General features: G+C 43.6%; 1 protein-coding gene across 1 annotated transcript; it reads right to left on the bottom strand.

Annotated features, from left to right (window-relative positions):
- Positions 1-40,117: 40,117 nt before the first annotated feature.
- Positions 40,118-69,813, bottom strand: LOC126162173 (lysozyme-like). Its single transcript, XM_049918486.1, has 4 exons — positions 69,701-69,813; positions 48,548-48,745; positions 44,098-44,171; positions 40,118-40,531 (listed from the first exon to the last, which is right to left on the bottom strand). The coding sequence occupies exons 1-4, from the start codon at positions 69,774-69,776 to the stop codon at positions 40,373-40,375; spliced, it is 507 nt and encodes a 168-aa protein (XP_049774443.1). The 5' UTR covers positions 69,777-69,813; the 3' UTR covers positions 40,118-40,372.
- Between the last annotated feature and the right edge of the window lie 2,276 nt (positions 69,814-72,089).

The raw sequence follows: 72,089 nt of genomic DNA, 5'->3' as shown, positions 1-72,089 counted from the left end.
CACTCACGGCAGTTCATCTCCCGCATCGGCGGCCCAGGTCAGGGATTCCAGTTGCAGTTCGCTTCCGATCCCTTCTTTCCAAACTGGAGTCTTTGCCTTTACCACCTATACTTGAGGTCCATTCATGCACACCTCCGTGGTGTACACCTAAGTCGCGGCTTCGCCTGGACCTTTCACATGGCCCTAAGGACTCAGTTAACCCCGGTTAACACCGCGGCTCTCCACTGACAATTCCTCTTGATTCTTGACTTGTACGGAGGCCACGAAGTGGTTTAAACTGACGGCTCGATGGCTGATGCTCACGTCGGCTTCGCGTATGTCCATGGAGGACATATTGAACAGCGCTCCTTGCCCGATGGGTGCAGTGTTTTCACTGCTGAGCTGGTGGCTGTATCTCGTGCTCTGGAGCACACATCCGTTCATGCCCTGGGGAATCGTTTCTTCTGTGTACTGACTTCTTGAGCAGCCTACAAGCTATCGACCAGTGCCACCCTCGTCATCCTTTGGTAGCGACCATCCAGGAGTCCATCTATGCCCTGGAACGGTCCAGTCGTTCAGTGGTGTTTGTCTGGACCCCAGGTCACGTCGGAATCCCAGGCAACGAACTTGCCGACAGGCTGACCAAACAGGCTATGCGGAAACCGCTTTTGCAGATTGGCTTCTCTGCAACTGACCTGCGTTCAGTATTACGCCGCAAGGTTTTGTGGCTTTTGGAGACGAAACGGCATAACCTCAGCACGAACAAGAAACTGCATGCCATTAAGGAGACTCGAATGTGTGGCAGTCCTCGATGCGGGCCTCTCGTAGGAACTCTGTGGTCCTTCGTTGGCTCCGCATTGGCCACGCTTGGGTGGCACACGGCTACCTTCTGCGCCGTGATGACCCACCTCAGTGTAGGTGCGGCGCCCGGCTGACAGTGGCCCATATCTTGGGAGCTGTTCTTCTTTGTCTGCCCTGCGACGGACTCTTCAGTTCCCGGACTCATTGCCATTAATTTTAGCTGACTACGCCTCATCGGCTAATTTAGTTTTACGTTTTACACTTGACGGTGGGTTTTATCATTCTATATAAGTTTTAGCGCGTGTCCTTTGTGCGTTTGTTTTCTGCACTCTAGTGCTTTTAGGGTGGATGTTTTAATGTGTTGCAGAGTGTCTGGCTTTTCCTTTGTATTCTCGTCGTCGGCCAGCCACGGTCATCTGCTCTCTTGTTTTTACCCCTTCTACCTGTTTCTTGCTTCTCTCTGTGGTTTTCTTTTCCTGTTTTGTCCATAGTAGTGCTTGTTGTCCTTCGGTCGTTTTTCTAGTTCTTCCTTTCTCCTGTTATTGCCCAGTACATCTCCTTCCTTTTCTTCTTTCCCTTATGTAAGTAGTTTACCGGGAACAAGGAACAGATGACCTTGCATTCTGGTCCCTTCTCCCCCCCCCCATCCCCTCTTTTAAACCAACCAACCAATCATATCTCATATGTGCTGCCATAGGATAGATTTCATGATCGGGCAGGCCAAGGCAACAAGTCGACACTTTGTAGAACATGTTGAGTTGCAATAGCGGTATGTGGGTGAGCATCATCCTGTTGGAAAGCACCCCTGGAATGCTGTTCATGAATGGCAGCACAGCAGATGCAACCATCACATTAACGTAAAAATTGGCCAAATGCTGCTGAAGTTGCTGCTGAGCCAGGGCCACACGCCGAACACGATGGTCTTCCCTTTTGGTAGTGCCAAATGACTGTCCGGAGCCCGGTCGTGTTACGACCGTACGACCGTACATTATCATGACTACATTCCTGCCAAGTCTTCCTGCTGTATCGCAGAATGAATATGTTAGTTTCTCGTAGCCTTATTACACGACCTCGGTCAAACTCAGTGAAGTGTTGATAATCGCATCTTTGTCGCCTTAAATGCATTGTTCGCTAACGTCAAATCACCACGTCGAGTTTCTCATGACCGTTATAGCCTGTATTTAAAGCGAACATGATTTGCTTCCTCATAGTGTCGCTACTACGCCACTCGCATGCGACTGGTGCGAAATCTGAATAGACATCATCTTTCAAGTGTAGAAATACGCCAGCCAACTTTCGTTTATGTCGCACAACTCCTCCTTGCTGTTACGAATTTTTTCCGTCAGTGTAGTACTTAATGTACGTACACAGTGTGATAGGAATTTATATGATGAACTGTACGTAATTTTGTAACATAACGGGTGAGAAATTTAGTACACGGAGCTGCCACCATTGACAAGAGCAGCAGCTCCAACACGGCGAGGTATCTTATCCACCCACGCTTGGATGACACGTCAGGGTAACTCCCTACTGCTTTTACTCTGTGCCAGAGCTCTTCATTGTAATGGCTAGCGAATGGTGGCAAGCCAGTCTCTCCACAACCCAAGACCAACGGGTTTCAGTCGATTGAGAGACGTGCAGAATGACCCGGCCAGGGCAACAGTTGAAATCTACAGTATCTACACTCCTGGAAATGGAAAAAAGAACACATTGACACCGGTGTGTCAGACCCACCATACTTGCTCCGGACACTGCGAGAGGGCTGTACAAGCAATGATCACACGCACGGCACAGCGGACACACCAGGAACCGCGGTGTTGGCCGTCGAATGGCGCTAGCTGCGCAGCATTTGTGCACCGCCGCCGTCAGTGTCAGCCAGTTTGCCGTGGCATACGGAGCTCCATCGCAGTCTTTAACACTGGTAGCATGCCGCGACAGCGTGGACGTGAACCGAATGTGCAGTTGACGGACTTTGAGCGAGGGCGTATAGTGGACATGCGGGAGGCCGGGTGGACGTACCGCCGAATTGCTCAACACGTGGGGCGTGAGGTCTCCACAGTACATCGATGTTGTCGCCAGTGGTCGGCGGAAGGTGCACGTGCCCGTCGACCTGGGACCGGACCGCAGCGACGCACGGATGCACGCCAAGACCGTAGGATCCTACGCAGTGCCGTAGGGGACCGCACCGCCACTTCCCAGCAAATTAGGGACACTGTTGCTCCTGGGGTATCGGCGAGGACCATTCGCAACCGTCTCCATGAAGCTGGGCTACGGTCCCGCACACCGTTAGGCCGTCTTCCGCTCACGCCCCAACATCGTGCAGCCCGCCTCCAGTTGTGTCGCGACAGGCATGAATGGAGGGACGAATGGAGACGTGTCGTCTTCAGCGATGAGAGTCGCTTCTGCCTTGGTGCCAATGATGGTCGTATGCGTGTTTGGCGCCGTGCAGGTGAGCGCCACAATCAGGACTGCATACGACCGAGGCACACAGGGCCAACACCCGGCATCATGGTGTGGGGAGCGATCTCCTACACTGGCCGTACACCACTGGTGATCGACGAGGGGACACTGAATAGTGCACGGTACATCCAAACCGTCATCGAACCCATCGTTCTACCATTCCTAGACCGGCAAGGGAACTTGCTGTTCCAACAGGACAATGCACGTCCGCATGTATCCCGTGCCACCCAACGTGCTCTAGAAGGTGTAAGTCAACTACCCTGGCCAGCAAGATCTCCGGATCTGTCGCTCATTGAGCATGTTTGGGACTGGATGAAGCGTCGTCTCACGCGGTCTGCACGTCCAGCACGAACGCTGGTCCAACTGAGGCGCCAGGTGGAAATGGCATGGCAAGCCGTTCCACAGGACTACATCCAGCATCTCTACGATCGTCTCCATGGGAGAATAGCAGCCTGCATTGCTGCGAAAGGTGGATATACACTGTACTAGTTCCGACATTGTGCGTGCTCTGTTGCCTGTGTCTATGTGCCTGTGGTTCTGTCAGTGTGATCATGTGATGTATCTGACCCCAGGAATGTGTCAATAATGTTTCCCCTTCCTGGGACAATGAATTCACGGTGTTCTTATTTCAATTTCCAGGAGTGTATGTTGGTCACGACAACGCAGGCAATGTGCAGTCTTGCGTTATTTTGTTGAAAGATAATTTCAAGGAAACCTTGAAGGTAGAGCGCAGCCACCGGCATTAACACGTCACAAATGCAACGGCTGTTTTCCGCATTACCAGCTGTGCCAACAAGAGGTGACCGATTTGTACACCCAGTGGCACCCCATACGATCTCGTCAGGTCTTGAGGCCGTGTCAAACACAGGCCGTGTCAAACAGGCCGTGTCAAACACAGTCTGGCAATGTTAGTTCTTCTCGGAACATTCACACAAGAATACGTCTATCGTAAAGCTGTATGCAGAAATTGGATTCGTCTGAAAACACAGTTCCAGCGCTGTGCACAGTGTTGTCGAACGCACAACTGTCAGCACGCCTCTCTCTGCTGTCAAAAGACGCCGCAGCACTGGACGCCACGCTGGCAGTAGATGGTGTTCCAGGTGTCGTCACACTGTTTGCGCTGAAGTGACGAGGGTGATGGGATATAGCCTAATATTGTGTCGGACCCCCTTTGCCTGTCGTAGTGCAGCAGCTCGACGTGGCATGGGTTCCACACTTCGCTGGAAGTAGCCTGCAGAAGTACTAAGCCATGCTGCCTCTGTAATCGGCCGTAATTGCCGAAGTGTTGCCGGTGCTGGATTTTATGCGCGAACTGACCTCTCGATTACGTCACACAGATTTTCGATGGAATTCACATCGAGCGGTCTAGCTACCCAAATCATTTGCTCGAATTGTTCATAATGTTCTTGAAAACAATCGCGATCACTTGTGGCCAGCTCACATGGTGCATCGTCATCCTTAAAATTTTTATCGCTGTTTGGAAACATGAAGTCAATGAATGGCTTCATATGGTCTCCAAGTAGTCGAAAATAACAGTTTCTACTCAATGATAGGTTCAGTTGAAGCAGAGGACCCAGTTCATTTCACGTAAATACAGCCCAAACCATTATGAAGCCACCACCAGCTTCCACAGTGCCTTGTTAACAGTTTGGGTCCATGGTTTCGTGGGTTCTGGGCCACACTCGAAACCTACCACCAGCTCTTAAGAACTGCAACCGGAACTCATCTGACGAGGCCACGGTTTTCCAGTCGTCTAGGGTCCAACCGACATGGCCACGAGCCCAGGAGAGGCAGTGCATCATGCCAACAGTTGCCAACATGAGTAACATAGAAGTAAATACCCTCGGAGTAGTGAAGCAACTTAAATCACTTAATGAAAGCAAGTCTTCTGGCCCAGCCTGTATAATAATTATGTTCCTTCCAGAGTATGCTCATGCATTAGCTCCGTATTTAACAATAATATACAACCGTTCGCTCGACGAAAGATCCGTGCCCAAAGACTGGAAAGTTGCACAGGCCACACCAATATTCAAGAAAGGAATTAGCAGTAATGCTCTAAATTTACAGGCCCATATCATTAACGTCGATATGCAGCAGGATTCTAGAACATGTATTGTGTTCGAACATTATAAATTACCTCGAAGAAAACTGCCTATTGACACACAGTCAACATGGGTTTAGAAAACATCGTTACTGTGAAACACAACTAGCTCTTTATTCGCATGAAGTGTTGAGTGCTATTGAAAGGGATTTCAGATCGATTCCGTATTTCCGGACAAGCGGCTTGTAGTGAAATTGCGTGCTTATGGAATATCGCCTCAGTTATGTGGCTAGATCTGTGATTTCCTGTCAGAGAGGTCACAGTCCGTAGTAATTGACGGAAAGTCATCGTGTAAAACAGAAGTGATTTCTGGCGTTCCCCAAGGTAGTGTTATAGGCATTGTGCTGTTCCTTACCTATATAAAAAAATTTGGGAGACAATCTGAGCAGCTGTCTTAGGTTGTTTGCTGATGACGCTCCCGTTTATCAACTAATAAATCCATCAGAAGATCAAAACCAATTGCAAAACGATTCAGAAAAGATATCTGAATTGTGCGAAAATTGGCAGTTGACCCTAAATAACGAAAAGTGTGAGGTCATCCACATGAACTCTAAAAGGAATTAGTTAAACTTGGTTACACGAAAAATAAATGAAATCTAAAGGCCGTAAATTCAACTAAATACCTAGGAATTACAATTACGAACATCTTAAACTGGAAGGAACACACAGAAAATGTTGTGGGGAAGGCTAACCAAAGACTGCGTTTTATTTGCAGGACACTTAGAAAATGTAACAGATCAAGGAAACTGCCTACACTACGCTTGTCGGTCCTCTTTTAGAATACTGCTGCGTGGTGTGGGATCCTTACCAGATAGGACTGACGGAGTACATCGAAAAAGTACAAAGAAGAGCAGCACGTTTTGTATTACAGCAAAATGTGGGAGAGAGTGTCACAGAAATTATACAGGATTTGGGCTGGAACGCCCAGATCGCCGATCATGAATCCCATCGAACATTTACGGGACATAATCCTGAGGTCAGATCGTACAAAAAAATTTTCACCGGCGACACCTCCGCAATTATGGACTCCTATGTAGGAAGCATGGCTGAGTATATCTATGGGGGACATCCAGCGACTTGTTGAACCCATCCCACGTCGATTTATTGCACTACGCCGGAAAAAAAGAGCTTCGACACGATGTTAGGATATACCCACGCGACTTTTGTCACCTCAGTGTAATTTACTCTGCCACGGGTTATCAGCTTCACACTAACGGAAGTTGGTTCAAATGGCTCTGAGCACTATGGGACTTAACATCTGAGGTCATCAAACCCCTAGAACTTAGAACTACTTAAACCTAACTAACCTATGGACATCACACACATCCATGGCCGAGGCAGGATTCGAACCTGCGACCGTAGCAGTCGCGCGGTTCCAGACTGAAGCGACTAGAACCGCTCGTTCACAGCGGCCGGCCGGAAGTTGGTAAAAAAAACCGCAACACTCTGTGCACAGCGTGATATTGCAGTAGCTAAGCTCTGCACCAATCCTTGTCTCAGACCGTGAGCTACTGTCTTCTTCCAGACACAGACAAGAACACTGTCCGCTCTCCAAGTAGACGACGTGAGCGTACAGCTGACCACACCCCGCATTGATTACTGCGACTCTACACGTCACGGCGCTTTTCGTTCCAGACTCTCTTGCTTGCTGGCCGTCCACGAACTATCAACTATCACTCGCTCCTGTGCGTCTCCAGAGGTCGGCCAGAGGGGCACTGACATTGATACCTAAGCGTAGCAAGTTCTATCTCGTGGAGCGCGCCACCATAAATAGCTACACTCTCACTCTTAAATTAAGGATAATGCTGATACAAGGTGAAACAACGCTCTGGTGGGCGGTTTTCGGGTTTAAATCACCTCGGGGTATGACCATGAGGTGCATTTGACCTGCGGTCGTCGCCCGGTGGCGCTGGCAGCAGTCCACATACGCAGAGGCGTGTTGGTGCATGTCAGAGTACGGTGCAGCGAGTAAGTGTGCAGACGTTTTCAGACGTGCTAATGGTGACTGTGTGTTGAAAATGGTTCAAAGAACACAGCTAGGTTGGATACGCCCACATAAGGCACGCGATCTCCACACGATGTGCTTACTTCATCTTTTTCGTAGCCACTGGTGCCCCCAATACTTATCTTCTCACATTAAACACCTATCATCATTCCACAACCGCAATACCAGATCGGATACGTCTAGCATCTTGGCTGTACCTTTACATAACACAAAATCTTTCTCCGTGTCATTCTCCATCTCAGCCATACGACTATGGAACGCGCTCCCCTGTGATCTGCGTCTTATCCAGAACCACTTAACATTCAAGAGGGAACACAAGACTTACATATTAGGGACGGTATAGCCACCATTGTCGTTTCCCTCTCATCTTTTTCTTTCTCCTCTCCATCATAGCTTCGAATTTTACCATTCTATTTCTCTTCGTCTAACCTATCTACCTCTTCTATATCTCTTTCACCCCATTCTATCGTCTTATGTCTCTGCTTGATGAGAATAACTCACAAGCTGCAAGAATATAACGACAAAATTCCCAACTACCAATAGGACTGACATTCATAAAAGAAAAAAATATGTTTACTTTCATATACATAGTCATTACTATTATTATTATTCTTGATTGTTATAATTATTTTTTGATTGTTATAATTATCATTGTATTACTTTTATAATCTCTATTTTTTCTGTAACATTAATACTGTATAACATGTTATATGTCCTTAATGTTCTGTAGAAACTGAAATTTGTTGAATCTGAATATGCCTGGTTAGGTGTAAGAGAGGGCCTGAAGGCCCTAATCTTGCCAGGTAAAATAAATGCATAAATAAATAAATAAAATAAATATTGATGACGTTATGAGGGGTAGAATACTAGGGCGACTGTAGGCTGGTCAAACGCAGCAGGTCGTAGCACGGGCCATCCGTGTGCCACAAAGTGTGAGCTCAAGATTGTGGCAACGATTCCAGCAGACAGGAAACGTGTCCAGGCGCTACAGTACGGGATGTTCACAGTATACAGCACCACAAGAAGACCGGTATCTCACCATCAGTGCGGGCAGACGGCCACGGAGGACTGCAGGTAGCCTTGCTCGGGACCTCACCGCAGCCACTGGAACAGTCGTCTCCAGGCACACAGTCTACAGACGACTGACAGACATGGTTTATTCGCCCGGAGACCTGCAAGGTGCAGTCGACTGACCCCTGCTCACAGGAGAGCCCGTAAAGCCTGGTGACAAGAACACGGTACATGGAGGAGGAGGATATTAGTGTTTAACGTCCCGTCGACAACGAGGTCATTAGGGACGGAGCGCAAGCTCGGGTGAGGGAAGGATGGGGAAGGAAATCGGCCGCGCCCTTTCAAAGGAACCATCCCGGCATTTGCCTGAAGCGATTTAGGGAAATCACGGAAAACCTAAATCAGGATGGCCGGAGACGGGATTGAACCGTCGTCCTCCCGAATGCGAGTCCAGTGTGCTAACCACTGCGCCACCTCGCTCGGTACGGTACATGGTCATTGGAACAGTGGTCCCAGGTTATGTTCACGGACGAGTCCGGGTATAGTATGAAAAATGATTCACTCCGGGTTTTCATGTGGTGTGAACCAGGAACCAGATACCAAACCCTTAATGTCCTTGAAAGGGACCTGTATGGAGGTCGTGGTTTGATGATGTGGGATGGGATTATGATTGGTGCACGTACACCCCTGCGTGTCTTTGACAGAGGAACTGTAACAGGTCAGACCTATCGGGACGTCATTTTGAACCAGTATGTCCGCCTTTTCAGGGGTGCAGTGGTTCCTGCCTTCCTCCTGATGGATGATAATGCACGGCCCCATCGAGTTGCCATCGTGGAGGAGTACCTTGAAACACAAGATATCAGGCGAATGGAGTGGCCTACCTGTTCTCCAGACCTAAACACCATCGAGCACGTCTGGGATGCTCTCGGCCGACGTATCGCTGCACGTCTTCAAACCTCTAGGACACTTCAGAAGCTCCGACAGGCACTGGTGCAAGAATGGGAGGCTATACCCCAGCATCTGCTCGACCACCGTTGTGCGGCCTGTGTACGTGTGCATGTTGATCATATCCCATATTGATGTCGGGGTACATGCGCAGGCAACAGTGCGTTTTGTAACACATGTGTCTCTAGGCGGTTTTCTCAACTTATCACCAATACCAAGGACGTACAGATCTGTGTCATGTATGTTCCCTATGTGCCTATGCTATTAGTGCTAGTTTTGTGTAGTGCCACGTTGTGTGGCACCACATTCTGTTGTTATCCTTAATTTATGAGCATGAGTGTAGAAAACTCAGCAAGGTCGGCGGGAAGCATAAATGTGCGAAAACACATGGTACAGAAGGAAATAATGGGTAATACGAACTTCGTGTTTTTACAGGGTTCCCCCTTGTGCCCCCCACCCCTTTCTGTGCCAGCACCTTCTGTCAGTCTGAAATCGTCGCATCTTCTATGGCTCTATGTACAGCACATTAAATTTCACTAGAGTGCTACCCCATTCAAACTTTGTTACAGCATAGACATACAGAGGCTTCATGTACGTGATTGTTAACTGATAACCTCGAAGCGCACTGGTACGAGTTAGCTGTCGTATTATTGTTTCAGTCACTGTTGCAATCTGTCGGCGTATTCCATAATGCATCTACATATGCGAAACACCTCGAAATAGCCATAAATAATAAAATATAACTTCTTCGTCTACCAAGCAGTAGACAGTATGCTTACTGAGGCCTCAAATAAAATGCAACGAAATCTTTGTTTTTGTATCATGGTAGGCTGTGTATGTGCTAGGTCTTTTTCACTCTAAGAAGCGTGATTCCTCAGTGTAGTAACAGAGTGTAATGAAAGACAGATCAGAATTTGCTGACCATCACGCAGCAGACAGAGTGCTACGCTGAGGCTTCAAATAATGTGTAACAAAACCTTCTTTTCTGCATCATAATGTAGGCTGCGTATTTACTGTAATCTTAGCTCTCCTTCATTCTAAAAAGCATGCTTCCTCGATGTAGTAACAAAGTGTATCGGAAGATACATCATAATTACCTTAAATGATTGCTTCAACAAGACCTCGGATGATTGCGTCCCCTTTTTATCTTAGTAATGTAGTGTGCAGTCTAATTACATCGACATCGACCGAGCCCTAAGCATAACCGTCCTTTTTCTTTCTGCCATTACATATTACCGTCGCAGTTTCCGCATATGTAAGTGATCTGAATGAGTAGCATCCAGACAAAGCAATGTTTGTAACGCAACGCCAAGTGCTAGAAGGAGGTGGCCATTGTTCTCAACAGACGATATCTCTCTCTGTGGTTAATTAAAAGTCGGTGCACGCGTTTCAGCTGAGACAACCGGATTTATGCGCTACTTGAGAAGCTAAGAGCAAAGTTGTGAAGCGGATAATTGTACAGCTGTTTTTGGATATCTCAAAAGTCTAAGAATTCCTCGTGAAATTTCAAGAACTACTGCTGCGCTCTGCATCTCAGATCCTGGAAGACGTTCGATTGTGGAGGTTTCGGTTTGCGCTACATGAAACCACATTCCAACGTGGTCACTCATATTTTATACAGAACTATAGGTCACAGCGTCCTGGACGTGATGGTGTAGTAACTAAACCAGAGAAACCTAGGGCGTAGGACGTACTGTTATGACACACGCCGGCTGAAAGCGAAGATATCAAGGAATAAAGGCTGGAGTTTAACGTCCCATCGAAGACTTAGTTACTGGAGCACAAGCTTACATTGGATAGGGATAGGCTCTGGATTTGAAAACCGCTTCATTGCAATGTAAATCTAGCGTGTTACCCACTGCACCATCTCGCTCGGTAAGTAAGAAAGCAATTGTTTACAGTAATACTTGACAGAAATTTAGGAGGCTGTGAATGAAAACCAAAAGGCATATCAACTACTGCTACAAAAAGAAACACAGCGGCCTTATAGTGAGAAGCGGAACTGTGCTAAGCAGATAATAAGAATGGCACATCAAATTCTTGGGACAAATTAATTACAAATATCGAACATGATACACATGGAATACAGAACTTTGCATTCAAAATGTTGAAGAACTTAAATCAATCCGAAATAGATAGTGCTAGAATTAATGTAACTAATGAAGATCAATGGATATAACAATATAAAAAGTTATGGTACTGTGGGACCGTTTAAGTAAATACGGAACATCCTAACACTCTATTATGACTGTTGACTTAGTAACCTTCGGTAAGGTTCAACAGGTTCTGAAAAGTTTGAAAAATCGCAAGAGTTGTGGCCCAGATAAAAATAAATGCTGAACTTATTAAATGTGGGGAGACGCTGTCCAGACCAAGTCTGTTACAGTTATTTGCTGAATGCTGGTGAAGTTGTAACGTACCTGATGATAGGAAAACCGCCGAAGTAATCTTCATTTTAAAACGGGATCAAAGAAATACATGCAACAGTTCCGGGGTATAAGTCTCACGAATACTTTTTATAAAGCGTATAAAAATAATAAACAATCGTTTGAAAGTAATAACAGTTACATGTTTGGCAGAAGAGGAAAGTGGTTTTAGGAAAGCTCATTTGTGTAGCGATAATATTTTTAGTGTCAAGAGAATTTTAGAAAAATGACGAGAAGTTAATTTAGAAACACATGTTGCTTTCATTGACTTCGAAAAAGACTCTGTCTTGGTCATTCGAAGCAGACTTTGGACGATAACTGAAATGAGGTTACCCAGTGCATCTTGTGCAGATGACCAAAAGCATATAGAAGACACCAAAATAATCATAAATATAGGCACTTCAAAAACAGATAAGATAATAATAAAGTGTCTGGCAGCGATGTAGCACGTCACTGACTCTTTTCAACATCTATACTGAAGACATCATAAGAAACAGGCAGAAGAATGTCCGTGAAGGTATACAATTGAAAATAAACTGCCATCTAAATATCATACTGTATGAAGATGATGAAATTCTATTACAAAATACAGAGTCAGGCTTACAGCACTCTGTGAATAAGTTACATGAGTTGGGAAGATAACATCACAATCTAAAAATATCTGTTACTAAAACAAAAGTTATAGTCCACAGCAGAAAATTCCCAGTTCGATGTAAGATCGTTGTCGAAAACAAGGTACATAAGCCAGTCTCCAGTGATCCTAAGTCTGATCACAAAGACGCAAAAAAGAAAAACAACAAATTTCAACATGCATGTCGCTCTATAAACAATACTTTCAAAAATAAAGTTAGAAAAGCCACGAAAATGACATTGACACTGTATAAAACAATGGCAAGGCCTGTGCCACCTCCTGGATTGCGAGAAGAGAAATAAAAATAGCATAAGTTAACAAGAATAAGATTTTTAAGAACTGCCAAAGGTTCCTGAAGGAGGGACTACATAAATAATTATGACGTCCGGGAATATTGGGAATTAGTAATTTAGATGAGAAGACTGAAAAACTCAGGGAAGAATGGAGACAACACGTCAAGCAGATGGAGGAAGGCAGAATTACAGTCGTTGTAAACAAGTACAAGCCTTCGAACACAAGAGATGTAGAACGGCCGAGAAAGGGATGGAACTAATTATGTGGAACGAGAACATGCATACTGCCTAAGCCTTGAAATGGAGAAAAAGAAGAAAAAGAAGCAATTTACAATAAGCTGCCTGAATATCTGCACACTCGGCAGTGGGCAAATCATCGGGCTCGTACTGAGGGCGTGTGGAATTCAAATTGGACCAATCTGATACTGGTTTTTTTATGGAGTCCTTAAATCAGGTAAAGCGAATGGTAGAGTGGTTCCTTTATAAACTTCGCGACCCGCTTGTCCCCATGCTTCTACCCGATACGGACAAGCGTTCCATCATCGAAGAGGACCTCCTAATTATCCTTCTTTGTGTAAACTGCGCAAAAAAACAAAGTGTATTTTCATATGGAAGAAAACCGAACAGTAAATGTTCAATTCCAGCAAAAGGAAAAATACAAAAAGTATGGGTTCTTCGTTCTTTGATAAAGAAAACGCTGCTTAATCTGGAGGAAACAGTAGTATTAGCGGAATGTAGTTGCAATAAGAAATATTCGACGTGAATTTTATGTAAGGAGGAGACTACAAAACAAAGTAACGGTAAGTTCGGTATGTTTACTGTCTCACTGTTGGCTCTATGATTTGTGAGCCACGTTTCCGGCAGCTGGCAACATTCCCACACAGAGCGGCCTCTGCGATCAAACAGCATGACGAGGAAGAATTTCAGGGTGGCTCGGAGGCTTCGTGCCCGGCATAGCGAGCTGCCTCTTACATCGTTTGTCCATTAGATAGCAAAGAGGTTTGCCAGATGACAGTAAGAATTCTCCATCTCGAAGGTCGTTGTCGAAAGTCGAAATGCCAATCGTTTTCCACTCGCAGAGTTTCACGTGAACAAACTGTAGCTCTAAATTGGATAAAACCAAATATAAGTCAATATTATCGACATTTTAATGTCATTGTGGTCCGGTTAAAGAGGATTCAACGTCCTGCTCAAGACCAATGGTTTGACATGGGGCACAAACATGATTGGAGGTGGGCAGTACAGGAAAACAAGAGTGGCCTTTATCAAACGAATCACTTGGCATTATCTTTAGATGATATAGAAAAAAAAATGGAATATCTGCTTCGGGACGGGCGACGCTCCTGATTACGAGTCAGTTTTCTACATATACATTACTATTCTGCAAATCACAGTGCAGTGCATAGCACCTTATTCAAGTATATTCCTGTTCCAGTCTTTCATGGAGCGTTAGGAGAATGGCTGAGGACCCTGCAATAGATTAATCTTGTCTCTTTGGTCCATACAGGAGCGCCACGTAAGGTCCTGCATTATGGCCCACTATTTCAAACGGTTCAAATGGCTCTGAGCACTATGGGACTTAACTTCTAAGGTCATCAGTCCCCTATAACTTAGAACCACTCAAACCTAACTAACCTAAGGACATCACACAAATCCATGCCCGAGGCAGGATTCGAACCTGCGACCGTAGCGGTCACGCGGTTCCAGACTGTAGCGCCTAGAACCGCTCGGCCACAACGGCCGGCGGTCCACTATTTCACTCCTAAAACTGCTCTTGGAAACTTTATACACGAGATTTCACGGATTAGTTAAGGGCCTGACACCTGTCTTCAGTATTTTTCCTGACGCTCTCCCACGACTGAAACAACCTGTGACTTTTCGTGTTACCTTCCTTGTATACATTCGTATTCCCCGTTAGTCCTGTTTGGTACAGTGCCACACACATATGCTTTATTCTAGGGTGGGCTACACAAATGTTTTGTAAGCATTTTCCTTTATAGACTAACTGCATTTTCCTAGTATCTTCACAAGAAACCTGTGTTACCTATGAGCCTGTACTATCGGTCCATTTCATATCGCCGAAGATCGTTATACTCAGGTAATTGTGCTGATTTACTTACTCTAATTGTGACTCGTGGATGTTGTAGTCTTAGGATATCACATTTATACGTAATTTTACATTTTTGAACATCTAAAGCAAGTTTTCAATCTTTACATCTCTTTAAAAACCCGTGAAGACCTCACTGAATATTTGTAGAGCTATCTTCAGGCGGTAATTAATATACAACAAAAACAATAAGGGTCTCAATACATTTCATTGGAACACGCCTGGAATTACTTGTGCGGTTTCCATTATCATCCAATGTTACACATCATTAGCTTCAGAAAGTGGAATCAGTTGGTACAGATTGGGATGGATGTAAAAATTCGAGGATAAAAAAGGATCTAACCGAAAAATTTGAGTCTCATCATTAGAGCCGTCCCAGATCTTATCGATACTGCGCGTAATTACGCTCTTTGGCTGTCACCCAGCAGCGGCGTCCTGCGCGGTGCGCGAGACTACTTGCGCATGACTCCCAGCCTTTTGGAGGCGTACTGGGTTCGCAGAGTGAGACTCTGTCTAGCGGTCAAGAGTGAAGCTTCCAGCTGACAATGTGGAAGCGTGCTGGGCCCATTACGTCCATGGATCGAAACCACGCTCTTTCATCATTAAAATGGCCAGTGAGCTAGGTGCTAGGGGAATCTTGGGGCTAGGCCGTCAAACATATCAGCACAGTAAAAGTTTTATTAAAATAAACCAGCCCTCACTAGGTAACAAGATACAAACGTAATTCTTGAAATTTTCCCAGCGTAAAGAGTATTCCATGAAGTTCCGGAATTGCAGCCGGATGACGTCGACTCCTTGCCGCGATATTGCTGGTTCGCATCGGTGGCTTGTTGCCAAGAATTGGCGCGAGACGCATACGGAAATCAGCAGCTACATAACAAAGCCTTTCTAGTTTCACCCCCTCTTCAAATATTCGCGCATTGTCATTGCTGTGGTCATCAGTCCGAAGACTGGTTCGATGCAGCTGTCCATGCTACTCTATCTGTGCAAACCTTTTCACCTCCGAGTAACTACTGCAACCTACATCCTTCAGACTCTGCTTATTGTATTCATCTTTTGGCCTCCCTCTACGATTTTTACCCTACACGCATCTCTCCAGTACTAAATTCGCGATTGTTTGATGTCTCAGAACATGTCCTACCAACCAATCCCTTCTTCTAGTCAGGTTGTGGTACAAATTTCTTTTCGCCGCAATTTTGTTCAGTACCTACTCATTAGTTAAGTGATCCACTCATCTAATTTTCATCATTCTTCTATAGCACCACATTTTAAAAGCTTCTATTCTCGTCTTGTCTAAACTGTTTATCGTCCATGTTTCACTTCCATACATGGCTACATTCCATACAAATACTTTCAGAAAAGCCGGCCGCTGTGACCGAGCGGTTCTAGGTGCTTCTGTTCGGAATCGCGCGACCGCTACGGTCGCAGGTTCGAAACCTGTTTCAGGCATGGATGTGTGTGATGTCCTTAGGTTAGCTAGGTTTAAGTAGTTCTAACTTCTAGGAGACTTATGACTACAGGTGTTAAGTCCTATAGTGCACAGAGCCATTGAACCATTTGAACTTTCAGAAAAGACTTGCTGACACTTAAATCTATAATCGATGTTAACAAATTTTCTTCTTCAGAAATGCCTTTCTTGCCGTAACCAGTAAACATTTTATATCCTCTCTACTTCGACCATAATCAGTTATTTTGTTATATAGAGGATTTATACAAGCGAGATGTATTTGATGGAAAGATTACGGAAATGAAAGAGGACATGTCTCCCATCTAAACTTCATCAGATAGAAGATATGATACTGCGTAAAGAATTTGACAGAGTACTGAAAGACCCAAGTCGAAACAAGGCCCCGGGAGTTACAAAACACTTCGTGAAAACTACTGATACCCTTGGGAGGGCCAGCTACGAAAAAACCCTCCATCTGGTGAGCAAGATGTATGAGTCAGGTGAAATACCCTCAGACTTCAAGAAGACTATAATAATTCCAATTCCAAAGAAAGCAGGTGCTGATAGATGTGAAAATTACTGATTTTCAGTTTAATAAGGCACGGATGCAAAGTACTACACGAATTCGTTACAGGCCAATGGAAAAACTGGAAGAAGCCGACCTCGAGGAAGATCTGGATTCTGTAGAAGTGTTGGAACACGTGAGGCAATACTGGCCCTACGACTTAGAAGATACAGTAAGGAATGGCAGACTTTCGTTCATAACTTTTGTAGACTTAGAGAAAGTTTTTGACAATGTTGACTTGAATATTCTCTTTCAAATTGTAAAGATGGCAGGAGTAAAACACAGGGAGCGACAGGCTATTTACAACTTGTACAGAAACCAGATGACAGTTATAAAAGTCGAGGGGCATGAAATTGAAGCAGTGGTTGAGAAGGGAGTGAGACAGGATTGTAGCTTATCCCCAATATTATTCATTCTGTATATCAAGCAAGCAGTAAAGGAAACAAAAATTTGGAGGAGGAATTAAAGTCAAGGGAGAAGAAATAAAACTTTGAAGTTTGCGGATGACATTGTAATACTGTCAGAGACAGCCAAAGACTTGAAGAGCAGTTGAACGGAACGGACAGTGTCTTGAATGGAGGATGTAAGATAAACATCAACAAAAGCAAAACGAGGATAATGGAACGTAGTCCAATTGAATCAGGAGGTGCTGAGGGAATTAGATTAGGAAAAGAGACACTTAAAGTAATAGATGAGTTTTGCCTCTACATACTCCTTCCACCTTTCTGCTTTTCTTTCTTTGCTTAACTGGTTTTTCATCTGAACGCTTGATATAGATCCTTTCATTTGTCCTTTAGCCATTCCTGCTTAGCCATTTTGCACTTCCTGTCAATCTCATTTCTTAGATGTTTGTATTCCCTTTCGCCTGCTTCATTAACTACATTTTTATATTTTCTACTTTCATCAACTAAATGCAATATCTCTTGTGTTACCCAAGGATTCCTTCTAGCCCTCGTCTTTTTACCTGCTTGATACTCTGCTGCCTTCACTATTTCATCTCTCGAAGTTATCCATTCTTCTTCTACTGTACTCCTTTCCCCTGTTTTTATCAATCGTTCCCTAATTTCTCCTCTGAAATTCTCTACAGCCTCTAACTCTTTCAGTTTATCCAGGTCCCATCTCCTTAAATTGCTGTCTTTTTTCAGTTTCTAAAGTTTTAATCTACAGTTCATAACCAATAAATTGTGGTCAGAGTCCACATCTGCCCCTGTAAATGTCTTGCAATTTAAAGTCTGGTTCCGAAATCTCCGTCTTACCATTATACAATCAATCTGAAACCTGTTGGTGTCTCCAGGTCTGTTCTACGTATACAACTTCCTTTCGTGATACTTAAACCTAGTGTTAGCGATGATTAAAGAACGCTCAGCCCAAAATTCTACCAGGTGGCTTCCTCTTTCATTCCTTTCCCCCGGTCCATATTCACCTACTGTTTATCCTTCTCTTTCTTTTCCTATTATCAAATTCCAGTTCCCCGTAGCTATCAAATTTTCGTCTCCCTTAACTATCTAAATAATTTCTTTTATTTCATCATAATTTTTTTCAATCTCTTCGTAATCTGAGGAGCTAGTTGGCATATAAACTAGTACTACTGTGGCTGGTGTGGGCTTCGTGTCTACTTGGCTACAGCAATGCTTTCACTAATCTGTTCGTAGTAGCTCATCCAGGGTTCTATTTTTATATTCATTATTAAACATACTCCTGCTTTGCCTCTACTTGCTTTTGTATTTATAGCCCCTGTTTTCTGAATAAAGTTAACGATGCGAACTAGCAGTTCCCAGTGCAGGACACTCACCTGAAGCTGACTGAGTGGTTGTCAGCCGAAATGTCGTGACAAGAAGTCGACGTCATCCAGCTGCAATCTCGAAACTTCATGGAAACATACAAATGGTATCCCAAAGTTGACAGTGCAGTTTTGAACGTCAGCCAGTGTCCAATTATCTCCCATCCATAGCTCAGACCGATGCCTGTAATTCAAGCCTCGGCAGTTTTGCTGCAGGAACGATACGGTAACAGACGTCCTGTAACGTACGCGCTCCAGGTCTTTGTCTCCTACCTGTCTACAAATTGGAGGCATTGGTGGTCCTCTTCGCACTAGAAAAATTCAAGTTCTATCTTAAGCACCGACTGCTTTCCCTTCAAACAAATAGACAGGCTTTAAATTGGATCCTTGCTCGATCACGTAAAACAGGATCCATTGCCCGTTGGTTCACAGGTATTTCAGCAATCCGTTTCTCTATCAAACACATAAGAAGCGCCGACAATCTGGTAGCCGGCGCTCTAAGCAGCACATTTGAAGACGATGTCGGCGATTCTAGTGATCCTGAAGACACAGAGGGCAGGGCTTGGGTTTCTGCTGTGTTAGCTGGGAGACCCTTCGTGTTTTGAGATCTCAAAGAAAGACAAGAACAGGACCCTAGCATTCAGGATATGAAATAGAGACTTGTCGCTGGGTAGAAAGTGCCTGGTTACCATCTACAAAAGGCTTTGCTCTGTTTTTTTTTACTCGTGGGGGGTAACGGGATGAAAATCTACTTACCGCAGGAGTGTGCGAGCAATCTTCAAATATTTTCACAATTCCGTGTTTGGCGTGAAACTGGGAACGTAGAAGATCATCCAGAAAATTAAGGAGTATCTCACTTGGTCATTCGTAAACAAACACGTGAGAAGGTGGTGGTGAATCAGTGTGAAACTTGTAAGTTTTCCAAGCCGAATTCCAACACGTGCAAAGGTTTTCTTCATTCCATGCGGAATGAGACACCGATGGACAAGATGTTTATTGATTATGTAGGGTCGCTGCTTCATACACAGAAGGGTGATAAATATATACTCGTTGTCATATACGCCTTTTCACGATTTTTATGGATGATCCCTAGCGCAGGAGTAACAGCTGGACTAAAGATTAGGTATATTACCAAAATCTTCTCCATATTTGGGCCACCCAAGTCTATAGTGTCGATAGGTAAGAGATAGGACCCACTATTAGAATTAGAATTTAATGAAGCTTTGGACGAGTTAAGATCAAATAGGGCAGAAGGGACAGATAACACACACACACACACACATATATATATATATATATATATATATATATATATATATATATATATATATATATATATGGAATTTCTAAAATCATTGGAGAAAATTTCGACTATTCACTTTGGTGTGTAGAATGTATGACTCTTACGATGTATCATCAATTTTTCGGATAAACATCATCCACACAATTCCGAAGACAGCAAGAACAGAGAAGTGCAAGAATTATCGCACAATTAGCTTAAAGCTAATGCATACAAGTTGCTGACAAAAATAATATACATTGCTACATGGCTTTAGGAAAGGTAAAGGCACCACAGAGGCAGGTCTGAAGCGAGAATGAAGAAAAAGAAAGACACGTTCATAGGATTTGTCGGCCTGGGAAAAGCGTTCGACTATGTAAAATGGAGCAAGATATTTAATATTCTGTGAAAAGTAGGGGTGAGCTATAGGGGAAGACGGGTAATATTTAATACGTACAGGAACCAAGAGGGAACAGTAAGAGTGGGAGACCAAGAAGGAAGCGCTAGGGTTAATAAGAATGTAAGACAGGGATGAAGTCTTTCGACCGTACTGTCCAATCTATATATCGAAAAATCAATGACGGAAATAAAAGAAAGGTTCAAGACTGGAATTAGAATTACGTTATGTTACGTTAGGTTAACCAGGGACCTAGAAACGACGGAGAGGCTTCGTCCCCGCCGCAGCCGCAGTGGTCCGCAACCCCACGACGACTAACGCAGTCCACTTCACCCCTCCGCCGCCCCTCACCGAACCCAGGGTTATTGTGCTCTTCGGCCCCCAGTGGACCTCCCTGGGACCATCTCACACCAGGCGAGTGTAGCCCCAAATGTTTGTGTGGTAGACTAATTATGGTGTACGCGTACATGGAGACAGTGTTTGCGCATCAATCAACATCGTGTACCTGAGGCGGAATAACGGGAACCAGCCGAGGCAGATGGAAAACCGCCTTAAAAACCGTCCACACTGGACCTCGACGCTAATCCACCCCATACCGAACCCAGGGTTATTGTGCGGTTCGGCCCCGGTGGACACCCCCCCCCCCCCCCCGGCCCTCCAGGGAACGTCACACACCAGACGAGCGTAACCCCTATGTTTGCGTGGTAGAGTAATGGTGGTGTACGCGTACGTGGAGAACTTGTTTGCGCAGGGACCAGAACCGTGCTGCTGCTACGGTCGCAGTTTCGAATCCTTCCTCGGGCACGTGTGTAACGTCCTTAGGTTAGTTAGGTTTAAGTAGTTCTAAGTCTAGGGGACTGATGACATCAGCTGTTAAGTCCCATAGTACTTAGAGCCATTTGAACCATTTTGAACGCCAAAGGAGTAATAAATTGGGGGGGGGGGCATACCTTGATCTTCTCTCTAGACTGTTTGCATCACACCTTTTCTCCTTTCCTTTGTACTTGGCCTTTGGTGGCTTTGGGATGCGATGTTATCCATCTCCTCGTAGTTGCAGTAGTTTACCGGTTTCTTCTTTTTATTCTTAGAATAAAGCACTGTAGCTGTTTCCTGCTCCGAAGTAAGGATCACTGACGTCCTTTTCACGTCCTTCAGTATTTTCACTTTTACTCTGTCTCCCGTAAACGGTATACCTTAGCTTTCTAAGTCCATGATAATAGGTGTATATTTTTCGGGCAGTCCTGCTTGCAACAATGTGCCTACCCACTCATTGGCAGTCCAGAAACCAATGTTCCTTAATCGTTCGATGTGGATTTCATCTTGCTTACATACTCGTCCACGTTCTTGCAGTTATCCAGTCGAGTGGTTATAAGATCACGGAGTAATCTGACTCTTCTTGTATGGCCACTATCTTCAAATGCGCTCCGTAACTTGTCCCAAACTTCTTTTGCCATCACAACTTCCTCTATGTGTACATAGTTGACTGAATAAATCAATAATATCAGCTATTATCGTGCCTACCGGTTCTTATTTGCGTAATTTCGCTCAGTGGGCTTCAGTGTGCCATTGACTACTTCGTCCAAGTGTAAATACGCCTCCACAGAAAATTTCCATGTAGCATAGTTCTCGCGATCTGAAAGTCTCTATTTCTGGCATTTGTGCTCCACTCATTTTCACATTTACTTTCACTGTTATGAAAGAGACTCTGAGGAAAATAGGGGTAAACAGTAGGGAAATACGGATAATGTACAGTACGTTCAAGAACAAAGAGGGAACAATAGGAGTGGAAGAACTCGAAAGAAGTGCTCTGATTACTCAGTAAATACATCAAAGAAGCAAGACGAAAATTAACGAAAGTTTCAAGACTGGGGTTAAAATTGGAGTGAAAAGATATCAGTGATAAGATTCGCTGATGACATTACTATTCTCAGTGAAAGTCAAGAAAAATTACAGGATGTGTTGATTGGTATGAACAATCTAATGAGTACAGAATGCGGGTTTAAAGTAAATCGAAGAAAGACGAAAGTAATGAAAAGTAGCAGAAACTTAACATAGGAATTGGGGACCACAAAGTAAATGAAATCAACGAATTCTGCTAGCTAGACAGCAAAATAACACATGACAGACGGAGCGAGGAGGACTTAAGAAACAGTCCAACACTGGCAAAAAGGACATTCCTGGCAAAGAGAAGTCTATTACTATCAAACATAGATTTAATTTGGGGAAGCACTTTCTGATAACACAGGTCAGCAAAAATAAATTTTTTTGAAAGTTGTTTGAAATGTGATAACTGACTTTTACGTACTTTTCAGCGCCGATTTCAAAAATGCAGTCTATTTTTTCTATCACGTCAGGTTTTCTCACAAGAAAGGGAGAATTTTTGGGTACAATAACAAAATTTAAGCAGTTTATCACATTTTTTCCAACGTTATAAAATTTTATTTTATTTATAAATCACGTTCTAAATTACATTTCCAGTGTACTTCCATTTCTCTTAAAGTTCATAAGTCCTTATAATAACGCTTTTGCTTTCTGTCGAAGCTTCTTTTAGTGCTTTTCCGACTGTGTACTCGTTGAGGATCATCTCTTTTTATCATCGAGCAGTAGTCCGCTATCATGTTGACATTCCATCTTCGTTGATATCTTCTTTCCATTTCTTTGATGTCTTGGGAGAAGAAAGATACAAACTCCTTTTCCCACGATCGATACCAAGAAAAGGATGTACCCGGATCCAACATATGTTTATCTTTCAGTCCACATCCTAAAGCCTCTGCCGATTCTTTAGAAAGGCCTAGATCTCTAACTAAACCGTTCAGTTCAGATTGTGAAAATGGAATGGGTCGGTTGTGTCAGGATCGTAGCAATCTGTCTTCTTCACTATCACTTGCTGAGTCAATGTCTCGTGATCGTCTATATCATCCACAGAATCTGGAGAAGAGGGTACTAGTACTTCAGGTCCATGAGGAACAGGGCGAATGGCTGATTGAAAGTTAGGGTAAGAAATATCTTTTTTTTTCAAATTGAAACCTGGTACGTTGCAAGAACAAAAGTAACAGTCATCACTGTGATTTTTGGGTTCCCTGCAAACCATTGGTATTCCAAAACGTAAGGAGTGCTTTTTATGTTGAACCCATTGCCTCAGTTCTTCAACACACACTGAAGAAACTTTGTGTGGAGCCAAAGGCTTATCTTGATAGCCTAACTTTATACCAAAATAGGCGAAATATACTTTTTCAGGAAAATCAAAAATGTTTCTTTGTTGTTTTTTAACGGTATAGTTACCACAAATGTAGCAGAAGCAATCTGGCGAGTTTATACTTCCTCCATAATTTGTGTGTTTTTCGAATATCTGTAATCACGATTTAAAAACTAATAGTTACATTTATACAAACAGTATAGAATAATGTTTATCTTTAACAGATGAAAAATACAATCCCACTGAAGATGCTGCAACTGCAGTGAAACATGTTTGGGATAAAAAACAAAAATGTGACTTGCTAAAGGCGGACCCTATCCAGAAACATACGGTAAGAGTAATGTTTACAACAAAGGAAAATGTTAACAAATACTTAGTTAGTAATTAAACGTACCTATAGAATGAAACACTTTTAAATTCCTTACGAATGTTTCTGCGGTTGTATTGTCTAATTCAGTGAAGTCCCATTCTTCAACACCTTATCTTGAAAACGTCAGATTCTGTAAGACTTTTTCATGTTACAACTAGCGCAGCTTCCATTTTCTAATGCTTATACCATATTTCTTTCCAGATCGTCTTTTCATAACCGAAAAGCTACTTGCAATATGTTCTGAATTTTTCAAGGGGTATTAAACTGTAGTGTACTACAGAAGTCTACACTCTGCCGACAATCCTCCCTCGTTACCGTAATCTGTGCACATATACCGGACGCAGAAGTTCCCTCTGTCACTGTCATTTTCTACGTTAGGTTTGAGAGCTCGCCTATTGTACGGAAAGTGGTGCTTCCACTGCAGTTGGTGGGTGCTGGCTGTGGAGAAGGCAAGAGCCCGGACCGGTTTCCACACCACGCACGGGAGCGAGCAGTACGCGGACAATGGAACAGCGAGCGCTCCCGCGTTACTCTCGCTTCAGACGTGCCAGCGAGATCCCAGACGGTCAAGGCCAGGCCGAGGAGGGCAGAGCACTGCCCGATAGTCCCAGTGGTCCATAAAAAAATATAGAGCACCGGCTGGATCACAAATTAATCCCATGACCCGTAAATGTACATGGCGACATAAAGATCGAGTCTCTAGCTGCAAAAAGTGGTTAAACCTTGTAATATCCCCCGTCATGGATGTTTTTCAGTTCCTTAATCCGCTGAACTTCGGCGATCGGACATTTCTGGTGGAGTATATTTACGTAGAAAAATCACTTGTCGTCGGCATATCTTCTGAGTACGTTGTAAGACAGAAATTGGAAACAGTGTGAAACGAAACTCATTCCTTACTAATAATCCGTAACGGTCAATTACTTCTGGTGACTACTATATTGTTGGCCTTCTAGAAGGTTCCTGACGGGGCAATTTAGTGCCAATGGTCTAGGAGCGCCATACTGGGCAGCGTGCGCTAGGGAGACGTCGGAGAGACATTAGCGTATAATTGGTAGCGGAAGGTGCTGGTCCGGCTGCGGCACAGAAACGGAAAGAGGGAATATTAGTTCGACTGAAATTATAAGAAGTATCTTGAATGGAAGATGCGTTTATATACAAGGTGTCTAAAAAGAAAGTTTATATTTGATGTGTCAAAATAGAGGTTGAAGCTCATCGACAGACTCTTTATTTATTGTTGAAATATACAGTTTAGGAATTTACTTATTAAAAATAATGTCGTTTAAGTGGAATCCAGAACGTCTACCGCACTCATTTAAACGATGAACAAAATTTTGCATAGCAGCTTGGCTTGTAGACACTGGGATGGCTGTCACTTAGCTACGGGAATTTTCTTTCGGTTGATCCATAGACGTCCGATTATTGACAAACGCTTTAGGTTTGACGTATCCCCACAAAAAAAAAAAAAAAAAAAAAAATTCCATGGAGTTCAAACCTGGACTGCGTGGAGGCCAATTTATGTCACCCCTTCTGCAGATCAATCTGCCAGGGAAAATTTCACGAACTCGCAGTATAGACGCATTGGGCGGGTCTACTGCTGCTCCATCTTGCTGAAGCCATGTTCTTTAGTTATAACCAGGAAATTTTTGCAACTCAGCCACCAAAAATGCGTTTAACATGGTCACATAACGTTTCGAATTCACTGTAACTGTACGACCGCTCTCGTCCTTGAAAAAGTACTGGCTAATTATTCCTCGAGCCGACATCACACGCCATACACCAGCTTTTAGTGAATGAAGGGGTTTCTCTTACTTCTGTTTAGGATTCTTTGCACTCCAGTATCCACAATTTTGCTTATTGATGTGACCGTTCAGCTGAAAATGAGCCTCGCCGTAAAACGAGATGTTGTTGAGTGGAGGGCACTCAGTCACATCATTAACGAACTGCAGTGTATATGTGGCATCCTAAGACTTTAATACTTGCACCAGTTAGATTTTGTAAGGGAACAGTTTACGGTCTTTTGGCAGAATTTGGTGCAGTGATGACCTTTTCACATTTAAAGAACTTGCACGCTTACGAATGGAGAGATTAGAATCGTCACGAACGTACCGAGTTACACTCTCCACAGATTCAACCGTTTTTAATAACCTTGGTCTCCCTGATTTTAGTTTGGCCAGTGTTGAACCGGTCTCCTAAATTGTTTTGATCCATTTTCGGATAAGGGAAACACTTTTAGCATCATTTGCATTATGTAATCCACGATCGCAGCAAAATTTCCTCCGTGGTGCGGTCGCCGAATCACCGTTTTGGTAAAACCTCACACACAGAAAGTGCGGTCCGCTCCCAAGAAGCGCTCCATATCGACTGAATTCCTAAGGGTCAGCGCAGAGAGCTGTCCAAATATAAACTTTCTTTTGAGGCACCCTGTATACGTGGAAGAAGCTATGTGAATTAAAAAATGAGTGGTGGCCATTGAAGACGCATGCAAATTTGAATATTGTAAAGGTGACCGTCGACATTGCCGATTACCGGAGGAAGTCATATAATATACCGAGGTTGCCAGAGAGACAGTTAAATCCTTCTGAACGTAAATTACATGGTGAATCTTCCGTTGTGACTAGACAGAATTAGTGATGTGAGACTGACTAGGGACGCTGTACTTGTTTCAAGAATAAACAAACTTTTTAATATGTAGAAAACCTGGCTCCGTCGTTAAGCATGCAATGTGGACAAAAATACGGAAAAACCCATTACCATGCCTAATGCGGTGTATGAAACCAATTGGCAGTCAAAAGAGCTTCCAGTCGTCTAGGAATGGGTAAATACAGATCCTGTTATTGTTTCCACGGGAATCTTGTCCCTGGGAACTAGTGTCAGGTAACGACGATGGAGGTGGATAGCGATCACACACTCTACTCTCCAAAGTTGATCACAAAGGTTCAATAATATTGAGATTTGATGGCTGTGTAGGCCAGGAGCGATGCGACAATTCATCCTTATGTTAACAAAACCAATGCTGGACAATACGAGCTGTCGTCTCAGAATACAGCATCAACAGTGGGGAACAAGTATTGTACCATGAGATGGATCTGATCACCCGACACAGTCACATAATTCTTAGTAATAACGCGATCTTACAGAGTACCATTAGTCACAATGAATACCACGATATGGCTCCCCAAATTAGCACCGAAAACCTGTCATGATTCACTCCTGGTAGCAAGCAAGCTGTGTCGTAGGCTTGCGACAGCATGTGCTAGACGCATACTCAGCCAGACGTTGAAAACAGATTGATACGGGACCCATCCGATCAAATGACTTTCTTCCATTGCTCTGTACTCCAAGTTTCTTCGGCACCACGTTTTTCTGCTGCGAGCGTTTGCATCACTGATAAGTCATTTCGTAATTGCAGCTCCCCCTGCAGTTCCCTGTTCATGGAGTTCCCTTCGTGTTGTTTTGGTGCTGACGGGATTCCCAATTGTGACATTGAGTGCTGCAATGTATTTTGTCGCTGTCGCCCCTCATTTTTCGCCACAGTCCTCATAGACGACTGTCAAAATTTTCAGCAACCTCGGTTACGGAAGCACCCACCGTACGAGAACCAACAATTTGCCTATTTTCCAATTCACTTACCTCCTACACAGTGCACTCATAGCTACACAGCACCCTTCTGGTCTCAGCTGACACTTGCAACGCATTGTCCTCAACAATGCGCAGGTGCCGTTCACGGCCAAATATAACGGCACCACTTGCAGTCTTGGCTACCATCAGCATTTATGTTCAAGCAAGAATTTCTAGCGGTGTTTTCCTACTTCTGTCCGATCCGAGTACGTCCCTTATGCTTAAGAAGCAGTGCGTGGGTCGATTTATGCACACAGCAAAATTCTACAGACGTCTGCGTATATGATGCAAACTCCACCCCTTTCACTCGGCCGATTGTCACTAATACTGAGCAAACTGTAATTGTTAAAATAAATACATTGAGGTGATAAAAGTCACAGATACCTTGCAACATCGTGTCGGACCTCCTTTTGCCCCGCGTAGTGCAACAGCTTGACGTTGCATGGACTCAACAAGTCAGTGGAAGTCCCCTGCTGAAATATTGAGCCTTGCTGCCTCTATAGCCGACTATAATCGCGGAAATGTTGCCGGTGCAAAAGTTTATGGACGAACTTACCTCTCGGTTATGCTCTATAAATGTTCGAGAGATTCGTGTCGGGTGATCTGGGTGGTAAGACAAATTATGAAGGTTTTTTCCCTTCCACTTGACGCAATTTTGACTCAGAATTGAACCTGAAATCTTGATAAAATGTGACCACTACAGGAGGAAGTTCGGTGTGTGGACTACGTCCGATACCCAAGTATAACGAAACATTCGAACCCGATATGAAAGGCAACCACCGTCCCTGCAAATCTGGTGTAATGAATCAACATTAGAGGCCTACATGACTTGAAGGCACACATTCGCAATGCATCTGACCGTGTCACCGTGGAGGTCTTGAATCGTAGGTGGAGCGAAATGAAATTCCGACTAGGCACTATCCGTGCCGCTAACGGTGCACACCCTGACGTGTATGAATGAGGAAATAAAAGTTACAGTTACTTTATTACATGTGAAACTCTTTTGTTAGTATATAGTATGGTTTTGAAGGTAGAGGTAATTTGTGGACACACTGTAGTCAGTGAAAGATTTTCCGCAATGCCCTGTTGCTTCTAACGTCCAATTTTACTTAATGCATCTCAGTAGGTTCTCCAAATTCCCCGAAGAACAGGGATGCAGGGGTGGAACTAGTGTGATCTCTAAAGCTGTCATGAGAAAACATCATTGTGAGGAAGGTTCATAACCGGCAGTAAAAGCAATAACTGAGGAAAGTGGTCTTGTAAATGAAGTGTAAACCATCTGCATACAAAAAGGTTCAGTTCGTACATTTGTACCTGAGTTGCTCAAATACTGTTGTGTCGAGCAGCACTATTTATAACCGACTAAGATCTGTGTGTTATCGAGCGTGGTCGTATCGAGAGTTGGCGGAAACTCGGTGCTCTTGCCGATGGAAGACGGAGCACGTCAAATGTCTGTTGGTCTACTTGGTTCAAAGAAGGTGCTCAAACTCATCGTCTTTCTTTCGAAAAGCTACCTCACGAATATCCTCGTCACACGGGCAACCAACAGTTTAAGAATTTTTAGCTCGTTGCAGCCTTGGATTGGATTGGACTGTTTGGGGGAAGAGACCAAACAGCGAGGTCATCGGTCTCATCGGAGTAGGGAAGGAAGTCGGCCGTGCCCTTTCGAAGGAACCATCCCAGCATTTGCCTGGAGCGATTTAGGGAAATCAGGGAAAACCTAAATCAGGATGGCTGGGCGCGGAATTGAACCGTCGTCCTCCCGAATGCGAGTGCAGTGTGCTACCACTGCGCCACCTCGCTGGATTTGCAGCCTTGTCAGCAACTGTGATAGACTAATATTTTGAGGAATCAGCCTCGTTGCACATTGCCTTTACCAAGTTTCGGCTAAATTAATCTAGCCTTCTTCAGAAGCATAAAATTACTATAACATTCCAGAGTAAGGCACAGTCAACATTAAAATTAAAACCTATAGTACGGTGGTACCATGTCGAAGTAGTTTTATTCGCCTCCGGTAGTGCTGACAAGACGTAAATGGAGGTTTGAGTAGGATAAAGCTACATTTTGTTAAGTGAGCATTTTAAGTCTTGGTGCTAGTGAGTTTTGTCTATGAGTGATACGTCCACCAGAACAGTAGCAAGTACACAGGTTTGCAAATGACCTACGGATAGAATGAACTCCGGGAATCACGACGTTGGGAGCCATAGCAAAATTCGTGTGGTTGTAAATTGTTTTGCAGTGATAGGAGGGAGTGCCAAGACATACTAAAAATCCCCACCGTTAAGGCGTGAGCGTGGGGGCGAGAGGAGGGAAGAGGGGCGTTTAACGGTCACTATTTAATATTTTTCTTGAAGAACTCGAAAACCGCGTCTTGTAGAGAAAACGTTTGCCAACACAAAATGAAACTGCATCATATTTCCTGAAAAAAAAGGTTCCATTCACTTTTCCTCTAGGACTAATAGTTTTCGTGTTGTATAGGATGGAAAAATCGCGCATTGTTAAGAATAGTGTTTTAATAGTACAAAATTTCGGTTTACTGTTGAATGAAGTGAGTTAAGGTCAAATATTAAATTTTGTTGTTGATGATGATGTTTGGTTTGTGGGGCGCCCAACTGCGCGGTCATCAGCGCCCGTACAAAGTCCCAGTGTTGACACAGTCAAATTTTTACACAGTCCAGTTAGCCACTGTCACGACGATGATGGAGATGAAATGATGGGAACAACATAGACACCCAGTCCCCGGGCAGAGAAAATCCTCAACCCGGCCGGGAATCGAAACTGGGACCCCGTGAACCAGAGGCAATAGCGCTAGCCGCTAGACCACCAGCTGCGGACAAATATTAAATGTGTGTGCCACGTTAAAGTGCAACAGAGCTGTATTGAGGGATTAATTGTGTTCTGAGGATGTAACAGGTTGATAAAGTGGGGCTGGAGGCTAGAATTGCGGAGGGCTGGAATGATGCACTTTCCACCTAACTCCGCTAAGCTGGTGGCAAGTCGGGGGCCCTATTTCGCAATTAGTGGGGAAGGGGGAGTCGCAAGAGTAACATTTCGTTAGAAAAACCTTCATTAACTGGCACCGGTTGATAGTACCATGTAAGAGCCCACTGCGAAGGTAAAAGTGAAGACTTTAACGGCAGCGACAACGGAGAAAGAGTCTTTCGGAACGGTGAAGCTAGAGGGACACCCTTTCTCTTTAGGTAGATAAAGGAGACAAGCAACGACTGAACCCAAAAAAAAAAAGGTTCAAATGGCTCTGAGCACTATGGGACTTAACATCTATGGTCATCAGTCCCCTAGAACTTAGAACTACTTAAACCTAACTAACCTAAGGACAGCACACAACACCCAGCCATCACGAGGCAGAGAAAATCCCTGACCCCACCGGGAATCGATCCCGGGAACCCGGGCGTGGGAAGCGAGAACGCTACCGCACGACCACGAGATGCGGGCGACTGAACCCCAAGGGGGGAGGGGGGGGGGGATACACAGCATCGGACTCATAGTGAGCGGCTGATTTTACAGTGGACAACCTACTACCTGCGTGAAACAAGATAGTACCACATCAATTTATCAAGCAGTACATGGCATGTCTCTCCTTCTGAGAGTCCGGAGTTAAAACCTCTCCTCACTCGGGTCTCCGGGAGCGGAACAAATTAAGAGGAAACGTACGCGATAGGGAGAAGGAGAGGATGAAGGAAGAAAATATAAGGATTGGAACATGGAATGTCCGCAGGTAGACTAGAAAATGCAAAGCAGGAGAAGAACAGGAAAAGATTAAATGGGCCTAGCATGTGTGAAGTAAGATGGGGAGAGAATGGAGAGGTATAAACGCCTGATTATAAACATTTGTATTAAAGGGAAATCAAGAACGGTGAGAACAGAGTAGGAATACAGTTAGGACAGAAACTAAAAGAATAACGCAATAAAGATGTAATATATTAATTCAACATCGAGGGTAGTTTGAAAGACATTGTATTAATGCAGATATACATTTCGACGAAACAGCGTAGAGATGAAGAACCCTCCTCTCATTTCAACTGCAGGGTAGTTCGAAAGATGTGGTATTAACGCAGGTATACATGCCGAAGAGGCAGCATAGAGATCAGGAGGTGGAAGAATATTACGAGAAGATTCAAGAACTTATTGAGAAAGAAAGTAGAAATGGCTACATTATCGTTGTGAGGGACTTCAATGCAATGGTGGCTAAAGGAAGAGATGAAGATACAGTGGAAAATAAGAGAGGGGAATGGCCAATTAACTTCTGTAATGAGAATTCACTAATAATGGGTAACACATTATTTGAAAAATCACAAAAGGAGACGTTATACATGGATCTCAAATTTGAATAGAGAAAGGTATCAGTTGGACTACATTCTGAAACAAAAAGCGTACTGTAACCTACTTCCTTTGTTTTCGGATTGCATTTCCTTAGGATTCTTCCAATGACCAGATTGTGCTACAGATGGAAGTAACGTTGAACGCTTTATTCCAGGGTGACATTTTACATCTCTATGATCGTTTCACAGCTACAGTGTATAGCATTTCCCAGTGCATTAATTTATCTACTTTCTGATGGTAAAGGAAAAATCTACGATCAAGTGGGAAAGTTGGTTTAAACACAGTGCTTTACTAGGCGTGGTATGTTTGGAGGTGGTATATCGTTGCCTTCCTCCAGCTTTTGCACTGGCTCATCCAGCCCATTATGGGGGCCAGGGGCGCTCATACACGGGGGCAAGGGAGGGTGTTGCCGCCCCCACCAACTAGCTCTCAGGGAAGGGAAACAAAATACAGTGTATCGAGGTGTTTTTCTCTGAAGAAAACGATTTAGAAGTCGACATTACTGAGGTTTGTAGCGTGATCGGAACTGGAACATTTTTATGGCTACTTACATGTCGCCAATTCCAAAATATTAAAAATACTCCAACCCCCAGGTCCAGTCCCCCAACCCCCCCCCCCTCTAAACCATTGTGCCTTGATGGGGCGACCTGCAGTTTGACGTGGATTCCGAATCACGGCGCAACTCAGCATTTCTCACATCAATAAACATTGCTAGAGATGAGAGAAGTGACAGCTGACCAATAAAAACCGTATGACTGTCCGGATATAGAACCATACACCTTTGAATCCGTAGTGTGGCACTTATCCACTGAGTCACCCAGCCGAAAAAGGCAAAACTAATCACCCTTCGATGTCATTGCTCATTTTTCGTCTAACTTCTCAAGAAACTAAATAACAAATGACATTGGCGACCGGGGTGGCCGAGCGGTTCTAGGCGCTACAGTCTGGAATCGCGCGACTGCTACGGTCGCAGGTTCGCATCCTGCCTCGGGCATGGATGTGTGTGATGTCATTAGGTTTAGGTGGTGCTAAGTTCTAGGGGACTGATGACCTCAGAAGGTAAGTCCCATAGTGCTCAGAGCCATTTGAACAAATGACATAATAGCACAAACATTTTTTTTGTCAGGGCCGTGTTTATTAGAGACCTCTACAATTATAAATGCTGCATCTGCACTTAATTGACATCCTTGACCACGTATCCTATTCTTAACAGATATTTCGTAAGTGATTACCTCTCGCTTTGAAGAAATGGTTCAAGACAATGAAATAACCATGAATAATCTAATAACCGAAATAAAGTCCCATTTTGCCAGTTAGGAGCAATATCTTGCGGATAATTTATACATTGAGGCGATAAAAGTCATGGGATGGAGATATGCACATATACAGACGGTGGTAGTATTGCGTACACAAGGTATAAAAGAGCAGCGCATTGCCGGAGCTGCGTTTATACTCAGGTGATTCATGTGAAAAGGTTTCCGGAGTGATATGGTCGCGCGACAGGAATTAACATACTTTGGACACGGAATGGATGTTGGAGCTAGACGCATGGGGCGTTCCATTCCGGAAATCGTTAGGGAGTTCAATATTCCGAAATCCACAGTGTGAAGGGTGCGCCGAGAATACCATATTTCAGGCATTACTTCTGACCACGGACAACGCAGTGGTCTACGGACTTCACTTAACGACCGAGTGGCGTTTGCATAGATTTGTAAGTGCTAACAGAAAACCAACTCTCCGTGAAATAAGAGCAGAAATCAATGTGGGACATACGACGTACGTGTCCGTCAGGACAATGCGGCGAAATTTGGCATTAATGGGCTGTAGCAGCAGACGACGGACTCGAGTGCCTTTGCTAAAAGTACGACATCGCCTGCAGCGCCTCTCCTGGGCTTGTGGCCATATCGGCTGGACCTTACACAGCTGGACATCCATGGCCTGGTTAGATAAGTCCCGATTTCATGTGGTAAGAGCTGATGGCAGGGTACGAGTGTGGCACAGACCCACAAAGCCATGGACCCAAGTGCCAAGGTACTGTGCAAGCAGGTGGCGGTTCCATAATAGTGTGGGCTGTTTCTTTTTTTGCGTGGAATGAACTCGTCCTGTGAACTAAACCAACTGGAAACCATTTGCAGCCATTCATGGACTTCATGTTTTCAAATAACGATGGAATTTTTATGGAGGACAGTGTACCATGTCTCCGGCCTAAATTTGTTAGTGATTTGTTTGAAGAACATTCTGAAAAAATCGAGAGAATGATTTGGCCACGTAGATCAGCCGACATGAATCCTACCTGACATTTTGGTACTTAATCGACAGGGCAGTTCGTGAATAATATCCTACAACGGGGACACTTTCGCAACTGTGGACAGCTACAGAGGCAACATAGCTCAATATTTCAGTTGACGACTTCCAACGATTTCTTGAGTGCGTACAATGTCGATTTGTGCAAAGTTACTGAGGCAGGATGACGTAGTGGTTAGGCATATGCCTAGAAAGCAGGAAATCCGCTTTCGAATTCTGTCCTTCGTACAAATGTTCAATCGTCACTTCAGTCTGCGTGTATATATCATAGATGTTTTAAACATGAAAATGTCTCTGGTACCATACAGTTTCATTTGAAGCACTGAATAGTCAAAGCAAGGAGAATACCAAAGAAAATATGGACACACCAAGACAACAGAGACTTTAACTAGCGGGAAGTGTTTTAATCCATGTTGCTAATTATGGGATCAAACAAAAATGTCTGCACCTAGTGGTGGTACCTATTTGTCATTCTGGAAAACAGATTCGATCGCTTTCTTAAGTTTCCTTTTTATATTGTTTCTTTTCATTCCTATACGAACTGTGCATGACAGGCAGATGTACGAGTAGTATCCACGGCTCTGTTCAGGCGCATTCAGGCGTATTAGTTGTTGGACAAAATAATACTATTTGGGAATACTTGAGAGAATATTCCCGTTACAGTATTCATCTTACAATCAAAGAAAGTATGTCTAGGGCATTGCTCTGAAGTGGGGAATTTGGGCTCTCTCCTGAGTCCAAATTGCCATTCACAGCTCAGCCCACTTGGTATTCCGTGTAGTTGCGCAGAGTCACTGAGGCACGGTGGCGTCGTGATTAAAAATGGTTCAAATGACTCTCAGCACTATGGAACTTAACATCAGAGGTGATCAGTCCCATAGACTTAGAACTACGTAAACCTAACTACCCTAAGGACATCACACACATCCATGCCACAGGCAGGATTCGAACCTGCGACCGTAGCAGCAGCGCGGTTCCGGGCTGAAGCGCCTAGAACCGCTCGACCACAGAGGGCGGCCGTAGTGATTAGTATATCTGCCTAGTGAGCAGGAGACCTGGGTTCCAACACCAGTCTTGGTATAAATTTTCATTCGTCGCTCCAGTCTGTGTATACAGGGTGGTCCATTGATAGTGACCGGCCCAAAAATCTCACGAAATGAGCATCAAACGAGGAAACTACAAAGAATGAAACTCGTCTAGCTTGAAGGGGGAACCCAGATGGCGCTATGGTTGGCTAGCTAGATGACGGTGCCATAGGTCAAACGGATATCAACTGCGTTTTTAAAAAAATAGGAACCCCCATTTTTTATTACATATTCGTGTAGTACGTAAAGAAATATGAATCTTTTAGTTGGACCACTTTTTTCGCTTTGTGATAGATGGGCCTGCAATAGTCACAAACATATGCCTCACAATTTTACAATTTTAGACGAACAGTAGGTAACAAGGTAGGTTTTTTAAATTAAAATACAGAACGTAGGTACGTTTGAACATTTTATTTCGGTTGTTCCAATGAGATATATGTATCTTTGTGAACTTATCATTTCTGAGAACGCATGCTGTTACAACGTGATTACCTGTAAATACCACATTAATGCAATAAACGCTCAAAATGATGTCCGTCAACCTCAATGCATTTGGCAATACGTGTAACGACATTCCTCTCAATAGCGAGTAGTTCGCCTTCCGTCACGTTTGCACATGCATTGACAATGCCCTGACGCTTGTCAGGCGTTGTCGGTGGATCACGATAGCAAATATCCTTCAACTTTCCCCACAGAAAGAAACCCGGGGACGTCAGGTCCAGTGAACATGCGGGCCATGGTATGGTGCTTCGAAGACCAATCCACCTGCCATGAAATATGCTATTCAATACAGGTTCAACCGCACGCGAGCTACGCCCCGGACATCCATCATGTCGGAAGTACATCGCCATTCTGTCATGCAGTGATACATTTGTTAGTAACATCGGTACAACATTACGTAGGAAATCAGCAGACATTGCACCATTTAGATTGCCATCGAGAAAATGGGGGCCAATTATCCTTCCTCTCACAATTCCGCACCATACATTAACCTGCCAAGGTCGCTGATGTTCCACTTGTCGCAGGAATCGTCGATTTTCCGTTGCCCAATAGTGCATATTATGCCGGCTTACGTTACCGCTGTTGGTGAATGACGCTTCGTCGCTGAATAGAAAGCGTGCAAAAAATTTGTCATCATCCCGTAATATCTCTTGTGCCCAATGGCAGAACTGTATACGACGTTCACAGTCGTTTCCATGCAATTCCTGGTGCATAGAAATATGGTACGGGTGCAATCGATATTGATGTAGCATTCTCAACACCGACGTTTTTGAGATTCCCGCGCAGTTTGTCTGCTACTGATGTGCAGATTAGCCGCGACAGCAGCTAAAACACCTACCTGGGCATCATAATTTGTTGCAGGTCGTGGTTGACGTTTGATATATGGCTGGACACTTCCTGTTTCCTTAAATAACGTAAGTATCCGGCGAACGGTCCGGACACTTGGATGATGTCGTCCAGGATACCGAGCAGCATACGTAGCACACGCCCGCTGGGTATTTTGATCACAATAGCCATAATCGACACGATATCGACCTTTTCCGTAATTGGTAAACGGTCCATTTTAACACGGATAATGTATCACGAAGCAAATACCGTCCGCACTGGCGGAATGTTACGTGATACCCCGTACTTATACGTTTGTGACTATTACAGCGCCATCTATCACAAAACGAAAAAATTGGACCAACTAAAACATCCATAATACACGAATAAGTAATAAAAATGGGAGATCCTATTTATAAAAACGCAGTTGATATTCTTTTGACCTATGGCGGCGCCATCTAGCTGGCCAACCATAGCTCCATCTGGTTTCCCCCTTCACGCTAGACGAGTTTCATTCTTTGTAGTTTTTTCGTTTGACGCTTATTTCGTGAGATATTTGTCCCGGAAACTATCAATGGACCACCCTGTATACTTGTACTACATCACAGATGTTTGAGATCTCTGGTATAATATATTTGCTTTTCATTAAAGCACTTATGTCGGGGTTTCAGGCAGTATCACCTATTTCGTTTGATGCTGAGGTGCTATTCGTACACAGTTGTAGAGCCTCTGCAGCGCTTTTAGAATTTACGGAGAATACTGAGTGAGTTGGAGCGCGAATAGGAATTTGGACTGAGGAGGGAGGCGTGTTATGGTAGTCTGTCCAGTTATGCAAAGCCACTGTACCAGTAATAGTGGTTAGCGCACCTGCATAATGAGCAGGAAATCGAGTGCGAATTACTGCCTTGGTACAAATTGTCATTTGCGTTTGAGTTATTTAATGTCTTATGTAGACTGCTCGCTATTGAAATTGGAACACCGCTAAGGCAATAAACAGCACATTTCAAATTAGTGTCAATTGTAGGACATTTTTGGACATGAAAATGAGTAATATTTCAACAAATCTGCACAAAGGGCACAAAAAATCTAAATCTTGTATATAAGGTAAAATTTTACAGCGGGTTCCTTAGTTAGGAGACGCATTTGAATGCTGATCGTGAGTCGTTTGTATTACGCCTAATGTGAGAACGACAAACGCCTACCAGCACATGGAATTCGTCAACAGCGGGATGGTGGCCCATAGTTTGACGATCCGCGATACTGTTGCTCGCCTTGGACATAATTTCTCAGTTGCCATGCGAATATGTGTTCAGGAGGCTATCCTCAACGCAAAGTAAGATCTCGAACGGCCCCAAGCGACTAGCACCCGCGATGGGAGACAAATTGTCAAAATTACCCAGCAGTGTCATGTATTTTGAGACAGGCAGAGGGCTTATTTGCAGGGAGACAAGTATCTGTATAGACTGTGTGGTGATGTCTGTAGCAGAACGGTCTGTAAGCACTGCGCCAATTATTGCGGCTTCCTTCTGCGCTGTAGCAGAGGGAGGATCGTGTCAGTGGTGCGTCCAACGAAAACGTCGCAGGGACGGCACCATGCCATCCCGCTTCTGCGTATGGCAGCAAGATTGACGTATGCATATGTGGAAGCTCCATGCAGAACGAATGTCCCAGATCGCATTCGTCTTTTTCATACGGGCCCAGTATTGCCGTGGTGATATGAAGTGCCATTGTGTATACAATTGGCACAGGCGGTAATTTCGGTATGAGGCGTTATTTCTGGCGTGTTAAAGTCGGGCCGGCTGATGTGGCCGAGCGGTTCTAGGCGCTACAGTCTGGAACCGCGTGACCGCTACGGTCGCAGGTTCGAATCCAGCCTCGGGCATGGACGTGTGTGATGTCCTTAGGTTAGTTAGGTTTAAGTATTTCTAAGTTCTAGGGAACTGATGACCTTGGAAGTTAAGTCCCATACTGCTCAGAGCCATTTGAACCAAGCCATTTGTTAAAGTCGGAAGCTGTGCCCCATCTTTGCCGTTACCAGCATCTTCTCCACATAATTTTCTTTCCTTTTTTTGTTTTTGTACAGTAGCTGTTGAGCCGTGGCGCTCGTTACTGGCGCGCTAATCTCTTGGATGTCCATTATCGATCCTTCGATGTTTCTTATCTTTGCTTGACTTGTTTTCCGCATCCTTGGGGTGAGTGGCAGTTGACGTTTGCTCGGGCTACCTGCTGAGACGCCGCGAGGTACGAGGTGGGAAGCAACCACGTATATGTAGTGTTGGTTGTACGCGGTCTGCCGGTTCAGGATGAAGAATATGTGTTGGCTGCCTGCCTGTCTGCTCTCCTGATTTTGCTCGCCGTGCCTTGCGACCGCCTAGCTTGGTTTGCTGCCTGGTGTATCCTACACGAGCCATACCGGACGTCCAGCAGAAGTTAAGCAGCCTTGTGTTTCTTTTAAAGAAAAGGAGCAAATGTATAAGACTTTTTGTAACCAATTTTCGTGGCCTCTTAAGTGTGGCCTTAGCGTTTACACTGCCTTTGGGGAGAGCTAATTCTTTTAAATTTAAATAGTTGGGGTTCCCTGTCCTTTATAATCATTTGGGGGTTTTATTTGAATTCTCTCTTTGGGGTTCCTTCCTTGTGCTTGGTTAAATGTTTACTTGCATAGCGGGAAATGACTCCTGGTTATAGCTCGGAGAAGGTGTTTGATGTTACTGCCGTTTCCGGCATTCGTCTTTTCAATTAAGTGTTGTCATCCCTTCGAGCGACCTGGTGTCACTCCTCGTTAATTAATGCTGGTTTATGTGTACTTAATTTTGAATTGGCCATTTGAATTAATATTTTGGAGCGCAGTATAGCACTAAGGCAACCTCATTGTATACCACCTTGTGCCCCGGTCTAGTACCTTAATTTTCAGTGGCACGAGTTAGCTCCACTACCAGTTTTACTGATGTGCTCCCTTCAAAATCTTGTCTTGTGTAAGTTTGGCCCATGTGTGTCTGGGAACACACAGATGAGCTTTAGTGTTACTTCAGTGCTAGTCCGTTAAGGGAATCTTTATTTTGGCTTGGCTTCCACTGAAGAGTTTGAGTGGACCGTAGTGTGTTTGATTTGTTATTCATTTAATTACTGCAAGTTTGTTTATGCAATGGGGAGCAAGACATTAGAAAGACTGTTGGTATTAACTCCCCTAGTTGCCGGGTGTTGCTAATTCGTTCCAAATGGCCTACTACTTATCCAGTGTCAAGGCTGTTGATTAGTTGGTTACTGTGAGTGCAAATTCACACTATTTATTTGTTGCCGAAATTGTTAAAGTGTCTGTCTCGTGATTCAATCACTAGCTACGTGTTTGAGCTGAATTGATATAAACCTTACATTGCCTCCTTAAAATTTGTTGCCAGCAGAAACCCTTAAGAGAACTAAGTTTTGTCACTGCTTATGTTAACCTTTACTGGGAGCAATATTTCATGTAGTTAAATTTTGTCCTAAGATGTGTATTTCTCTGATGTAATAAACGAGGGATAAAAGAAAAAAAGCAAAGGGGCCTGGTCCTTCCTATTGTGTCCGGTTTGTAACACGTAACAGCTGTCTGCGGTCAGTGATCGCATGCATTTCAACATTAAAAGATGTTGAACGATTTAATAAAACAAGACTTATACTTTTCACTTTATTGGCTATAATATAGCGTTACAAATACATAAATAATAAAATAAAGGTATGAGTGATTATGGAGATGCAAGCGTATACGACAAACTGTTGACCGATCGTCTAGTTGAAATGAGGCGAGAGAAACTGACACAGTCTTCTTAGTCTTGAAGTGGTTACAGGTGAGGAGGAGAAGCGGCCGCTGCGCTGTGTGTGTGTGTCATCACTGGACGTCCAGCAGGTGGGGTCGGGTGAGCTGCGCCTCAGCCCTGGCCGTTGCCCAACAGCTGCGCCACCTGCTGCTGGCACAGCATGAAGCGGCTCTGGTAGTTGTAGTCGAGCGCGCCCGAGCACCCGTAGCCGCCCAGCCGGTGGACCGCCGCGAAGTCGAAGCAGTCGATGCGCTGGTCACCGTTGCAGTCCTGCAACAGAACAGGCAGCACTCTGTTACTGGCCATGTCGCCGTACGTCAAAGAGCAAAAAGATAGGAATGCCCTTCATGTTAGTCAATCTCAAAACTTTTCTCGTGGAGGTAGTGGTTTGGCTATGCTGTAGACCTTCGTGGGGTCTGTATGTACAGTAGCTTGTGTAAAGGCGCTAGAGGAGGCAGTTCTGATGTTGCGAGTGATAATGGAAACTAGACAAAAGAAAAACCAAGATACGTTCATAGGATTTGTCGATCTGGAGAAAGCCTGTGTCAGTGCCTAATGGTGCAAGATGTTCGATATTCTGAGAAAAACAGTGTAAGCTGTAGGGAAAGACGGATAGCAAACAATACGTATAAGAACCAAGCCCTGTACGTAAAGTCCCGAGCGACTGGAAAAAAGCGCAGGTGACGCCTGTATATAAGAAGGGTAGAAGGACGGATCCTCAAAATTACAGACCAATATCCTTAACATCGGTTTGTTGCAGGATTCTCGAACATATTCTCAGTTCGAATATAATGAATTTCCTTGAGACAGAGAAGTTGCTGTCCATGCATCAGCACGGCTTTAGAAAGCATCGCTCCTGCGAAACGCAACTCGCTCTTTTTTCACATGATATCTTGCGAACCATGGATGAAGGGTATCAGACGGATGCCATATTCCTTGACTTCCGGAAAGCGTTTGACTCGGTGCCCCACTGCAGACTCCTAACTAAAGTACGAGCACATGGGATTGGTTCCCAAGTATGTGAGTGGCTCGAAGACTTCTTAAGTAATAGAACCCAGTACGTTGTCCTCGATGGTGAGTGTTCATCGGAGGTGAGGGTATCATCTGAAGTGCCCCAGGGAAGTGTGGTAGGTCCGCTGTTGTTTTTTATCTACATAAATGATCTTTTGGATAGGGTGGATAGCAATGTGCGGCTGTTTGCTGATGATGCTGTGGTGTACGGGAAGGTGTCGTCGTTGACTGACTGTAGGAGGATACAAGATGACATGGACAGGATTTGTGATTGGTGTAAAGAATGGCAGTTAACTCTAAATATAGGTAAATGTAAATTAATGCAGATTAATAGGAAAAAGAATCCTGTAATGTTTGAATACTCCATTAGTAGTGTAGCACTTGACACAAGACTCAGGTTGTGTGTCCAGTGCAATGGAGGTCGTATGGAGCATATGCTGTAATGCCGACTCTGTAGTGTCTTAAACTTTAACAAGTCATAACTTCTACACAAGTAAAGATATCTTAATTGCACATGTGTATTCCTGAGAAAGAGGGAGTTCAAAATGATGTACCACATGAACCGCTTCCCATTTGGAACACGTGACTCAAATCCAAATGGCGGATTTCAAAATGGCCACCTCTGTCGTCATAGCTTCTAGAAGTTTGGTCCTCACTTACAGACACCCCATACCAGATGCCATTATGATTCCTCACACCGTTCGACTTTTATAGTGGTGTATCCAGACTTTTGCCTCACCCTGTAGTTACTTTACATTAAGTACGCGAAACAGAGATTCTTTGAAGCTAACCCTGGCGGCCAGTTCTGTTTAAAAGTTCAATTTATCAGTGCTTAGCGTCACATCCGAAAACGCTTTGCGTCGATGTGTTAACCTTGTTAACATTCTGGTGGAAAGTTTTCGCGATGCACGCTTCTCTACGGAGGATGACATCTTCAGCCGCAGTCATGTCAGAAAAACAGACTATGGAGAACAAAAAAAAGACGCATGAACAAGATTTCGTACGTAGAGCAAAACATAATGTGGAGTTTTTAACGAATGATGATTAGTAATGCAGATTCACTTTTTTACTGCTTGAACCGAGTAATAAACTAATAGTTGATTCGAAAATGTTTATTCGGTACTCAACGTATAACCTGTAACACATTTGTGAGACGTATTTTATACAACCTGTTTAGTGTTTGCCACTGTGTGTTCGTTGCGTGTTAGGAAGTGTTAATCGCGACAACGACGAAGCATGATGTTTCCCTGTCGGTAATTGTGAGACTTATGCATTTTGCTGAAGAATATTTCCTGGTGTAGGTCGTTTCACAGACGCTCTCTCAGTACAGTATACCTAACAAAAAATTGTAGCTGTAGCGTTATTGCAAATGATCTAGACACTTTCAGGAGATTGTAAAAAAAAATGTTTCTATTGATGTATGGCATTGTATGATTATATTTATGGATACAGAAACCGAAGAAGTTTCTTTTGCTATAGTTAGTTCCAACAACATGGCTACCAGACCAACGGTGGAGGAATCTTGCGTGATGGAATTCTGCAAGAGTGAGTCTTCAACGGCAGAGCCTCGGAAATTCAGCAACACATTTAACAAGGCTCCACTTACCAGACAATCTATTTTCGAATTGGTGCAGAAGTTTAAAAAAGATTTCTTTGCTAAAGCAAAAGCAGAGCGTGGCCATTAACATCTGAAGAACACTTAAAAAGATCAGGGAAACTTTCCGAATTGGACTATAGACTGGATATGTGTCGTGTGACTAACGGTTCACACATTGAACATTTGTGAAGATGACGCAATAAAATTCTTCAGTTCTTGTTCCTATACATATATCGACACAATACCCTACGTCAATACAAACATTTTTACAATTACTTCAAAGTTTTTAGATCATTTTGAGTAACACTGTATTATAGGTCGACATTACCGTAAGTCAACTGAAGGAGCTGCTCACATACAACGCCATTGTCGCCTGCATGTAATAAGATACATTGTTTAAGTCAATGTCATATTTCGTCAACAGCTGTCATTTCAGAGCTGCACTACTGTCAGTCATAAATTATTAGTGCCATACCATGACACCATTTGTTTATGTTTGACTATGGGATAACGGTGAAACTGCAATAGCAAAACAAAAACATCTACCGTCTACTTTAATGAATTCGTACTGGTTCAAGACCCTTGTCACTATAAGTTAAACAGGCCGTCTACCTTACGGAATTCGTACTCGTCCGGATCTCTGTCACTAGCAGTTAAATAGATAGGCAGCTGGACTTCAATTCTGATTGCATTACTTTGTTCTATCTTTTTTGTAAATTCCATAAATAGTCTTCGATGGGTAATATGATAACGAAGCACCCTGTGAAACTTTAACTTATCCATTACCACCCATGGGAAATAGGGAGAGAGAAAAAGTTACTTCATAGCTGCAGTATTATACGTCAGCAGATAACTTCGCAAGAGTATTGTCTATAAAATTGTAGTCTGTTGCTTGGTAGATTAGGTCAAATGTGATAATAGTAGAGGTGTTGGCGGTCCATTTCGATTAGCAGACGTAAAATGTGCAGAAGAGGATTGACAGATTTTGCACTGTCATAATTTTGTAATGCAGCAAAACTATTGTAAAATCATTGAAGCAGTAAGACTGGCTACGGTACAATAAGTGTGCATCAAGAAATAAAAATTCCTCGTCTTATTCTCTGTAACACTGGCAGAATAGAGCGGAACACAGGGTCGCGGGTGGTCAGACTCAGAAAGACGGCGCCTAGTGTAATCTTATAGCGTTTTCACACTACACAAAAACTGCGGGCATGCGTTTTTCACTTACCTGACCGAACTTAGACATGTAGCCTTGGACGGCGCGAGCTGCACAGAACGGCTCCGTGACGCATCTCACGTACGCTGCAACAGCAAAAAGACAGCCGTCACTAACAGTCGTACTCACCGTCAGCTGCAAATACTTCCAGACGACAAGCAACCTTCACCTGTTATTTATCAATCAACCACATAGTTATTATCCACACTTTTTTCCTTTAGTTGACCTTATTTACTCTCACGATCAGATTGTGAATAGGCCATGACATTCTCCGCTTGCAGATGAATAAAACATAAACCTTAACAATATCGAGAAGTAAAAAAATTGTAAGAGCAGACGGAAACAAAGATCTACTGGAAGACATTAGATATTAAACAATATACAGGAACTACGATGGACCCCTATAGATGAAAAAGGTAATACAACATCCGACCAAAAGTATCAGAAAAGTTGTTAGTGGACATTAAATGGGACGTGTCCTCCTTTCGCCTTTCTGACGACTTTGACACTGCTAGTCTGTTTTTCATGTCTTCGCTTCTTCCGTCATGGGTTGTTTTGCTCCCTTAACTTCATCTATTTCGTGATCAGCAATCCTGACGTTAAGTTTCTCGCTGTTCTCATTTCTGCTACTTCTCGCCTCTTTCGGTGAGGTGTCTGAATTTGTGGAGGGATGGCAGACCATTCTTTCTCAAAAGCAGAAACCATAGAAGGTAGCGATGGACGCTGGGATCTGACGTGAAATTTATGTTCTGACTCATCCCAAATATGTTCCAATGGGTTCAGATAGGGGCTGTCTCAGTCTTCCCCTACAATTTTTACTCTCTGTAGCTCCCTCTAGTACCACGGAATTATTTCCCGTAGTATTAGTAGGTCCCATCATCCTATTCCTTCTTCTTGTTAGTGTTTTCCATACATTTCTTTCCTCGCTGATTCTGCGAACCTCCTCGTTTCTTATCAGTCCACCTAATTTTCAACATTCTTCTGTAGCACCACATCTCAAATTGTTTGATTTTCTTCTGTACTGGTTTTCCCACACTCCACGTCTGTCATACAATGGTGTGCTGCAAAAGTACGTTCTCAGAAATTTCTTCCTCAAATGAAGGCCTACGTTTGATACCAGTAGATTTCCCTTTGGCAGGAATGCCCTTCATGTCAGTGCTAGTCTGTTTTTCGCGTCCTCCTTGCTTCGTCCGTCATGGGTCATTTTGCTGCCTAGGTAGCAGAATTCCTTAACTTCATCTACTTCGTGATCAGCAATCCTGACGTTAAGTTTCTCGCTGTTCAAATGTCTGCTACTTCTAATTTTCGTCTTTCTTCTACGTACTCTGAAACCAATCCATTCAACAGATTCTGTAATTCTGCTTCACTTTCACTGACGATAGCAATGTCATTAGCGAATCCTATCATTGACAGCCTTTCAACTTGAATTTTAATTCAGCTCTTCAACTTTTCTTTTATTTCCGTCATTCCTTCTTTGATGTTGTCAGGAATGTTATTGTCCGCGAACCACTGATTAGCAGATTTTACTTTATGACAGGGTATATTGTTAGGCTGATACAATTAAGTCATTATCTCCGAACCGTTCCTCTACTGCACGCAGTATACAATGCTGTAAAAAGTTTTAGTGTCCTTGCGCATTTAGCGTTTCATTAAGCGCGGAAAGGGGAACACACTCTAACCACGGAAATCATCCACATGCCGTATAGAACCACCTCCCCCACACTTCACAGCTGGTACCGTACACGACGTCATGTCTTCCAGGCATTCGCGACATCCAGCGGATTGCCACAGCGTTATCGTCACTCCAAGTCACTAGTTCTCAGTCATCCGCTGTCCAGCAGCGTCGCTCTTTCCACCTCCTCAAGCGTCGCTTACCATTGACTACAGGTATGGGTAGATTATGAGGAATTGCTCTATGATCGAACCCATTTTAACTCCCTACACACAGTCACTGTGCCAGCTGGACTGTTGGTAGAACTTTGGAACTCACGAGTGATTCCTTCTGCTGATCTCACTTCGATTTTTTTATTACCAACGTCTGCAATGTTCGACGGCTCCTGTTCGTCAGTAAACCATGTCTGCTTTGTCTTGGTTTAGCTGTGGTTATTATCACGCGTTTCCACTTCGCAGTCACATCATCAACAGTCTACTTGGACAGCGTTATAAGGTTTGAAACGTCCTTGATGGATTTACTGAGCGACATTCAATGACTACTCCCCGTTCGAAACCACTGAACTCGCTTGACATATGTTGCTGCTTTTCTACTAGTAACACAATACTCCCCCCCCCCCCCCCTACTTGTATACTGGCCGGTCCGCCTTTCGTTACAAATGGTAGTCAATTTCTGACTACTATGGACATCTGGCAACTTTTGATCAAATAAAGTATTTGGAGTAATCAAGAGGATGCCGTTATTCAGCAGTGGGTGTCCAATGAATGATTTATTTATGATAGAAAGTAATAGATACTAAGATCAATGCGGTATAGAGGACTCCGACTGGTGTAAAAGTTTCCATATAATCACAGGCACCACAACAAGCAGGTTCAAATGGATGGAGGGTACAGCTGTAGGCTACTCAGAGATTAAGAGTCGTGTTCAGCACAGACTAGCTTGCAGAGTTGCATTAAAACATTAGTTTCATTAACGACCACAACAACGGCATATTCAGCATTCCAGGAATCAGGATGGCGGTATCACTCCACAGGGCCAAGAGGATGTGAAATATGTCGACAACGATAGAGCTGTTGTGAATAAAGAAAAGTAATAATATTTTATCTGAGAACTTCAAGTACTTCTTTCAATGAAGTCCCATATCCACCTGATCTCACTTTCCAGAGGAGGAGGAGATCAGTGTTTAACGTCCGGTCGACATCAAGGTGGTTAGAGACGGAGGACGAGAAGGAAAGCGTGCCCTCTCAAAGGAACCGCTACGGTCGCAGGTTCGAATCCTGCCTCGGGCATGGATGTGTGTAATGTCCTTAAGTTAGTTAGGTTTAAGTAGTTCTAAGTTCTGGGGGAATGATGACCTTAGAAGTTAAGTCCCATAGTGCTCAGAGCCATTTGAACAGTTGTCCTGGCGAAAGCGAGTCCTTTGTGCTAACCAATCAGCCACCCCGCTTGGTCGTATTCCGGACTCCGGTGATAACTGTGGTCTACTAAACATTTGTCGAAACTGAAGAGGATCTCCTTGTCAACATTCTCGATGCTTGTGACACTGTCCGAACAACATCGACTGTACTCTATCGCATGTTACGGAGCTCTGTGCGAGGATGAAATATCTGCATAGAAGGTGCGTACCGCGAGTCTGAACGATTGTTGTGTACGTATCATATAGTGCTGATAAATAAAATGAAAATAAAAGGATACCTACTTGGGTTTGGCTCTGAGTACTATCGGACTTAACTTCTGAGGTCATCAGTCCCATAGAAGAACTACTTAAACCTAACTAAGGACATCACACACATCCATACCTGAGGCAGGATTCGAACCTGCGATCGTAGCGGTCGCGCCGTTCCAGACTGTAGCGCCTAGAACCACTCGGCCACCCCGGCCGGCACTTGCGTTTGCCACTGAGTTGTTCCAATCCTACGCTCCCTGATTCGATGCTACTTACCCTTTTGCAGAATGCCCGACACCTTTTGTCATCATAACATGAATACTCATGTTGCCGTATAAATGTAGTTTTTCGTTGAGTCGAAGTTTTCACATAGGATTGCCAGCTTCTACAACACCTCAGTGAGGGACACCAATGACAAGATCAATTTTTTTACCAAGGTCAGTTGTTATTTCATTTCGGGAAGTACATGCACAAGTAGTAAGCAGAAAACTTACGTCAATGAGTTTAGTTTAAAATAATGTGTTAATTATCACATTTTTCTGAATACATACACAGCCGTTTAACTCGCTTCAGAGGTGAATTAGACATTATTACTTTGATTTTAATCGTATTCGTATAACAAATAACTAATGTCGAGCGCTGACTCTTAACGGCTGACTTCTACTATGTATGCGCAACTGCTATTACTTCGGGTATGTTTTTAGTATTGGCTTATTATGTAACATCATAGCATTATTTAGCAATATAGTTACTTTCAAAGTTGTCTTGGACTACGTTTTAAATAAGGCAAAGTCAAATTTGAACGCATTAATAACAAATAAGTAACGCGATTTATCGTCTTACAGTGATGCAGACAAACGTGTTATATGACACATTCATACCTACTCCACTATATTGATCAGCGACTTATAGGCCTAACATTCATGTAATTTCGACAGATGTATTAAACTCATTAAATCAGTAAGAGGAAAAATATTAAATACACAGTTTTAGTAACTCGCACAGTAGCCGTACATGACAATTTTTTTATCCCTGAAACCCGGGAAGCCATTTACAATAGGAGTGTTGGGAACTGTGTTTACACTCGCGCGTGTGCAGTTGTTTAGGGCAGGAACCGTGCGTACCTCCGTCGCTGTTGGGGTCGTCCTGGGCGATGACGGGCTTGCCGGCGTCGGCCCAGTAGGCCCAGGTGATGCGGAAGAGGCCGCAGACGTCGCCGTTGCAGCCGAGCGTGCGGTTGCAGCCGGACACCGCCTCGCAGATGCAGCCCAGGCACGGGTCCGACACGGGCGCCTGCGGGTTGCCCGTCGCCGGCAGCTGGCCTGTTGGCACACAACCACAGCCCTCACGTCACCGCCGTCTTTACGGAGAACCTCCCACGGCAGCGGGGAGCATACTCACAGTATGACTATTTTAACAACTAACATCACAAGAATAAACATTAGCGAATTAGGTGTGTCAGGAATAAACTGCTGTAAAACGGATTTCTCGTTACCGGTTAGGAGACCCTTATAGAAGAATACACGAAAGATTTCATCGTACTAGTATGTTGTTGTTGTTGTGGTCTTCAGTCCTGAGATTGGTTTGATGCAGCTCTCTATGCTACTCTATCCTGTGCAAGCTTCTTCATCTCACAGTACCTATTGCAACCTACATCCTTCTGAATCTGCTTAGTGTATTCATCTCTTGGTCTCCCTCTACGATTTTTACCCTCCACGCTGCCCTCCAATACTAAATTGGTGGGGGACTGATGACCTTAGCTGTTTAGTCCCCCTTAAACATCCCAACAACCACCACCACCACTAAATTGGTGATCCCTTGATGCCTCAGAACATGTCCTACCAACCGATCCCTTCTTCTAATCAAGTTGTGCCACAAACTCCTCTTCTCCCCAATCCTTTTCAATACCTCCTCATTAGTTATGTGATCTACCCATCTAATCTTCAGCATTCTTCTGTAGCACCACATTTCGAAAGCTTCTATTCTCTTCTTGTCCAAACTATTTATCGTCCATGTTTCACTTCCACACATGGCTACACTCCATAGATATACTTTCAGAAACGACTTCCGGGCACTTAAATCTATACTCGATGTTAACAAATTTCTCTTCTTCAGAAACGCTTTCCTTGCCATTGCCAGTCTTCATTTTATATCCTCTCTACTTCGACCATCATCAGTTATTTTGCTCCCCAAATAGCAAAACTCCTTTACTACTTTAAGCTTCTCATTTCCTAATCTGACTCCCTCAGCATCACCCGACTACATTCTATTATCCTCGTTTTGCTTTTGTTGATGTTCATCTTATATCCTCCTTTAAAGACACTGTCCATTCCGTTCAACTGCTCTTCCAAGTCCTTTGCTGTCTCTGACAGAATTACAATGTCATCGCCGAACCTCAACGTTTCTATTTCTTCTCCATGGATTTTAATACCTACTCCGAATTTTTCTTTTGTCTCCTTTACTGCTTGCTCAATATACAGATTGATTAACATCGGGGAGAGGCTACAACCCTGTCTCACTCCCTTCCCAACCACTGCTTCCCTTTCGTGTCCCTCGACTCTTATAACTGCCATCTGGTTTCCGTACAAATTGTAAATAGCCTTTCGCTCCCTGTATTTTACCCCTGCCACCTTTAGAATTTGAAATAGAGTATTCCAGTCAACATTGTCAAAAGCTTTCTCTAAGTCTACAAGTGCTAGAAACGCAGGTTTGCCTTTCCTTAATCTAGCTTCTAAGATAAGTCGTAGGGTCAGTATTGCCTCATGTGTTCCAATATTTCTATGGAATCCAAACTGATCTTCCCCGAGGTCGGCTTCTACTAGTTTTTCCATTCGTCTGTAAAGAATTCGTGTTAGTAGTTTGCGGCTGTGGCTTATTAAACTGACAGTTCGGTAATTTTCACATCTGTCAACACCTGCTTTCTTTGGGATTGAAATTATTATATTCTTTTTGAAGTCTGAGGGTATTTCGCCTGTTTCATACATCTTGATCACCAGATGGTAGAGTACTAGTATATTTTGGCATATTGTTAATATCTGCAGCTATTCTTCCTCAGTTGCTACCTCAAAGTTTTTTTAAAAAACTGCTACGAATACATCTAACTCGAGCGATTCGAAATAAAGTGCTTACACGGAAATGCAACCAGGTGACGTAGTAGACAACCGCCGATATTTTGACAATCGAACACGCCATCATATTAAAAGGACGAATTTACCGAAAGTCAGGTGCTTGAGGCAACTTAAATCCTCTACGACCGGGACCGAGCCAATCATGAAACTAAATATGGCATATACAGAAAGACAACACAAACTCTAAGTAGCGTCACCACACAACCAGAAATGACCGTCTGACGATATCGATAGCGAAAAGTTAAGAAATTAATTAGTAATCTGACAGAATTCCCGTCAGTGATCTGAACATTCAACACACCGGGAGAAGCTAAAGTTAAGCTTACAGTTAACCAAATAATTATTATAATAATTACTTCCTTTGTAAACTACTGAAGATACGTAGAACAAATAGGTAAAGTAATACTGGTTAAAATTAAAAATAAAATTTTATTTACGACATTCCAGTAATAGTTCGAGGTATCCGAGAAGCTGTACCCCTCTTGACAATTTGCATTTGTGGAAATAAGTAACAGTTTTATTGCACTTTGATACTGACGAAAATCGTTGTTTCCAGTATTGGTGCGGCCTAACATGAACGGTCGCGACACTCACTGCTGTGAAAATTGTTACCGGCTGACGCTCGGTACGACACTAGCGTCCCAAGCGGCGAGAAAGCAGCCGTAAAATTAATGTTTGTTTTTAATTATTTTTTTACTTAATTAACGAAGTATATATTTTATTTTTGCATTCCAAGAACTAATCAACAGACACGAATGACTGTGAAGTAAATGTAAAAACAACGGAAACTCAGTGATTCAGTAACGTACGCTACAGCTTCTTCATGAAGAAATTCTTTCGAATATAACTATAGCTTACTAGGTTGAAAGCAAGAGAATGTAAACACATATTTCAAGCACGAAAAGCATATATTTCTTTTGTTTTCTGTTTCTGTTGTGATAGGCGCTTTCCTAACTTGTAAAAATTTTCTATCGAGTCTAGTGATTTGCATATTCTTACACTTCATTCGACTTTCTAATACTTGAATATTTTTGTAAATGCAATTAGTTTTGCTTCAAGAGCGAATTTGTTGAAGATTCTTGCCGTTCGTGGCTCAGAAGTGGGAGCAATTGTGGAATAGGTTACACTTGAATGAGATTTTCACTCTGCAGCGAAGTGTGCTCTGATATGAAACTTCCTGGCAGATTAAAACTGTGTGCCGGACCGAGACTCGAACTCGGGACCTCTGCCTTTCGCGGGCAAGCACTCTATCAACTGAGCTACCCAAGCACGACTCACGCCCCGTCCTCACAGCTTCACTTCTGCCAGTACCACGTGTCCTACCCTCCAAACTTTACAGAAGCTCTCCTGCGAACCTTGCAGAACTAGCACTCCTGCAAGAAAGGATATTGCGGAGACATGGCTTAGCGACAGCCTGGGGGATGTTTCCAGAATGAGATCCCGACTTCGAGTCTCGGTGCGGCACACAGTTTTAACCTGTCAGGAAGTTTCACATCAGCGCACACTCCACTTCAGATTGAAAATCTCATTCTGGAAACATCCCCCAGGCTGTGGCTAAGCCATGTCTCCGCAATATCCTATCTTTCAGGAGTGCTAGTTCTGCAAGGTTCGCAGGAGAGCTTCTGTAAAGTTTGGAGGGTAGGAGACGAGGTACTGGCAGAAGTGAAGCTGTGAGGACGGGGCGTGAGACGTGGTTTGCCGTTACGGTAGCTCAGCGTGTTCGGTCAGAGGGTTTAGCTGTCCTCTGTAATAAAAAAACTGAGTGAACGGATCAACGAACAACTAGAGCAAGTGTCATAGGACGTCCGCCACGAACAAAGTCAACGTACAATGTAGAACAAAATGAGATTTAAAAAAAAAAAAAGTTGGTAGAGCACTTGCCCGCGAAAGGCAAAGGTCCCGAGTTCGAGTCTCGGTCTGGCACACAGTTTTAATCTGCCAGGAAATTTCATATGGGTTACACCTGTTGTTGGGAAACTGTTTTATTGTTTCTGCTGTTTCTATTATCCGTCTGTGTGTTTTTTCCTTCAACTATAGTTGTGATGGCTTATTTGGTACGTTAAATAACGTGCATTCCAAACAACTTTTCTACGTTTTACTTTCACTGATTTGACAGGATGTGCAGTAAAATAACTTTACCTTGTTGACTTTACATGCGACGTGTTGCTGCGAATGGTGAGGTTTTCTGATGTTTACTAGTAATTTTTTTGTATTAAAAAAACAGGACATTCTTCAGTAAATATATACAGGTGACAAGAAATCATAAAAAAACTTATGTAACGTAGCAGTTCACACTTCCCAGTGCCCTGAGGAAGGCAAAAAAGAGACAAATGTGGTGTCTTCTTCTTTTTGTTGCTGCAATTTATTGCGCTACAGACGTTTCTGTTTGTAAAAATCATTCTAGAGGCCAGTATAAGCTATTACGATTCGCTGTCGCTTTCACAAGCTTACACCGAACTCAATAGCTTAACTTCCTGCCGGCTTGTCGCACTGCTATCGCAATGGTTAAGAAAAACAAGGCGGAAGTCACGACTGTTATGTTACTCTGTGGTATTATATTACTTAGTCTCAGTATCGCATTGTTTCAGTTGTGAAGCCTTGGCAGATGTTAGCAACGCTGTTAATGATCGATTCTTTGGGTGTGTCTGGGTGCACCAATGTCCGCGGACAGGCCAAATAATTACAACGATTTTATGTGCGTTTAGGGACGGCGTTAACAACACCTGGTCTCGTAAAGCAGCTCTGCTTAATTGGGAGAAACTTGTTTTTGTTTCAGAAGATGCGCAATGGATGCGAGAGTAAAACGAGCCGTTTTCGCTCAGTCAATCGAGAGAATGTACTCTCTCCCAAAAGAGCAGCTGAACTTCAAATGCCGTGACCAATGCATGACCACATTAAGAATGATTTGAGTATAGAATGAATTAGATCAGTGCTTCGGCTCTGTCGACGGGACTTCAATCCCTGATCTTCTTTCCTTCAGTTTTTATGAAAGAATTATCTGACAACGACATAGAACAGTGAGTTTCAACCTGCCATGCTTTGGTGAGACACTTTCAAAATACCATGTCTCGCTCAAGAGTGTTATTTTCTCATGAATATACGATATACCGCGGTTGTTACTGGAATCTGCTCTTCTGGATTAAAAAGAATCCTTATCTGTAAAAGCTGGGAAGGAAACCGTCTCATGTGCAACAATCTTATCATGATTCCACTTTGGTCGAGTATTTTTTGAAAGGTACCTGCATGGTTGTCTAAACATGTTGTAAACACCGTTTTAATACCTCATCTCAAAGACAAGGAATCATGGCTCAGCAGGACGGAACTCCATCTCATTTTTCTACTGAGGTGTGTCATTTCCTTGATAAACAGTTTCCAGGCTGCTGAATTGGATGTGTTCTAGGAACACCTCCAGCCTCATTGAAATGACCATCATGAAGCCCGTACCTTGTTGCACAGTACAGCTCATTATGGGGAACAGTTAGCTCCCATATGACTCAACGTCGGTACAAGACTAATGAAGAATTGCGCAAAGGTGTTTGAAAGCATAACTGCTGACGTACTGCTTAAAATGTCAAGGAAAACGCGGAGACGCGTAGCTCTCGGTATAATGTACGGTAGTGCAACTACAGATGCGCCGGATACAAAGGTCTGTATTTGAGTAGTCCAGTATTCAGCACAAAATATATTATTTTGCCCTAAGGGTACGGGGATTTTACGGACACACTGTACAAAACGTACTTTCGTAGAAACTCTTCCCCCTGCTCTGAAATAGGGAGAGACTCTGATGACAGAACGTGGTACCTTCACATCATACTGAATTTTCAAAGTCAGAGACTACGTACAATTTCATAATTATAATTATTTGCTTATTTCAAGGCACCTAATCTGTACTGTACTAGTTTCATTAATCAGTGGGCCACTTTTGCAAGGGTATTGGACGTATCATGGTATCACAGTTTAAGACTTAAATGTACTCGTATTAAAATTCCCATTATTTTGAACAGATATTTACAATGAGAATGATCACTGTGATGATAAGATTCTTATGGCTCTTTGCTACAACTTGAAAACTGTCCATATATTTTGTGCATTTCTTCCTCAAGAAAGAATCCATAGCTAGCAATTGAGTTACGTGTGTATAGTATGCTGCTAAAAGATTTGACCGTTACTGATAACAGGACTCTAAGGGCATAACGTTCTAATGACATTCCGTTTGCAAGTATCTTTGTTCGCAGCACTTCAACTAAATCAATATTCATTCCTACAAAAGTGTTTGTTACGCAGACCGTAGAGGCACCCTCTACATTAAATGTAACAGTGTAATTTTCCTCTCTTCAGACTGAAATTCTCGGAATTTGCTTTCAATGTGTTCCGGATAACACAATGGTAAACTTTCTTGTGGGGGGGTCACTTGTTTTGTTGTAAAAATCGCGGTGGTCTAGCGGTTCTAGGGGCTCAGTCCGGAACCGCGCGACTGCTACGGTCGCAGGTTCGAATCCTGCCTCGGGCATGGATGTTCGTGATATCCTTAGGTTAGTTAGGTTTAAGTAGTTCTAAGTTCTAGGGGATTGATGACCACAGATGTTAAGTCCCATAGTGCTCAGAGCCATTTGAACCATTTGTTGTAAGAATCTCTTGTTTTCTGTATGACTATAATACTGCTGCCTTCAGCGAAGAGAATTTTTTGTCCACGGGGAACACCAGTAATGGTGTAAGGGCAATTAAAAAGTTTCCGTTTAAAGACGGTGCTACAGCGTATATGAAATAGCGCGACTCCAATGCGGCAATATAAGCATCGACATGTAGGGAAGGAGCTAATGTGGCATTGGTGTCTTTCCAACTTGTATGCTGTAAATACGGAAACGTGAACTGTGGTACGGTTATTACCAAATGCGTCCAGACAGGACCAACGTACGGTTATTCTCTTCTTGGCTGCCGAAGCATAAAACCGGTAGACATCGGTCGGAGAATGAAGAATGTCTGCCAAAAACCACCGTTGTGGAATGGTACGACAAGGGATGCGGCTGCTTCATGACAAAGCACCTCCCCATATAGCAAATGTCGTGACCCATTAGTTACGGCAACTCAGCTGGGAGATATTCGGTCACCAGCCCTATACTCCCGGTCTCTCCCCATGTGATTATCACGACTGCGGTCCCTTAAAAGAGGCCTTGAAGCGTCGATGATTCCTGTCGTACAAAGTGCAGCAGGCAATTACAGACTTCTTCACGGAGCAGGACACTGTGTTTTACCAAAAGGGTAACTTCAACCTGGTGCGCCAGAGCGATGATTGTCCCATTGCTCACTGTGATATATCGATTATAGACTGTACGGCTTTCGAAGGGGAACTCTTTATTCGCCCCTTATACAGGGTGTTACAAAAAGGTACGTCCAAACTTTCAGGAAACATTTCTCACATACAAAGAAAGAAAACATGTTAAACGCTTACTTTCTATGTTAGAGCTCATTTTATTACTTCTCTTCAAATCACATTAATCATGGAATGGAAACACACAGCAACAGAACGTACCAGCGTGACTTCAAACACTTTGTTACAGGAAATGTTCAAAATGTCATCCGTTAGAGAGGATACGTGCATCCACCCTCCGTCGCATGGAATCCCTGATGCGCTGATGCAGCCCTGGAGAATGGAGTATTGTATCACAGCCGTCCACAATACGAGTATGAAGAGTCTCTACATTTGGTACCGGGGTTGCGTAGACAAGAGCTTTCAAATGCCCCCATAAATGAAAGTCAGGAGGGTTGAGGTCAGGAGAGCGTGGAGGCCATGGAATTGGTCCGCCTCTACCAATCCGTCGGTCACCGAATCTCTTGTTGAGAAGCGTACGAACACTTCGACTGAAATGTGCAGGAGCTCCATCGTGCATGAACCACATGTTGTGTCGTACTTGTAAAGGCACATGTTCTAGCAGCACAGGTAGAGTATCCCGTATGAAATCATGATAACGTGCTCTATTGAGCGTAGGTGGACGAAACTAAAATGAGCTCTAACATGGAAATTAAGCGTTTCCGGACACATGTCCACATGACATCTTTTCTTTATTTGTGTGTGAGGAATGTTTCCTGAAAGTTTGGTCGTACCTTTTTGTAACACCCTGTATATGAGGAATAGTATTGGTCCAAATATGCTACCTTGAGAATCTCCTACATTTATATTTTGGTTCTGACTTCTCAGGTCAGTGTTACGTCTTCCTTTTGTACCGTGTATGCTCGGAACCATTGGAATATAAATAAGTCAATAACATTTCGGTATTCCAGTATAGTGTATAATACCGAGAAACTACCTTTGTTTCATTTTCATGTGTACTAAACTTCTTTATTCTAGAAACGCTTATCTATGAACAGCGCGATGCCTCAAGTAGTGTAGCATGTCTTTTGAACAGGCTGTAGTTATTAGAACAGGGTGAAAGAAGACTGGTTCAGCGCGAGGAAATGTTATGGGCTGTGGCGTCTGAGATGGCGTCCAAAGATATGGAAAAGCGCGAAGCTGTTAGCAGTGCAAACGCTTTTGAGTGGTGTTGGCGCTCCCCACCACCACACGGGTGCGGCTCGTGGCGGTCGACGTTCGCTGGCAGGGGTCAGCGGCCGGAGCGCACGTCTGCAGGGACCTGAGCGAGCGGCGGCGGGCATCCGGGAGCGCCTGACCTCGCCTCGGTACTGGCCCTACCACAGCACGGCAGAGTGTGGCCGCGCTGTCCACCTGCTGGCTCTACCAACTTAACACTACAAGTTCACAAGAAACGAAACTGAACTGAGAATGTGTATATTTCGTGTCTATGGTCGCCGGACAAATTAGTCACCTGGCACTTCGAGTTTAACAATAATTTAGGCACTGGGAGATAGTTTACAGTGACGTGAAGCAAAAGTGGAAGAAAAGGTTAGAATGACAATACCATGAAGGATAGCAAATAACGAAATTTTACACTTGTAGTCAGGAGAATAAATGATTAGATTTGTAGGATACTTGGAGTGGTGAGGACGCGAAATTCGATACACAGAACTGCCACCTCTGGCAGCAACGACAGCTTTAACCCAGGTGTGCATCAAATGGATAAGAGCTAATGGTCTGAGTAATGCTTCTTCAACTATGGGAACGTTCACCAACCGTAATGCTTGGCTAATGATGGCACCCCAGTCTCTCGGAAGTCTGATCAGATGTTTCCAGTTTGTGAGTGATATGGAGAACGTGCAGGCGAGGGCAACTGTAGTACACCCTCAGTATCGATATGGATCAGGATATCAAGGGCAACATACGGTCTTGCGTTGTCTTGTTGGAATATAACGTCACAAAGACCACGAAGTTAGGACACAGCCAACAGCCTTAATACGTCATAAATGTAGCGGCTGCTGTCCAAATTACTGGCTACGCGAACTAGAGGCCATCACGTTGTGTTTAGAGCGGCATCTTGTACCATTAAGGCAAGTACTGCTCCCTTGGGACAATTATGAATGCAGCCGATTCCATATTCGCATGATAGTCCAGGGATCCTGACCAGCGCGATGCTTCAGAACCGGGAAGACTCAAGGGTGCTAGTCGGACTGGACGTCCGCATACTGTAACTAAAAAAGTTTCCTTTCACAACGCCATCTCAAACGTTTCTGATAATTTCTGCGAAACTGCATGATCTTCGCTTCAGGTATAAATCCACTGAATTGACTGAATTGCTTTTGGTCCCATATCTAATCATCTGAAGAAGACTAATCCCAAATGATAAGAATGAAGCAGAGATTTGTTTTACAGAGCTATGTATCTCAATTTACTACGGATATTTAAAAACTTTCTAAGTTGTTACGTTAAACGAAGTATCGGATCAAGAATTTTTTTATCTTTTGCCCTGAGTGTAGCCTGTGAAAGCTCAGCCGAATACCAAATCTGTGTCCTTAAACACTTCGCGTCGCTAACTTGTGACAATACTAGGAGATGGGATGGGTCTCAGTGACGTAACAACCTAGTCATTGGTTACCCGGAAAGGTCGTGTTAGTGGCAGATGACCTTCACATAGAACCGCATATAATGAGCTTGGCTTCTTGCTTACCGTGAACTCGGCAGCAGACGCGTCAGTTAGCATCGGCTACTGAGAACTGACGCAAGGCAACGGATGTCTTACTGGGACCGGGATTTCTATTGAATGAGGTGCAAGCACTGAAACTAACAGTCCATCAGTGGTTGTGCATGATTCACAGAATTTGTAAAATATCACGTAAATTCCAAGGAAGCTATTACTAAGGCTATGCCGGCCGGGGTGGCCGAGCGGTTCTAGGCGCTACAGTCTGGAACCGCGCGACCGCTACGGTCGCAGGTTCGAATCCTGCCTCAGGCATGGATGTGTGTGATGTCCTTAGGTTAGTTAGGTTTAAGTAGTTCTAAGTTCTAGGGGACTGATGACCTCAGTAGTTAAGTCCCATAGTGCTCAGAGCCATTTTGAACTAAGGCTATGCGCAAAAACACTGGCTGCAGCAAATGTTATTTCTGTTTTTGTCTTGGCAATACGTGGAGACTCCTTTTTGTCGATGGCGTGATATAGCACATCAGCGTCCGGAAGGAGAATGCTGGAAATGGTTTAATAACTGTTTCACGTAACAGAATAAAATACCCAACTCTCGTGAATGATACAAAATTATTAGTGGAACTGATGTTATAGCAGTACCGTCATAAAGATTAAGTATAAACCCGAAAAAATATAGTTTCGTTGTTATTTGTTTGTTTCTTTGCAAGTACATATCTGGAGTCATGGTACAGTATTGAAATCTCTGTGCCGAAGTACCGCAAAAAGCCGGTAGAGGAGCCAAAACAAAATAATGCAGCTCAGTAATAATGTGAGAGCATGAATGGAAAAGACGCTGAAACATTCCATAAATAAGGTAGATGTAATATACATGTACAGACAAACAAATACTTACAATTTTAGAAAAATTGGATGATTTATTCTAGAGAAAGAGCTTCGCAAATTGAGCAAGTCAATAACGCGTTGATCCACCTCTGCGCCTTCTGAAAGCAGCTATTCGGCATGGAGTTGATTGACAGACTCTTGGATGTCCTCCTCAGTTATATTGTGCCAAATTCTGTCCAACTGGCGCGTTAGATCTTTCATAATCCCGAGCTCGTTGGAGGGCGCTGGCCATAATGCATCAAACGTTCTCAACTGGGGAAAGATCCAGTGGCCTTGCTGGACAAGGTGGGGTTTGGCAAGCACGAACACAAGCAGTAGAAACTATCGATGTGTGTGGGTGGGCATTATCTTGTGAAATGTAACGGCAGCGTGGCTTTACACGATGGGCAACAAAATGGGGCTTAGAATGTCGTCGACATTCAGCTGTGCTGTAACGGTGTCGCGGAGGACAACCAAACTGGTCCTGTTGTGAAAAGAAATGGCACACCAGACCACCACTCTTGGTTGTCGGGCCGTATGGCAGGAGACAGTCAGATTGGCGTCCCACCGCTGTCTGGGGCGCCTCCAGCAATGTCTCATGCCTGGAATCTCATTGGATCGTGTAGAATTGTTTTCAGTGTTAAGTCTCGCTTCGAACTGAGTCCCGACGACCAGCAAAAATCTCTCCCCAATTGAGAACGTTTAGAGTATTATAGCCAGGGCCTTCTAACCATCTCGAGATTTTGAAGATCTAATGTGCCAATTGGACAGATGTTGGCACGATATCGCTCAGGAAGTGGACCAACGCGTTATTGACTTTCTCAATTTGTGAAGTTCTTTCTCCCGAATAAATCATCAAATTGTTTATAAAAAATCTGGTTTGTCTGTACGTGCACATCCCAGCCACCGATTCCTTCGTTGTGTCTATTTTTGTCTTAGAGTATGCAGTATCATATGACATAGTGGTCGGGTGGAGCAGGCGCTGCTAGTGTGGACAAGCAAATCTTACTGACGAAGAACTAAGTGACAAACCATCTCTCTGTGAAGAGCCCGTATGTGGAGACCCTGACGCTCGAAGTCAGGCGTATCACAATTATGGCGATACCGGAAAAAATTAAAATCAGTTACGAATCAGTTTTCCGCATCTTGTACATTTTGAACGACACGAAGGTGACCACTCGTTGGGTTACGCGACTGACCACAACCGGTCCACATCGGGGCAGCAACTGAAATGTTGCAGTGTGTCAGGTCAAACGAGATGACTGCCTAATCACCATGGACGGTTGCTGTGTGTATCACTATGAGCCCGAGACGAAGGAACGACGCAAGCAGTGGAAACATGTTGCTTATCTCAGCGGATAAGGCGATGACGGAACCATCGGAAAATGACGCTCTTTTTGGGCCTGTGTGGAGTGATGCTAACAGATTATATTGAAAAGAAGCTAACGGCTAGACGATCATATTCCCCTATTCTCTTGACGATCATGCGGGGGTCTGTCAAGAAGAAACGTCGCCAGAATCTGTCTAAGGGGCAGTAGCTGATCCACTGACAGATTTCCAGGAATATCTGCCCGCTAAGCTGTTAATTGGTACTGATCATTACTGGAAGAAAGTCACAGGCAGTCTGTCGTCCCACTGTGACAGAAAAGTTGACTTACACTCCAAAGGCAGCAGCCCTTAATGTATGCGCTAACCAAAAGCAAATATTACCGAAGGGTAATAAAAATTGCTGTCCATATTGCGTCTTTTTTCGAAGAACGTGGCCATTGGGTCCAGGAGTGTAATAAAATTACTAACATCACTGAACGAAAACAGAAACTGAGAAGTAGCAGCCGGTTTTTCCTGTGCCTAAACGGAGAACATGAAGTGCCAAGTTGCAGGAAGAAGGACAGGGCTGTAAATAAACTGCGTGATAAGTCGATATGCGTAGAAGGTAAGACGTGTAAGATCTCAGTCGGGCAGAGCAACGTCACTTACATTAGTTAAATAGACGTTACTGCGCCAAGCTTCAAATTCTTGCAAACTGCTCAGTTGCACATCGTAGGACCAACAAGACTTCGTAAACTTACTCGATGTGTGCGATGGAAATCAAGCATCCTTAATTTTTTTTTTCTTCTGAGTGGTTTGATGCGGCCCACCACGAATTCCTCTCTTGTGCCAATCTTTCCTTTTCATCTGAGAGTAGTACTTGAAACCTATGTCCTCAATTATTTGCTGTATGCATTCCAGTCTCTCTCTTCCTCTACAGTTATTACCCTCAGCAGCTCCCTCTAGTACCATGGAAGTTTTTCCTTGATGTCTTAAAGTATGTCCTGTCATCCTATACCTTCTTCTCGTCAGTGTTTTCCATACATTCCTTTCCTCGCCGGTTGTGCGGAGAACCTCATCATTCTTCACCTTCTCAGTCCATCTAAGTTTGAACATTCTTCTGTAGTACCACATTCAAAACGCTTCGATTTTGTTCTGTTCTGGCTTTACCACAGCCCATGTTTCACTACCATACACTGGTGTGTTCCAAACTTACGTTCTTAGAAATTTCTTACACAAATTAAGGCCTGTGTTTGACACAAGTAGATTTTTCTTGGCCAGGAATGTTCTCTTTGCCACTGTTGAGTTGCTTATTACGTCGTCTTGTGGATTATTTTGCTACCTAGGTAGCAGAATTTCTTAACTTCATCGACTTCGTGATCACCAGTTTTGATGTTAAGTTTCTTCCTGTTCTCATTTCTGCTACTTCCTCTTTCTTCGAGTTACTCTTAGCCCATGCTTCATAGCAAGTCATTAATAGGAGATTTCATACCGCATACCTTCGACCAATGTTAGCTTATTGTTTGCGCGTTCGAATCCCATGTTAGCTCCTCACGATAACGTAAACTTGTCAATTTCGAAATTAGAAGTGTGTGGACTAATTCTACGACTTACAGCATAGCAACTAGCTATCGTCCATTACTACGGTATACTGACAATTTTTGCCTTTTGGACCGTCTGATTACAACTGAATGAAACACAATCGCCTTTATTCTCTGCAAGGCATCTTCAGTGGCCTGGAATATGATCATGTTTTACTATTTAGTTTACATTTTGGGGCAATGTACCTATAAGTTATACAAAGTTCTGGTAGTTGGTTTTTGTTATGATGCAGTAATATTTTAAATTCTACTTACAGTCTGCATGGATATTTTCTTCATATTATGTTTCCGTTCCATTTTTGGTGCCGTATCTCAACTTTTAATTGCCACTTGCGGTTTTTCCACATTCCACAGCAATAGAAACTGAAAGTTGTTTTGATGCAATTTTTTGGTTTGTGTTGACGAGTGACGGATGTTATTGCCGAAGATCGAATGATATTGCCAACTTTCGAGTGTCATTTTTGAAATATTTGTGATGTGTTTGTGTCTCATAAAGCACGGCTACGAGTTACAGAGCAAAGAATGTTGGTGCGAGGAAACATTATTATTTGAGCATTCAGTAGTACAGAATTTGTCAGATGTTTCATTCTGGCACAGCACTGGCATGTCATCAAGGGGAGCCTGAATCAGGCCAAGAAAGTGTTCATGGCAGCCGAAATATTTTAGGATCTTACACACAGCTTCTATGGACACCGTGCCAAAGGCCTTTTCCAAGATATAGAACACTAATAGTGAAGGCTGATAGACCCGAGCGGTCTAGGGCGCTGCAGTCCTGGACTGTGCGGCTGGTCCCGGTGGAGGTTCCAGTCCTCCCTCGGGCATGGGTGGGTGTGTGTGTGTGTGTGTTTGTCCTTAGGATAATTTAGGTTAAGTAGTGTGTAAGCTTAGGGACTGATGACCTTAGCAGTTAAGTCCCATAAGATTTCACACACATTCGAACATTTTTTTTATTGTTCTCTGCAGTTTTCCTGTATTTGTCGCGCACAGATCATATCAGTAGTTGAAATGTTTTCGCAGTTGCGATTACGAAAAAAGGAGCATCTGTAAAACGGAATGAGGAAAAAGAAAATTTGTGCCGCTCTACGAAACTGGTCGCACTAACCGCTTCGGCTATCTGTGCGCGACTCACGGCCAGACACAAACTTGACCAGACTTCCACATGTTTTTTTTTTCCTGCGTCATAAACTGTACAGGTACACAGATTATGTAATTGCCGTACACAGGAGGAAATTTTAATTGAACGTTGCTGCGCGGCATCGGCGGATGAACACGACATATTGCAGTGCCTATGGAGGGGCGAAACCCGCACTGATATTCGGAAAGTACAGTCTCTGAAACAGTTTGGAGGCGAATCAACAGAATTCTAGCAAAAATTTTATCAGCAACGGAGAGCAAGGGTATGGCACGGTAATTACCACAGATGCTTCGGTAGCCTTTTTCACAGATGGAGACAATTGTCTACTTCCTTGCGTCAGCTGGTACCTCACCTATTCCCCGCATTAGGGGAACGGAGAGAGAACAACCAATAAGCTGACAACGCACAGGAGTTCCGCTGAGCGATCAGAAGGCTTCTGGACGTCCACTGCGACGGCGCCGCCACAGCTGGGAGCCCTTGAGCGGCTGCTGCAGTGCGACGGCCAAATGTCAGGGCCGCGCGGCCAGGCCGACGGCCTTGCGACAGCGCGTCTGCTCCACTTATGCACGCGGACGCGTCTCCCGGATGTTTGCTGGCGTCATCGCGGACCTGTGTCGTAAAACACTGGAACGCGGACCGGACCTACCTGGACCGGCCGACCGCCAGCCACTACCTCCACACCTAACGCTGTTTTCCACCACAAGCGGCGACGCGTCCGCACTTCTCTTCGTACTCGTCAAGGTCTGCTTCGAAAAGTTGTTTTCGCCGCAATTGGTTGTGGCGGGCAGTCATTACAGGCAGTTATTCATTAAACTGAATTCGGAAGCTGCTTAATTTCAACCAATTTAGTCTCCACTTTTTACACAGTAAGAAACTCATTAACGTCTGGAAAACAGGATCGCTTGTCACGCGAGGCTTGAATTACACCCGCAGATTCCCATCTGAAACTCAGTGCTTGCGCACTTACATAATGTAGCCTGCAGGAAATTACGACATTTCCGCACTTTGACGACAAACGTTTGGAAAAGTGTCTCTCTCGCAAACGTAGTCTTGGTGTTCCTGACGTATCCAGCGCATGCAGGATATGAACGCTTAAAAGAAAAAGGGAATTTAACATTTAAAATCTGATTAACGAGCAGATAATTAGAGATATAGCGCAACCCCTGACTGAGAAAGGAAGTCGGCTGTCTGTTTACAAAGGAAATTTGCCGGCATTCCCTTACGCGATTTTGATTGCACATTTAAATTCGTGTGTTACTGCAGGGAAACAACAAATTTGACACTCTCATGTTAATAAATACAAATAAAAGTACAGTAATCAGTTATACTGTAGCGCTTAAAATACCTATGAGTAACGTAATAACAAACTACTCGTGGCTTCCTAGTACAAAAACAGTGTCATTATGCATATAATCAAAATGTTTTCTCATACTTTTCCCTCGCAAATTTTTCATTTCGTGTGGCCATACTGTCCGTAACTGCTTTACAGTTCCTAAGGGTATTATCGTTCTGTCGTTGCAACTACAAGAAAATGCGTGTTTTTTTCACGAGACGCATTTCGCTTTATCAGTTGTCTATAATTAAAGACATATATAATTTGATTCGTTTTTCAGATCGAAAAACAGTTCTTTAACAATATTTTGCTTTTTACGTATCGAATACAGAAAACACGTCACAGCATGTAATTACGATACAAACCATTCAACATTTGCAGATCATCAAAAACAAAAATACCATACACCAAGGAATATTGAAAAAGATATGAACATCTTAAGAATCAGCAAAGACAGACACCTCCTCCCTTTCCAAGAAAATTTCCAGATACACAAGGCATTAACGTAAAATAAACAGTTGCTCAATGATCAAATAAATATTAGAAACCAGACAAAATATAAAATAACTGGGGAAAATACATGAAAAAGAAAAGAGCCTTCGCCTCCCCCCCCCCCACCCCCACCCCTCTGTGTCTCATTTCACTTCTTGCTCCTCACCTCCCCCTAGTATAGAGTTATGTCCACCACTCATCAAGGTTCAGATGGCTCAAATGACGCTGAGCTCTATGAGACTTAACATCTGACGTCATCAGTCCCCTAGAACTTAGAACTACTTAAACCTAACTAACCTAAGGACATCACACACATCCATGCTCAAGGCAGGATTCGAACCTGCGACCGTAGCAGTCGCGCCGTTCCGGACTGAAGCGCCTAGAACCGCTCGCCCACCAGCGGCCGGCACTCATCAAGGCTTCTCCTCCCCCCCCCCCCCGCCGCCCACCCACACAAACAAATGAAAAAAATTACTACTGCTTCTCTAACTTACTAAGTAAGTAGTAAGTAGTAAGTAAGTGAAAACACTTTTTACTCTTCCTGAACTCGACAGTCAAACACTTTGTTGCATGCCTTGTTAGCCACTGCTGTGGTTCACTGCTCTGTTAAGATTTACTTATACTGAGCGCTTTTAAAGGAGAAACTTTTGGTTGTTTTCTGGGGGCATTTAACGTTATATACTTCGTTTTTAACGTGATGACGCTCTCTCTAGGTCATTCTTAAGTCTAGCCTGCAGTCATTCTTAACAACATCAAAGAGCTCGCTGCTCCCGTGGGAGGGTGCTTAGTACAAGTGCTTTCTTACTGTATGCAAACTAATGTTAGTTTGTGTATTTACACACAGAACAGTTGCGCTAGGATCAGAGGTTTATCGAAGGAGAAACCGACCGCTTCTTGTACCTCTGCTGAAGCTTTTCCCATTTGCGACGTCCGTTTCACGCTTGTTGCCTGTCTAGAATTTAAAGCATTGCCGAATCTTCCGAATTTAGCGTCTCTTCGTGTCCCCTAAACTACGTCAGACGATTTTTATTGCCTCAAAAAGCTCGCGATAGTTTTTATGTTTCGTCCAGTTGAACTTGTGCTCCGAATCTTTAATGACCTGATCTGATACTTCATCACTTTTGTGACGCATCAGGCAGACCCAGGCACCATAACAAAGCGTCGTCTGTAAAACATCTGGCAAGAAAACTCGCAAATTCCAGGAGTGCATTCTACAGCCAATGGTAAACAAAAATTCCGCTCGTGGATAGTATGATACACGAGTACTTCTTCGAGTAGTGCTTATTAAAAGTTCTAAACTTATAATAAGTGACAGTTTACGACGAAGTAATGATATATTAAACGTTCCAAACGCGAGCCACCAAGGGCAACACAAAGGCCGTAGCGCAGTGGTAAATAAGGTGGATGCATTCCAAGGTAGCTAGCCGGTTGAGGATTCACACGATTGCATACTCAATTTTCTGTGTTCAGACGATTAAGTACATAGAAGCAATAAATTTTCAGCTGTTACCATTATAAATACTGCCCTCTTATAGGGCTATCTGATATTGAAACCTACTCTTCTGCTATCATAGACAGGGTGTTTCAAAAGTTCTATTACAGGCTTCAAGGAGTTGTAGAGGGGATAAAGTTTTGATAAAGAACCATGTTCGGAGAAGTACCGTTTTAATGTAAAATACTCGTAAGTTTGGTGATCAGAGACAATGGTCTCTGAGACATGTGCTCTACAGGAGTTGCTCCATGTGAAAACCATGCTAATTTATACACAAGGTGTAATGTGAATCAAAATTTCTTACACACGATCTGCACACTATGGTGGGTCTGACTAATGTCTACTGCCGCTACAACCCGTGCAAGAAGTTCTTCCACTTGTATTGGAGTCTTTTACACCAGACTCTTCATATTGCCCTACAAGAAACAGTCAAGAGGGGGAAAATCTAGAGACCGTGGTAGTCAAGAGTTGGTCCACCTTGACCTGTCACCTTTCAGCGTATGGTTGGTGGAGATGTCCGGGGACGCCACGTGCCAAATGCGCAGATGCGCCATCATACTAGATCACATTTGGTGATGGAGTGACAGTGGCAAATCGTTCAAGAAACTCCAGCACAACTCTCCTCAGTTTGTGTGCTTGCTGTGAAATGGGCGATTTAAAAGTGGTCCGATTAAATTTATTTTGTGTTCAAACGGTAAGTTTCCGGAAATGGCTTTCTTATCAAAACTTTATCTACTAAGTCCTTCCTGCAACCCCTACAAGGCCGTAATATCAATATAAGAACCTGAAATAGCTTGTACAGCTTTGCAGGGTAGTTTGCGCTGTGAATTAACTTTTAGAAAAGAAAAATTCGATACGTTGCGCCGTTTTCGATTTAATTGGCGTAGAAGTTGGCCAATCATGTTGCTGCGCGCGCAGAATCAAGCGGCCAGCCAGAGACTGTGTCGCTAAACGTGGTCTTCGTCTGGTTTCCTAAAACCAAAACAGAGAGCCATACAAAAATTTGACGTGGGATGGTAGTAAGGATCGAACCCGAGCCAAAGGCTGAGCAGTCTCGTGCGCTACCATCTGCGCTATGAGAACAACTGTCACTAACTGTACATGGCAGGTCGCTTGAATTTCACGCGCAACGGCCGGATTGGCTAACTTCGATGACAATTAACTCCAAAACGGTGCAACGTATCGAATTTTTCCTTCATATTTACTTCGTAGAACAACCTGCCCTACAACATCCTTACACGTTCCAACAAGCTTTTCAAACTATTTCTGACCACCTAAGCATATTTATTTGGGTTTTATCGTCCGTAAAGGAGGTGCTGTAAGGGACGTGTTTCAGAAACATTGTTAAATAATATTAGTCAAGACGAAAGTCTCAGATGCAGCAAGCAATGGCAGGCAAAGTTATTCCTGGAAGTCGTGACCGATGATACATCACTCACTCAACCCATAATGTTTTCTGGCATTTGGAAATGTTGAGAAGAGAGAGAGAGAGAGAGAAAGAACCGTTGCCCAGTTCTTGTTTAAAAATGGCTCTGAGCACTATGGGACTTAACATCTATGGTCATCAGTCCCCTAGAACTTAGAACTACTTAAACCTAATTAACCTAAGGACATCACACAACACCCAATCATCACGAGGCAGAGAAAATCCCTGACCCCGCCGGGAATCGAACCCGGGAACCCGGGCGTGAGGTTCTTGTTTCAAAGTAGCTGTGGAATTTCATACACAACCTTCAACTCGAAAAAAATAATAAAATGCAGGCACTAAGAAATTGATAAATTGTCACGATTTTCGAAACAAAACTAACTTTGCTATTTTACAATCAACAATACTTCTCACTGTCATTAAGTGTTAATAATGTGATTCAACACTATTCATTGATCACGGAGAAAAGAACAATGAGTGACAGCGGAATTAAATTTGTCATGAAGCAAGAACACTACATTGTCAAGTAAAATTTTTTGAATATGATGATCTCTTGCTGTCTTAAATCTGCAATTGGACATGTGCTGTTTAAATAGAAACTGTATGAGGCTAGTTACAGATTACAAAACTCCTTTCATTAAATTACTTGAAAAAAGAGAACATTCTATCGCTCTTTATACAGATTTATTTATGCCATGATGAGATTCGCTTTTTCATCCATCTTCTGTCGACATACATTTCTCTCTTCCTTAGGTTTCGGGCTGCAGTCGGATGACATCGACACGTTGCCTCGATATTTCGGTTAACAACCATTCTGCCATCTTTAGGTGAGTTTACACACTCACCTACCACGAGATGACTGCCTTTCCGCCGGAATTTTGTGTCGTGAAAAAAGGTCGACGTCATATGGCTCAGGCCCTAAATATCATAAAATACTCATTATGCCGGGAAAACTTCAGGAATTACATTTATTACTTCATCAACAATACCTTTTTATCGATGCATACCGAAGTCCGTGATATTCAACGGACTGGTTCCAGTGTTTTAACTGGACGTCACCTCGCTGACTTGGGTGTCCCTAACCTACCCCATAATGCTACTGGTCAACGAGTTTAACGTATAATCCGAAACACGTGTCGTTCCTGAAGAATCTTCACATCGTTGAAAGGTGAAGGTTAGGTTAAAGGCAGACTGAAATATTCCACGGACCGACCGGGATTTCATCCCGCAGCCTTTCGGCTTCCAGGCACGCGCTTCGCCACAGGAATAGAAGCACGCGCCATTTTTTCATTAGACGTGAAAATTGGTGTTAATTATTTCAGACTACATTAGGACAGTTACACTTAATTCATTTCATCGAGATAATGTCGGAGAAGGGGAGAAATGGTGAGTCCAATGATATCCAATGATATTAAGAATGATCGATCGATATCCGTGGACGTCGATATGATTGGTCCTTATCGGTACTCACCAGCAACAAGAGCCCAGCAGGAAACCACACACAAAACAGTGGCAGTGGTGAGCAGCGTCGTGTTGTAGCGCACCATGGCGTTTGACTGGCGGAGTGAGAACTGGCGGCCGGTGCGTCAGCGAGCGGTATATATAGGCGGCGCTAGCGGACCTTGTAGGGATCCCCTCCTCACCGCGCGTCGAAGTCTCCGGCTGCCGCCCACGGAATTCCCAGGCCGGCCTGTAGGGACACTGGCCCACATTATAGCGGTGACCACACGCATCGCCGTGCCCGAGGCTTCTGTGAAGGCGTTGCTCCTCACCTGTGAGACATCGCTGCCGTTATGATACTGGCCAGATGGGTTATATTACATTTATGGAAGGCATCACATTCCCATACCCAGTGTGTTAAGTCGTTTAGGTGACTGCAAAACTAAAAATTAGCCAAGGGCGACTATTACTCGCGCGTTGTGGGGTTGTGCATAGACATAATTACGTATATAGATAGTTCATTCATCCCGTGTATCGAGAATCTCGACGATTTTGCCTGTTATCGATATATATATGGCAAGATCTCAGTCGTGGGAATTCCAAGACTTTCCAGAATTATTAATTTTAAGTTTTAAGTTTAAATTTTTGTGTGATTTCGCATTTGTTACCGTGATTCCCGAGAAAAAAAAGTTTTAACAGACGGATAGACTGACAGTCGGATAACAAGTGACAAAACAATTTTTTTTCGTGTGCTATAAATAAAAAATTAACGGTTTTCGGATCTCCTCCCTTACTTGTACTTTTAAATTTTACTTCTTGCGAGGTTTCATGCTCCTGAGTCAACAGGAAGCACCCTACAGATTTTTATGAGTGAGTTTGCGAGTGTTAAAATACGTGACGTAAATGTCAGTATCTTTTTATTACATTGCCTTGGAAGCGAAAGTTTGTAAACAGCCAAGAGACCAGAGACCTTAGCATGTGACATAAATTTCAACTTGGTACTTCTATTACTTCATGAGTAAAAGGAGTCTTAACATTCGGCTCGACAGACAGACAGACAGCCGGACAACAAAGCAGTACTTTACGGTTTCCGTTTCTACCGACTGAGGTACAGAATTCTAAAAACGACCAGTCTAAATCGCGGTTTATTTTATTCCTGTCGGTAATGACAAGTTTCAGTTGTTACAACCATCATCAGACCACAATTAATTTGCCCAGACGACATGAAGAGACCGTCCTCGGAGCCGTAATGTACTGTTATGAGGCATCCGTCACCAGCAGCTCAGACTTCATTCGGTGGTGGATACCTCATGGTAATAATAGTGCATTCGTGGGGCTTAATGGTCTAGTGTAACTCTTTCACTGGAATGCACGTTGGAAATTTACATGTCCCTTACCTACTCCACTTATTCCGCTGGAGAAAGGGGACCTACAACTTGGCGTGGAATCCGAACTATGTGCAGTTCCTGGAAAATATTCGCATAATTAACAGGAGAGGCAGACTGAAATATTCCGTGGTGCATCAGGATTTGAATCCGTTTCCAGACGTATTCAGCAGATCAGAGCACCGGTTCCCCAATGGATGGGAAAATTAACTGCTGTCCGACTACGGTTATTAAAATCTAACTCGATTGCTATCAACATAAAGAATATAAACTGCAATTTAGACCATCTCTTTTTATTCTTGTATAAAGAAAAATCGTAATTACTGCAAAACGACGTAGGAATGGTCGTAGATTTTGTTTTTCGTAGGCTGGATGGGATAACGTGTAAATGAACACTATCACGTTTCTGCTACGTGCAGGGGAATGGTCGGAGACCTGATACGTCAGGCGAGGCGGGGAAACTGGTAAGACTCGGAATTTACTTCATACACGTATTTTCATTAACTGCATTGGAACCATTAGATTAATGAGGCGAAGGAAATAGCCTAGGGCACGAATGAAACGTCTTGATACGACTTTCACATATAAAAGAAGTAAGAAAGAATGTATGGTGTGATGTATAAAAAATAAGAATGTGCTACACTAAGAAACGTAAACTACGAAGTATTACTTTATATTGGTAACTTGCTACAGCTGTTAAATATTTCAAGAGAAGCATTTTTTGAACGTGAGCTGTATACATTCAAATTATTCTTTGCTGGTTTCGGTTTTTATGACGCTCGTCAAAAAAGCATACTACTAATAAATGACACAACAGTGTACCAATTTTTTTCCAATGATGCTTGTCGTAATACGTGAAACCGGCAAAGAGTATAGTTGAACGTGTGCAACTAATAGCTAAGAGATGCCTTTCTTCAAATAAAGTACGAAGACCGAAGGAAATAATTACATAACGCCATAAAAAATCTGTATTACAGATAAACAAGGAGAGTTCCCCAAGCTCACGATCCACATTTCCATATTCTAAGAACCATC

This window comes from Schistocerca cancellata, chromosome 2, assembly GCF_023864275.1.
Source record: "Schistocerca cancellata isolate TAMUIC-IGC-003103 chromosome 2, iqSchCanc2.1, whole genome shotgun sequence".
In the NCBI taxonomy this organism is placed as follows: Eukaryota; Metazoa; Arthropoda; class Insecta; order Orthoptera; family Acrididae; genus Schistocerca; species Schistocerca cancellata.
The sequence above is the reverse complement of the archived record's forward strand: the minus strand, read 5'-3'. Positions and strand labels throughout refer to the sequence as shown.

Excerpts from the sequence above, each read along its gene's own strand:
- LOC126162173 (XM_049918486.1), bottom strand. The coding sequence starts at position 69,776 with ATGGTGCGCTACAACACGACGCTGCTCACCACTGCCACTGTTTTGTGT. Across the intron at positions 48,746-69,700 it reads CTGCTGGGCTCTTGTTGCTG|GCCAGCTGCCGGCGACGGGC; the intron begins GTGAGTACCGAT and ends GTGTGCCAACAG. Across the intron at positions 40,532-44,097 it reads ACATGTCTAAGTTCGGTCAG|GACTGCAACGGTGACCAGCG; the intron begins GTAAGTGAAAAA and ends GTTCTGTTGCAG.